Source organism: Pseudorasbora parva, chromosome 19 (assembly GCF_024679245.1).
Source record: "Pseudorasbora parva isolate DD20220531a chromosome 19, ASM2467924v1, whole genome shotgun sequence".
Classification (NCBI taxonomy): Eukaryota; Metazoa; Chordata; class Actinopteri; order Cypriniformes; family Gobionidae; genus Pseudorasbora; species Pseudorasbora parva.
Genome location: NC_090190.1, coordinates 18,278,693 through 18,350,781, shown reverse-complemented (window position 1 = coordinate 18,350,781; position 72,089 = coordinate 18,278,693). Strand labels below are relative to the sequence as shown.

General features: G+C 39.1%; 3 protein-coding genes across 3 annotated transcripts; 2 read left to right on the top strand and 1 right to left on the bottom strand.

Annotated features, from left to right (window-relative positions):
* Window positions 1–40,716: 40,716 nt before the first annotated feature.
* On the bottom strand, window positions 40,717–44,924 carry s100v2 (S100 calcium binding protein V2). Its single transcript, XM_067426516.1, has 3 exons — window positions 44,724–44,924; window positions 42,618–42,749; window positions 40,717–41,397 (listed from the first exon to the last, which is right to left on the bottom strand). Exons 1-3 carry the CDS (start codon window positions 44,733–44,735, stop codon window positions 41,239–41,241), a joined length of 303 nt encoding a protein of 100 aa, XP_067282617.1. The 5' UTR covers window positions 44,736–44,924; the 3' UTR covers window positions 40,717–41,238.
* A 5,050-nt stretch (window positions 44,925–49,974) lies between these two features.
* Window positions 49,975–62,018, top strand: LOC137048381 (uncharacterized). Its single transcript, XM_067426515.1, has 4 exons — window positions 49,975–50,300; window positions 51,331–51,651; window positions 53,891–54,184; window positions 61,522–62,018. Exons 1-4 carry the CDS (start codon window positions 50,252–50,254, stop codon window positions 61,650–61,652), a joined length of 795 nt encoding a protein of 264 aa, XP_067282616.1. The 5' UTR covers window positions 49,975–50,251; the 3' UTR covers window positions 61,653–62,018.
* Window positions 62,019–65,950: 3,932 nt separating this feature from the next.
* On the top strand, window positions 65,951–67,234 carry LOC137048492 (immunoglobulin lambda-1 light chain). The gene is made up of 3 exons (XM_067426692.1): window positions 65,951–66,521; window positions 66,655–66,960; window positions 67,100–67,234. Exons 1-3 carry the CDS (start codon window positions 66,206–66,208, stop codon window positions 67,204–67,206), a joined length of 729 nt encoding a protein of 242 aa, XP_067282793.1. The 5' UTR covers window positions 65,951–66,205; the 3' UTR covers window positions 67,207–67,234.
* The last annotated feature ends 4,855 nt before the right edge of the window (window positions 67,235–72,089 follow it).

Sequence of the window (72,089 nt, the reverse complement as noted above, 5' to 3'; positions counted from 1 at the left end):
CATACGAAATTTCATACATTTCATTGTCATAAAATTTAATTACAAACACTAATGGTTGTTAGCTTTTTAATAATATTATCCAAAGGTACATCAGCTGGCAAACCATTAGACAGGAAAAGCTTAGGAGCCTATTTAAAGGGAATGATTGTGGAGGGGAGTTTAGTCAAACTTTGGCAGCGAGGCATCGAATAGAATTGTGCTAAATCAAAGACGCCGCCGTCCGCGGAGCCATTTAGTGTATGTGCACTATTTCATACGTGAAAACTTTAGTCCCCTGGCTACCATGTCAGAAGCTGCTATTAAAAAAATATTTGCCTACCACGACAGCAAATTCAGCAGCTTTTAGATCTTGTTGGACCAGCTTTGCCGAGACAAACTGGATGGAGCTCAGCTACTAAAATCAGATGCTGCCGGCTCTCCTCTTTCTTTCTTTTTTCTCCGCCATATAGTAGCAGCTGATTATATGTTTTGCGTGTTGCGTTTTTATTGAGTAGGCCATCTAATAATATAAATTAGTTATTTACACAATAATGTGATGCAGCTGCTGCATGGTCAATCATCCCTGGTTGTGGATTAAATCAAGACACTATGGAAAATGTACTGTAATAATTTAAATGACGCGTGATGCGCATGGTGCGGTTGAGCATGAGATTGCTGGTTCGTGCACTCATTTCAGAATTATGTAAAATTTAGGTGCAATTTTGTATGATAAATGAAAGTTCAACTATTTCTGAAGTGTTTCTTTTATAAAGAACATCATTTTTTTTGCATAACGCAGTGAAACAGCCCCTGAATAGAGTAAATAATCGATTCTTGAGCCATCGATATAAGCCAATTCAGCACCGCGGCCATGGACAGCACCCACTAACGTCGCACTTAAGAAGGTATACCTTAAGCGACCTACTAAGGTATAGTTCGGGGAACACACCTAGAAATGGTATACCTTCAGTTAAGTTATACCTTTAGAGTCTTCGTAGGTGGCTAAGAGACAACGTTATCGGGAAATGCAGCCCAGATCGTTTGTCAGATGAAATATACAATCATTGTGCTGCACTTGGAATCGTACGACGCCGTTATATTCATCAAGGGTCAAAGCGTCGATTTTTTTTCAGCCGACAGACTGACCAGTCTGATAACAACGAAATACTAGTCATCTGGTCATCATACCGGCGCTCACCAGCTGGCGACAGTAGTTTGAAGCGGGACCATGGCAACATCTATGTACTAAAACGTACATCTCTTCTTCAGGAAAACATGGATAGCATCAACATTAAAATGGCTCTTATTAATACTTGTTCAATAGTGAACAAGTCTTTTATTCTCAACAACTTTTTTACATCACAATCTTTTTATTTATCACTGAGATGTGGGTAAATTCTGGTGAACAAATGGGCTTGGGGGATCTGACACCACCAGGCTGCAACTTTCTAAATTCCCCACGAACTTCAGGACGTGGAGGCGGTGTTGCTACTGTTTTTAAAAAAACTCTTTTAAATGTAAAAGGTTGCCTATGGATACGTATTCCAGCCTTGAGGCCCAGCTGTTAAAAATTGAAATGATGATCCCCTTTTTTCTGCGTACTTGTTTACAGACCTCATAAATTTAATAACGATTTCATACAACAATTTTCGAATTTCCTCTCTGGACTATCTCGTGGTGATAGACTCCTTATTATTGGGGACTTTAATATCCATGTATGCTGTCCATCAAAACCCTTGGTAAATGATTTTCTTTTACTCACTGAGTCATTAAGCCTTGTACAATATGTTACTGATCCTACACACAACAAGGGTCACACTTTAGACCTTGTATTTTCATATGGTTTCTCTGTGTGTAATTTGGAGATTCTAGATTCGGGAAATTCTGACCATTATTCATGTCCCCGCCCTACATACATTCAGCCTTCATGTAAATTAAGGTCTATCCACTCGTCTACTGCCAAATTTTTCTCAGAATCCCATCAAATGCATTTTTCGTATGATGTATCAATTGGGCTTGATACAGAGTCTTTGGTAGAAGCTTTTAAGGAGTCTTGTACATTCACACTTGATAATATTGCTCCATTTAAGTTCAGGAGGATTAAGAGTTTCTCTCAGCCTTGGTTAAATGATGAAACTCATGCTCTCAGGCAAGAGTGCTGAATAGCTGAGCAAAAATGGAAACAAGATAAGCTTCAAGTCTCTTATGGCATCCTAAAAGAATGTTTGACAACTTATCAGAGAGCTGTTAAGGATGCAAAAGCCAACTATTTTTCTACAGTGATCTCTGAAAATGCGAATAGACCGAAAGTTTTGTTTAAGACAATTAATTCGGTTTTAAATTCAACAGGAAACATTGTTCTGGAAGCTTCAAAAGAGAACTGTGAATTATTTCTACACTCTTTTACTCATAAAATTGGGCAAATCAAATGTGGAATTATACCTGTTCCATTTGATCAACCTCAAATTACTCCAGATACCAGTTCTCTGACTAATTTCGAACTAGTTACATCAAAACAAATAGCAGACATAGTCGCTAAGCTGAAGTGTTCAAGCTATAAGCTGGATTCACTTCCTACACGTCTTTTTAAAGAAGTTTTTATGACACTTAATGCCAGTGTGACAGCTATAGTCAACAGCTCATTAGCAAGTGGTATTGTGCCCAGTAGCTTTAAGCATGCAATTATACATCCCTTTTAAAGAAAGCTTATCTGGATTCGGCAATACATGATAATAACAGACCGATCTCCAAATTGCCTTTTATGTCAAAGATTTTCAAGAGAGTCGTCTACTCTCAGCTCTACTCCTATTTAAATGCATTTAATATTTTGGATACATTTTAGTCTGGTTTCAGATGTTTGCACAGCACTGAATCTGCATTACTTAGGGTCACAAATTATATCTTATTATCTATGGATTCAGGTTCGCCAGTGTTCCTAGTTTTGTTAGATCTCAGTGCTGCGTTTGACACAATTGATCATGATATTCTTCTGAAACGTTTAGAATGCACGGTGGGCATTCATGGGACAACCCTTCAGTGGTTTTCTTCCTATTTAAAAGAAAGGACTTTCTCTATGAACATGGCCAATTTCCCTTCTGCTTCGTCTCAGTTAAAATGTGGTGTCACTCAGGGGTCAATTTTGGGACCCCTGTTATTTCCATTGTACATGCTTCCATCTTTTAGAAGTATAGTATATCCTATCACTTCTAGTAGTTGGAGTAGAAACACTTCTCAGATATAAAACAGTGGCTAGCAAATAACTTTTTACAATTAAATGAGAGCGAAACGGAAGTCCTGATTCTTGGATCCTCCTTGTCCAGTCAACCTGGACTAGTCGTCGAACTAGGCCCGTTAGCATTAAACATACAAGATCCTGTGAGGAACCTTGGAGTAATTTTTGACTCCTCCCTCCTTTTCAACAAGCAGATTAGTGCCGTTGTAAAAAGCAGTTTTTACCAACTGAGACAAATTGCTAAAATTAAATCTTTGCTTTCCCCTTCTAACTTGGAAATCGTAATCCATTCATTTATTACTCTATATAATCTAGGTTAGATTATTGTAATTCACTGTACGGTGGCTTGCCCCAAAATGCATTATCTCGTTTACAACTTGTTCAGAATGCTGCAGCCAGACTGTTACTTGGATTAAGGAAAAGGGATCACATTGGCTCAGCGCTGAGAAACTTACACTGGCTCCCGGTCAAATTTAGGGTGGATTTCAAAATTTTGATGTTTGTTTACAAAGCATTATCTGTCCTCGCTCCCAAGTACATCAGTGATCTTAAACATCCTTACTCTCCGACTAGAGCACTAAGGTCCTCTGACCAACTGTTACTGATGGTTCCTCGCTGCCGCTATAAATCTAATGGTTGACCACGCTTTTTCGGTGAGGGGTCCGAAATTGTGGAATCTTCCTCTCTATGTGAGGTCATCTTCATCTTTAGCCATTTTTAAGTCGTCCTTGAAGACATATCTGTTCTCTCTAGCCTTTGAATAGATTATAAATTATGTGTTGATGTTGATAGAATCATGTGTTGTTGTTTTTTTAAACTACAGTCTTGTTCAAAATAATAGCAGTACAATGTGACTAACCAGAATAATCAAGGTTTTTCGTATTTTTTTTATTGCTACATGGCAAACAAGTTACCAGTAGGTTCAGTAGATTCTCAGAAAACAAATGAGACCCAGCATTCATGATATGCACGCTCTTAAGGCTGTGCAATTGGGCAATTAGTTGAAAGGGGTGTGTTCAAAAAAATAGCAGTGTGGCATTCAATCACTGAGGTCATCAATTTTGTAAATAAACAGGTGTGAATCAGGTGGCCCCTATTTAAGGATGAAGCCAACACTTGTTGAACATGCATTTGAAAGCTGAGGAAAATGGGTCGTTCAAGACATTGTTCAGAAGAACAGCGTACTTTGATTAAAAAGTTGATTAGAGAGGGGAAAACCTATAAAGAGGTGCAAAAAATGATAGGCTGTTCAGCTAAAATGATCTCCAATGCCTTAAAATGGAGAGCAAAACCAGAGAGACGTGGAAGAAAACAGAAGACAACCATCAAAATGGATAGAAGAATAACCAGAATGGCAAAGGCTCAGCCAATGATCACCTCCAGGATGATCAAACACAGTCTGGAGTTACCTGTAAGTACTGTGACAGTTAGAAGACGTCTGTGTGAAGCTAATCTATTTTCAAGAATCCCCCGCAAAGTCCCTCGGTTAAAAAAAAGGCATGTGCAGAAGAGGTTACAATTTGCCAAAGAACACATCAACTGGCCTAAAGAGAAATGGAGGAACATTTTGTGGACTGATGAGAGTAAAATTGTTCTTTTTGGGTCCAAGGGCCACAGGCAGTTTATGAGACGACCCCCAAACTCTGAATTCAAGCCACAGTACACAGTGAAGACAGTGAAGCATGGAGGTGCAAGCATCATGATATGGGCATGTTTCTCCTACTATGGTGTTGGGCCTATTTATCGCATACCAGGGATCATGGATCAGTTTGCATATGTTAAAATACTTGAAGAGGTCATGTTGCCCTATGCTGAAGAGGACATGCCCTTGAAATGGTTGTTTCAACAAGACAATGACCCAAAACACACTAGTAAACGGGCAAAGTCTTGGTTCCAAACCAACAAAATTAATGTTATGGAGTGGCCAGCCCAATCTCCAGACCTTAATCCAATTGAGAACTTGTGGGGTGATATCAAAAATGCTGTTTCTGAAGCAAAACCAAGAAATGTGAATGAATTGTGGAATGTTGTTAAAGAATCATGGAGTGGAATAACAGCTGAGAGGTGCCACAAGTTGGTTGACTCCATGCCACACAGATGTCAAGCAGTTTTAAAAAACTGTGGTCATACAACTAAATATTAGTTTAGTGATTCACAGGATTGCTAAATCCCAGAAAAAAAAAATGTTTGTACAAAATAGTTTTGAGTTTGTACAGTCAAAGGTAGACACTGCTATTTTTTTGAACACACCCCTTTCAACTAATTGCCCAATTGCACAGCCTTAAGAGCGTGCATATCATGAATGCTAAGTCTTGTTTGTTTTCTGACAATCTACTGAACCTACTGGTAACTTGTTTGCCACGTAGCAATAAAAAATATACTAAAAACCTTGATTTTTCTGGTTAGTCACATTGTACTGCTATTATTTTGAACAAGACTGTATTTAAAAAAAAAGTGTTCATTTGTAAAGCACTTTGGGTCAACCTCTGTTGTTTTTAAATGTGCTATATAAATAAAGGTTGACTTGACTTAAAGGGGTCATATAATGCCAAGTTAATATTATTCTTTAGTGTCTAAATAAAAACATTGTAATATACTTTAATTAAAAATTCTCATTAGTATTAAGCTCATAAGGTATTTCGGTGCATATGGCTTTAAATGATAAATAAACCCGCCCCTCTGTTCTGTGGGCGCGTGGAGTCGTTGCCCTAGACAACAGTAGATGAAGAGTCTCTGAGGACAGATCATAGACCGTAAAAGAGATCTGTGCAACTCTAGCAATTTGAACCAGAGTCAGACCCTGGACAAGACAACCGCTCCAACGAAATTCAACATTTAAGGCAAAACAGGACGTTTCTGAATGGTTGGTTTAGGTAATGTCACTTTGACCTATCTTTATGTACTGGCAGGGTAATTTTTTCTGTTAATGTCAGTTTGTCAGTGATGCAAAATGTTATCTATGCATTATAATAACTGTTACAACACAACATTTTTGACAGTAACAGGCACCGTAATAAACCATCTACATAATTAAGGGGGGGGGGGGGTGAAATGCTGTTTCGGAGAGTTTTTTCCGAGTATGGGTCTGCTTGACATCGATAGAGTGGAAGGTCCTTGTATGGGCCGTACGGCTCTTCTCCCAGAAGGGTGCACTGCGCTGCGCTCCACTTTATTCCTATGGGTGACGTCAAACGACTCCAGCGCTTCAGCACAGCATTCCGGGAAGGCAGCGCTGCATTTGAAACGATTTGAACGCAGAAATGACGAGAAGCGTCACAACATCACGCTTCAGTCGTGTCGCAAAAGTGGATCTCCACGGTCACTGCTGTCAGGACTTCACGAAATCAACAGTTACCAAAGAAGTGTGTTTTTGCCAGAGCGGTCCCAGTGATAAAGGTTCACGGTCGTGCTTTGGAAACAGGCCGTGAGTAAAACTGCTTCAAATGTCTATGTAACCGGCCGTAATACAGTATTATATAGTATAATCCAGATATCACTGACTACGCCATCTTGGGAATTACACCCAAGGAAATAAGAAAGGAACACAGGTCGGTGGTGCAGTGAAAAGACAGAGTCGGGTCATCCAATAAACCAATGAAGAGTTTTATTTAAAAGACAGAAAGTTAAAATGTTTCACTAGCATCGTTTAATCATGGTATAAATCACTAGCACATTTATTGTAACAATACTAAACATAGCAATGCTCATGGATAGAAAAAGACTCCTCCAATCATGCCTGATTCAGATACTACATCAGATCAAACAAATGAACACAAAACCAAAGCACTGTTTGCACCAAATTAATACATTAACAAAAAGAAATAAATGAAAAAAAAAAAAAAAGAGAACAAGCCTAGAGCTTACCTCAGGGGCGGCAACCTAGCTGTAAATAAGTGTTCCACCCCTTATGTGTGCACAGCAAACCAAAACAAGAGGTGCCAACCCTGGTGCATCAAACTCACAGCAAATGTGTTTCACCCAGGTGACTAGCCTTCCCCCTCGGCGCGCTCCCTTGACTTGAAAAAGAAAGAAAAAATAGTACAGTGCAAATATACAAAACAAATCAAACAATTCTGATAATAGACCAAATCAGCTGGTACATGGATAAAATCCCTCCAACCTCAGCAGCACTATAGGACCACAAAGCTATCAATGAGTGAGATGGCACATCCGCTGTTGAATACAACACAACTTATGGTCCTGGTCGCAATGGCCAAACTACAATACAAATATAACAAACCACACTAATAAAGAAAGAAAAACGAAATACAGAGATTACTAAAATTATGAAAACAATTCACAACAAACACCAAAACATCTAATCACGAAAAACAGCAGCACGACCTGGGTTAACCATCACGTGGTACACATGAGACTGCAAAACAAACATAAGCATCAAGCAAAGATTTACTCCAAGTCAATCAAATTTACTTCTGTAATACGAGCATTCACTAGATCATACATACCCCGATGTCAGGATACACTCGCGAATGTCCTGTTAAAAACACACAATAACCCCCATTAAACCCAACTAACAATAAAAACCCGCACCACAACGGTGATCGCCGACGTACCTTAAAGCTTTCAATGAACGCTTAACGCAACTCCCAGGGCACGTCACTGAGACGACTACAGCGATCACTCCACTCTAGTGACACCGGTAACCGGAAGAGGGGCGGGTATGACAATCTACGCTCGAAGGTTTCCTGTCTACACATTTAAATACACTGGCCCTAATTATCATGCACACCCAGTCTCATATAAAGGATAATGAACACGAACGAAAAAAAATAGTAAAACCCCCTACTACTACATTCCACCCCCCCTTTCTTTTATCGGCGCCCCGACGATAAGTAAACTTGAATGTAACCACAGAGGCAAAGTTAATTATTCATTACTACCACCAGGCTAGAACCAGGGCCTAAACGGAGCCGGAGAGGCCTGAGGCGCAGCCCTGGAAGAGCAAACAGTCCCACCAGCGGCCCCCTGCACAGTCTGTGGAAGATGGTACAAGTTAGAATGTTGCCCGGCCGTGGAGCGGGCTGTCCGTCGTAAGGATGGTCGGGTCTCCTCAGTCAAAGTCGGACCTAAACGATCAGTAAAACCAGTCGGAATCGATGGCCCTGCCCCCTGGGTGTCTGACGTAACCAGCGGACACCTTGAAACCTCTGGTACTGTTAAACGATCACAGGGATCTCTCGTGGGGCCAGCCTCTGTGCTGGGACAAGCCAAAGTGTTAGGTACTAATAGCCATAAATCATCATCAACATCCTCCTGGGGTGGTACAACTGTCACTGATGGGCAAGCCGGAGGGATGTCTTGGGGCTCTGACTGTAATTGGGCTTTCAGCATTGTCCGATGTACATGTCGTACCTTCCCCAGATCATTCACTGGTGCAATTGAGTACACCACTCCCTTCTCTTTGGGCACGTTTAATACCTGGTAAACAGCAGAGCTCCAATGATCTTGGATTTTGTTACGGCCCCTTACGCCAACATTACGCAGGTAAACTCGCTGGCCTTCAAACAGTGGCGCTTCCTTCACCCTCTTATCGTGATAGTCCTTACGACGTGCGGCAGCGCTTGCTAGTCTCTCTCTGGCCCCCTCAAATGCGACCTGCAGCCGGGCCTCGTGTTCGCGAACCCAGTCGTGTACTGTACCAGCCTCTGGCTCACGCACTCTGCCCAACAAAAAGTCTACTGGGAGCTGGGGATCCTGACCAAACATCAGAAAGTGTGGAGACTCGCCTGTCGACTGATGTGGGGTAGTGTTGTAACAAAAAATTAACTGTGGGAGGCAGGAGGCCCAGTCCCTCTTCCTTGAGGCAGGCAGGGTACGCAGCAGGTTGTGCATTGTCCTATTAAAACGTTCACATTGGCCGTTGCCAGCAGGATGGTAAGGTGTAGTACGTGATCGTGCAATTCCATACAGGCCGCAAAGTTGTTGAATCAAGTTGCTCTCGAAACTACGACCTTGATCGGAGTGAAGACGACTCGGCACCCCGAACTTGCAGAACCACTCAGTCACTAGAACCTGGGCCACAGTAGAGGCCCTCTGGTCCCGGGTAGGTATAGCCACTGTAAACTTACTAAAAATGTCTGTCACTACAAGCACATTTTCCAGGCCATTATGTGAAGGCTCCAAGACAGTGAAGTCCATGGCCAAAATCTCATTGGGCCGCGAAGCCAAGAGGTGTCCCATGAAACTAGGGGTTGCAGGATTCGTATGCTTCGCCACTTGACACCTCTCGCACTCTTGACACCAGCGCTTCACCTCTGCAGCCATTCCTGGCCAAAAACAGCGTCGACGGACCAAATCCATAGTCCGTTCTACTCCCTGATGCCCATGGTCATGGTGTAACTGGGTGAGCACCTCTTGCTTCAACACTGCTGGTAGAACTACTTGAAATACCTCCTCACCCCCATTAGGTCGAAGAGTGCGACGGTGTAATACCCCCTCTATCTCTACCAGACGATCCCAGTGTCGTAATAACGCCAATGCCTGAGTAGATAGTGTGTGACGCTCTACCAAACTAGGGTACGTCTTCTGCTTCCGAAATGTCCAAATAGCTTGGATGTCTGGGTCTGACCACTGCAGAGAACATATATCAGATGCAGAATGATGGGGTAACGCAAAGATGGCTGTTTGGGTTACCTGAGATGGTAGTGCAACTCTGGTCTGCTGCAGGGATTCTGGAACAGAGGTAGTGGAATTCTCTGGTAGATACTGTCGAGATAAAGCATCAGCGTTTCTATTTACTCTACCAGACCGGTATCGAATTTCATAATCAAAGCATGACAGTTGGGCCACCCATCGCTGCTCTGTTGCCCCTAATTTAGCAGAGACAAGATGACTCAAGGGATTATTGTCAGTGTAGATTATGCATTTTTGTCCCAAGAGATACTCGCGGAATTTTTCCGTAACTGCCCATTTCAAGGCCAAAAACTCTAATTTCATTGAACTGTAATTAAGCATATTACGTTCAGGGGGCCGGAGACCACGACTGGCGTAAGCTATAGGCCGGACCTTACCGTCCTGTTCTTGGGACAAAACTGCTCCCAAGCCACTATGGCTAGCATCCACTTCCAGGATGAAAGGTAGTGCAAAATTGGCATAAGCCAATACTGGAGTGGAGGTAAGTTTAGCTTTCAGTCCTTCAAAGCTCTGCTCACATGCCTCTGTCCAGGCCGCAGCGAAATCCCGTCCGGTCTTTTTCCGAGCCTTTGTACCAGCCAACTCTGCTACTAACTTATGTAGGGGTGCGGCCATCTTCGCGAAGCCCTCCACGAAACGACGGTAATAGCTGGTGAAGCCAAGGAATGAGCGCAGTTCTGCCACCTGACTTGGACGTCGCCACTGGGCCACCGCCTCGATTTTTCCCGGGTCCGTGGAGACACCAGCACTGGAGATCACATGTCCTAAATAGCCAACCTCCTGCTTGAAGAAAGTGCATTTCTCTAGCTTGACTTTGAGTCCTTCCTGTCCCAGTCGGCTTAGCACTCCCTCTAATCGTTCCAGGTGCTGTGAAATGGAAGAAGAGAAGACCACCACATCATCCAGGTAAAGTAGCAGAGATTGACAATGCTGTTCCCCAAACAAACGTTGCATGAGGCGCTGAAATGTACTTGGGGCATTGCAGAGCCCGAAAGGCATACGGTTAAACTCGAATAATCCAAAAGGAGTACAAAAGGCTGTCTTGGCTTTATCCTTCTCGGCAACCGGAACTTGATTGTAGCCGCTGACTAAGTCGAGAGTGGAAAACCAATGGGCCCCAGAAAGGGCGTCCAACGATTCTTCAATACGTGGTAACGGAAAAGCGTCTTTACGAGTCTTGTGGTTTAATTGGCGGTAGTCCACGCAGAGGCGAAGGCTACCATCCTTTTTCCGCACCAAAACAATGGGGGACGCATAGGGACTGCAGCTCTCCCTAATGACCTGCGCCTCGAGTAACTGATTGATATGGGCCTTGACGACCTCGTATTCCGATGGTGGCAACCGCCTATAGCGCTGTCGGACCGGAACATCATCTAACAGGGGGATTTCATGGGATATAAGGCTGGTACAGCCCAAATCCCCCTCATGAGCTGAAAACACCGCCTGATATTCAACCAGCAATGTCCTAACCCGTTGGGCCTCTTCCTCACTAATATTTGATAAGTCAAGGGCATCTATTTGGCTTTGAATTGAGCTCAGAGATAGACCAGTGACTTCAATAGCCCTTGATTCAGCTACACCCTTAGGCAAGCTGACCACATCCACCCTACGCAAATAACCTAGCTGGGTGCGAGCGTAAAGTAAAACGTCAGTAGTGCCTACATTCACAACTGGGACGTAAACTGTACCCCTTAACACCTGAACTAACGAGGGAGAGGCTAACAATCCACCAGGTAAACCCGAGTCACAATAAAAACCCGCACCACAACGGTGATCGCCGACGTACCTTAAAGCTTTCAATGAGCGCTTAACGCAACTCCCAGGGCACGTCACTGAGACGACTACAGCGATCACTCCACTCTAGTGACACCGGTAACCGGAAGAGGGGCGGGTATGACAATCTACGCTCGAAGGTTTCCTGTCTACACATTTAAATACACTGGCCCTAATTATCATGCACACCCAGTCTCATATAAAGGATAATGAACACGAACGAAAAAAATAGTAAAACCCCCTACTACTACATCTATGTTGTTGGCTATCGTCGCATAAGTAAACATCAGTAAACAACACGATCGTGTATAACGTTAGTTAATTTATCAATGGAGCATGCGATCTATGGTGTGTTTAAATACATTTGTTTAGCTGACTAATATAGGTGTCAGTTTGTTACCTTATTGTAAAACCACCATAACATAAACCTAGTGGACGTTCTCACAAAGCATGCTTCGTCAATCAAATGCACTAACGGTTACTCCATTGTTGTTCTATGTATAACGTACGCTAGTCTGACGTGCAAAACCGTTTTGCTTGCTAATGCTAAGGTTTAGTCGCATACAATAGTCTATAAACCAAATCATGTCCTCATAAACTGCGAGTAAACACGCACAAATGTTGACAGGCCACTAAATACAGTACATACCACAGAGACGGAAGTCCTGCTGTTGCTTTTCCTGTTCAGTTTATTTCAGCCTCCGGATCTGATTCTGGATCATATCTGTATTAGTTGAATCTGATTGATAGCCATGGTTTATTTAGGATAGCGTTTTCTTCTCCACGCTTGAGGACGTCACCTCTTTGTGCACGCTCGTCGTTCTTTAGCTCCGCCCACACGATATGCCTCCAGGCGCTCGTTTTTTTTCCGGAAAGACTCGGTACAGCCTATATTTCTTTTATAAATATAATAAAACTAAAGACTTTTCGGAGATATGAAGGATGCAATACTACTCTATAGGTACTCAAGATTGACATGAGATTGACTGAAACTGAGTGTTTCACCCCCCCTTTAAGCTTAGTGTTACCATGTCCACATTAACTTTAAAACCAGCGTACACAGTTTGTAATAACACAATAACCATAGCGCGTTGTTCATTATAAACGTGGGATTATGAATTATATTGAGAATGTCATACATAGAAAGCATGCCGTAATTTAACTTACCCTTAAAACTTTAGCTGCATTCATCTTGAAGCGTGCACGCGTTTCAAACTACACTGACTTCTTCTGGAGATGCAGCAGGAACACAAAGAGCTGGTACAGATCTGAATCCTTTATTCAGAAGCAGCTTCTTAGCAAAACCTGCTTCATACTAACCCTTGGTTATAAAGCAGTCTGGTGAGAAATGCTTCGAGGTTCGCGGAAACATAAAAGCATCAACGAAAACAAAACTCAGCCACTGTGCCTTCAGCGGTTCAGATTTAGGAACATCATAATGATGGCTGTGTTCATTATCTGAGCTCGCTCAGGGCGGGTCTGAGTTGAAACGCTGCTTGTCAATCAACAGTCGTGGGAGGGGCGTCCGACGGCTCGATTTGAGACTGGGGAAAATATATGGTTAGAAAAGGAGATTAAAAAAAAAACACTTGATGGATTTTTATCATTAAAGGATGGTTGTGTACAGGAACTTACACAAAACTTACTCGGTTAATTACATAAAGAAGATGACTCTACACGTGATTATTGAACAGTTAGTGATGACACATGCAGTTAACAAGCACCAAAAGAAAGGTGAACAAAAAAGGAGAGAAAAGCAGACAACAACTCACAACCACAGACAAAATCAACTGCAAACAAAATAAATGCTAACTCGCCAGAATTGACAACTCCAAAATCAGCATTAGACAGACAGAGTGGCGGGAAACTGAACAAATAAATCAAACATGTGATACTACCCTCCCCCTCCCATGAGGTGCATCCTTCCATCCTTTGGGCAGAACAAGAACCTCCAGGGTGATGCCAGCAGTTCAGAGGGCCAGGGTGGTGCCGACAGTTCAAGAGACCAGGGCGATGCAGGCAGTTCTGGGGGCCCAGGGTGGAGCTGGATCAGGAAGCCAGAAGAGGCACCCGCAGTTCAGGGGACCTGGAAGGGACCAACATTACAGAAAGTAAGGGAGGTATTGAATACTCAACGGGGTATTGAATTACAATGAAAAAAATTGTCTTTCAGAGAAAATTTTTTCAGAGTCTTGTGACTGAAGATAGCCTGCAATAATTTTCTGACAGTGTCAGAAATTTAGCATGATCATCTCACCCGAAATTGAATACTTCCCTACTATATACAGGTCCTTCTCAAAAAGTGTGCATATTGTGATAAAGTTAATTATTTTCCAAAATGTAATGATAAAAATTAAACTTTCATATTTTTTAGATTCATTGAACTCCAACTGAAATATTTCAGGTCTTTTATTGTTTTAATACTGATGATTTTGGCATACAGCTCATGAAAACCCAAAATACCTATCTCAAAAAATTAGCATATCACGAAAAGGTTCTCTAAACGAGAAATTAACCTAATCATCTGAATCAACTAATTAACTCTAAACACCTGCAAAAGATTCCTGAGGCTTTTAAAAACTCCCAGCCTGGTTCATTACTCAAAACCGCAATCATGGGTAAAACTGCCGACCTGACTGCTGTCCAGAAGGCCATCATTGACACCCTCAAGCGAGAGGGTAAGACACAGAAAGAAATTTCTGAACGATTAGACTGTTCCCAGACTGTATCAAGGCACCTCAGTGGGAAGTCTGTGGGAAGGAAAAAGTGTGGCAAAAAAACGCTGCACAACGAGAAGAGGTGACCGGACCCTGAGGAAGATTGTGGAGAAGGACCGATTCCAGACCTTGGGGGACCTGCGGAAGCAGTGGACTGAGTCTGGAGTAGAAACATCCAGAGCCACCGTGCACAGGCGTGTGCAGGAAATGGACTACAGGTGTCGCATTCCCCAGGTCAAGCCACTTTGGGCTACAGAGAAGCAGCACAGGACTGTTGCTCAGTGGTCCAAGGTACTTTTTTCGGATGAAAGCAAATTTTGCATGTCATTCGGAAATCAAGGTGCCAGAGTCTGGAGGAAGACTGGGGAGAAGGAAATACCAAAATACCTGAAGTCCAGTGTCAACTACCCACAGTCAGTGATGGTCTGGGGTGCCATGTCAGCTGCTGGTATTGGTCCACTGTGTTTTATCAAGGGCAGGGTCAATGCAGCTAGCTATCAGAAGATTTTGGAGCACTTCATGCTTCCATCTGCTGAAAAGCTTTATAGAGATGAAGATTTCGTTTTTCAGCACGACCTGGCACCTGCTCACAGTGCCAAAACCACTGGTAAATGGTTTACTGACCATGGTATTACTGTGCTCAATTGGCCTGCCAACTCTCCTGACCTGAACCCCATAGAGAATCTGTGGGATATTGTGAAGAGAAAGTTGAGAGACGCAAGTCCCAACACTCTGGATGAGCTTAAGGCTGCCATCGAAGCATCTTGGGTCTCCATAACACCTCAGCAGTGCCACAGGCTGATTGCCTCCATGCCAGGCTGCATCGAAGCAGTCATTTCTGCAAAAGGATTCCCGACCAAGTATTGATTGCATTACTCAACATAATTATTTGAAGGTTGACTTTTTTGTATTAAAAACACTTTTCTTTTATTGGTCAGATGAAATATGATAATTTTTTGAGATTTTTGAGAATTTTTATGAGCTGTATGCCAAAATCATCAGTATTAAAACAATAAAAGACCTGAAATATTTCAGTGGTGTGCAATGAATATCATTACATTATGGAAAATAATGAACTTTATCACAATATGTTAATTTTTGGAGAAGGACCTGTAGTATGCAAAAAACACTACGCTAACAGAGTATAATGTCCAAATTCATAGTATTCGAAAACAGTAGGTTAAATGACCCGGATGACCTACTACTTCCGGCGAGATTCTGAAGTACACATATGATGGACACTTTACTATCCCATGAGGCCACAGGAGATGATTTATGAATGGAGCTGAAGGGATGGAACCGACCCTGGTAGGTCACATGATAATGACAACATTCCTCCTACCATGACACTTTTGATATAGTGAGTGCCATATGTGGTATCAGGTTGCAGGATGTGTCTGGATTATATATCTAAGGTCCCACAGTTAACAGTGCATGTCAGAGCACAAACCAAGCCATGCAAGAAAGAATTGAAAATAATCAAAGATATTTGATATTTGAAATTGAACAAAGACATTTTTGTTTTACTGTTTTCCACACCCTCTCTCTTATCAGAAGGGACATTTGGGATTCCTAAAGACAAAGAGATGCTGAAGGCCTGTAGGCCAAATGTGTGCCACACCTGGGGGAAGTTTGGTCTGATTAGTCAGTTTGAATGTCTCACATTAACGTTTCAGTCACATGGTCAATGAATAGATAAAATAGATCTCTCTGATCTTGGGGGCCTTGCTCTCTTCTGTCTCTCTCTCTCTCTCTCTCTCTCTCTCTCTCTCTCTCTCTCTCTCTCTCTCTCTCAGGTAACATTCTATACATGCTGGGTACAATTAATGGTATATGTTTTTATCATCTCATTCATCTATTTTGTGACTATTTTAAGTGTAACCATAACCAGATTTTGTCATTAAATCTTTCAATTACAAATTATTTGCTAACTAGTTTTGATTTGGTATTGACTTTGAAGTGTTACCTATTGTAATAAAATATAGTCACAATAAAGCAACGCTCTCCCACATATTTTTCTATTGTAACTGTGCTTATTTCCGTCGTTGGTATAAGTTGCAGTGGTTGCAGTTTTCTACCATCTTTCTGATAAAGTTTCTTTAGTCGTTCAGCAACCCTGCAGTCTGAACAACTGTAGGCTATCCACCCTTACACAAGTCAAAGGAATTGTCTGTAGACCTATAAGACAGGATTGTATCGAGGCACAGATCTGGGGAAGAGTACAGAAACATTTCTGCAGCATTAACTCTTTCCCTGCCAAACACAGAATTTTCCGTGTTTCCATGTTTTCATTGTTAGACGCTAGGGGGCGCTATTGCGCATCTTCTGAATGAGTACTGAATCTCCTAATCAAAACACACGCAGTAAAACGAGCCATCGCATGTAATCATATGCATAGAAAAAAATTACGTGATCATCATCATTAAACAGCATGTGAATTGATCTGCTCCATCTGTGTTTGATCATCGTTCTGAATCTGATCTGGGTAGAGTCTTTCACAAAAATGTGATTTTCTTAGCTTTTTGTTCCAATTGTTGTTGTTGTTGTTGTTGTTTTTTAAACTTACCCATATTCGAGTGTTGATAAAAAAGGAATGGAAGAAGCTAGAATAAAGAAGTTTAATAAGAAATTTTACTAAAAATTCTACACTGTAAATAAATATTGTTGGTTTAACTTAAAAAAGTAAGTAACCTGGTTGCCTTAAAATAGCTTGGAACCACCAGGACTCTTCCTGGAGCTGGCTGCCCGGCCAAACTGAGCAATCGGGAACGAAGGGCATTAATCAGGGAGGTGACCAATAACTCGATGGTCACTCTCCATCGAGAGTGTTTCTCTGTGGAGAGAGGATAATCTTCCAGAAGAACAACCATCTCTGCGGGACTCCACCAATCAGGCCTCTACGGTAGAGTGGTCACATGGAAGCTACTCCTCAGTAAAATAAACAAAGTACTAATGAAATACTTGGTCTGATGGTCTGATGAAACAAAGATGATTGAACTCTTTGTCTGAAAGGCAAGGGTTGTATCTGGAGGAAACAAGGCACCACTCATCACCTGGCCAATACAATCCCTACAGTGAAGCATGGTGGTGGCAATATCATGCTGTGGGGATGTTTTTCAGCGGCAGGAACTGGGAGACTAGTCAGGATCGAGGAAAAGATTAATACAACAATGCACAGAGACATCCTTGATGAAAACCTGCTCCAGTGTGCTCTGGATCTCAGACTGGGGTGAAGGTTTATTTTTCAACAGCACAACAACCCTACGCACACAGCCAAGATAACAAAGGAGTGGCTACATGACAACTCTTTGAATGTCCTTGAGTGGCCGACCCAGAGCAAAGACTTGAAGACGATTGAACATCTCTGGAGAGATCTGAAAATGACTGTGCACAGATGCTTCCCACCCAACCTGATGGAGCTTGAGAGGTCCTGCAAAGAACAATAGGCGTGCCAAAAATAGGCGTGCCAAGCTTGTAGCATCACACTTAAAGGCCATTGTACCATTGTTTTGGAACACTTGGAACACACAAGCTTATTCATAACCTTAAGGCTAACATATTCATACTAAAAGTAAACTTAAAAAATAAACTTCCAGGATTCGGACCAAGCCTCTATGCGTACAAAAATAACACCACTAGACTATCATGATTCACAGGAAGAAGTGTCAGAAATGTCACTTGTGCATGACGTGTGTTTTCCAAAATAATATTTTCAACATTATGAATGAGGAAAAGCACCCCAGCTCTTTATGTAGCTTGAAGTTTGGTGAACTGGTGAAACATCCGCAGCTGGTAGCTTCTGATTCTTATTTATTTATTTATTTATTTATTTATTTATTTATTTATTTATTTATTTATTTATTTATTTATTTATTTATTTATTTGTTGCCAATTTAAGTGCCATTTCCTGAAATCTTGTTTTTCGGTGTCAATCACATAAGAACCTTTTCACTCCATGGTCACAGCATCAAATCTCTTACGAGCAAGACTGTTCGTCCTCACACAAGCATCCTCACACAGTTTTGATGCAGCTGTCACCCTCTCCAGAAATTGAGACGTCTTGAGAAGCAATGCCTATAAACAACAAGGCAAACCTGTAACTGCCTGAAATATATCTGCAAAATCAGTATTGGTGTCAAATTTTACATAACAAGAACAATGACATGGTATCGAAAATAACAAAATAACTTCTTAGTAAATTGCCAATAATAATAATAATTCATTACATTTATATAGTGCTTTTCTAGGCACTCAAAGCGCTTTACATAGAAGGGGGAATCTCCTCAACCACCACCAATGTGCAGCATCCACCTGGATGATGCGACGGCAGCCATATTGCGCCAGAACGCCCACCACACACCAGCTTATGGTGGAGAGGAAACAGAGTGATTAAGCCAATCATTATATGGGGATTATTAGGAGGCCATGATGGACCGGGGCCAATTGGCAAATTTGGCCAGAATGCCGGGGTTACACCCCTACTCTTTATCGAAGGACATCCTGGGATTTTTAATGACCACAGAGAGTCGGGACCTCGGTTTAACATCTTATCTGAAAGATGGTGCTCTTTTGACAGTACAGTATCCCCATCACTATTTCTCTGTCCTCTTTCTCCTTCTCACTAATCACTAATCTCACAATGTGCTTTCAATACTTACCCACTATCTCTAATCCACGCTCCACTATCAGACATAGATGGCAGCGCAACACTGCTAATCTGCGTCCTATTCCTTCCTCTACTAATATTCCTCCCTCCTTTTCTCTGGGTCTATGGAATTGTCAGTCAGCTGTAAACAAATCTGACTTCATTCCAGACTCATTCCAATCTGAATATCTTGGCCTTGACTGAGACCTGGATCCGTCCAGAAGACTCAGCAACTCCTGCTGCTCTCTCTAACAACTTCTCTTTCTCACACCCTCGCCACACTGGCAGGGGTGGAGGCACAGGTTTTCTTATCACAAACAATTGGAAATAATCTACCCACACCTCTCTCTGTAATAACAACTCATTTGAATTCCATGCTATTACAGTTACAGCTCCTGCTAAAATCCATCTTGTAGTCATTTACCGCCCTCCAGGTCAATTGGGCACCTTTGTTGAGGAACTAGATGTGCTGCTATCCTCATTCCCTGAGGATGGCAGCCCACTTGTAATCCTTGGTTATTTCAACATCCACCTGGACAAACCGTATGCTACAGATTTTCACTCCCTTCTATCCTCGTTCGATCTCAAACTCCTTACTACCTCACACACACACAAATCTGGCAACCAACTTGACCTCGTCTACATACGCAACTGCACTACAGAAAACACTTTGGTCAAACCCTTACACTTCTCTGATCTTACTTCATCACATTTAATCTACATCTTACTACTCATACACTTCCACCTCCTCCACTAGTTAGTTTCAGACGAAACCTGCGTTCTCTTTCTTCCTCTCACCTCTCCTCCATTGTGTCATCCTCTCTTCCGTCACCCACACAATTCTCCTCTATGGATGTCAACACTGCAACAGACACTTTATGTTCCACTTTAACCTCTTGTCTAGATATTATCTGCCCTCTGTCTTCTAGGCCAGCTCACGCTACTCCCTCTAACCCTTGGTTATCTGATCTTCGTAAACACCAGACTAAACTTAGGGCAGCAGAAAATGGTGCAAATCAAACAACCCATCTGACCTGAGTAAGTATCAATCTCTGCTCATTTCCTTCTCACAGGACGTCCATACTGCTAAATCCTCAAATTTCCACAACAAAATCAACAGCACCTCAGACTCACGCACACTTTTCAGAACTTTCAACTCTCTGCTCTGTCCCCCTCCACCACCTCCCACCACCTCTCTATCTGCAGACGATCTTGCCCATTTTTTCACAGATAAAACCACACTCATCAGCAGTCAGTTCACACCTCCACACACACACAATTTTAAATCAGCCACATCCACAGCCAAACATCTTCTCTCCGCCTTCTCTACACTCACTTAGGATGAAGTATCTAAACTTCTCCTCTCCAGCCATCCCACTACCTGCCCTCTAGATCCCATCGCCTCACATCTCCTACAAGCAATCTCCCCTACACTTTTACCAGCACTCACACACATCATCAACACATCTCTCTGCACCGGCATCATCCCTACCACCTTCAAGCAGGCTCGGGTAACCCCACTGCTTAAAAAAAACACATTAGACACATCACTTGTAGAGAACTACAGACCTGTTTCTCTCCTACCATTCATTGCCAAAACACTTGAAAGAGTTGTGTTCAACCAGGTCTCATCTTTCCTCTCACAGTCTAATCAACTGGACGTTTCAAAAAGGGCCACTCAACTGAGATAGCATTATTGTCAGTTACTGAAGCCCTGCGGCTGGCTAAAGCTGCATCCAAATCATCAGTCCTCATCCTCCTTGCCTTGTCTGCTGCCTTTGACACTGTGAATCATCAGATTCTTCTGTCCACCCTCTCATCACTGGGCATCACAGGGACTCCGCTCCACTGATTTGAGTACTATCTCACAGGTAGGTCTTTTAAGGTTGCCTGGAGAGGAGAGGTATCCAAAACACATCAACTGACCACGGGGGTTCCTCAGGGCTCAGTGCTTGGACCTCTCCTCTTCTCCATTTACACTACATCATTGGGACCCATCATTCAGGCACATGGCCTCTCATATCATTGCTATGCTGATGACACACAGCTCTACCTCTCATTTCAACCAGATGATCCCACAGTAGCTGCACGAATCTCAAGCTGTCTGGCGGACATCTCGGCATGGATGAAAAAACATCACCTGCAGCTCAATCTAGCAAAGATTGAGCTGCTTGTTTTCCCTGCTAATCCCACCATACAACACGATTTTACCATCGAGCTAGGTTCATCTTTGATTACTCCTTCAGGGTCGGTCAGAAATCTTGGAGTAATCTTTGATGACCAGCTGTCCTTCAAAGACCACATCTCAAAGACAGCTTGGTCATGCAGGTTTGCATTGCACAACATCAGGAAAATCAGACCGTTCCTTACGGAGCATGCAACACAGCTTCTTATCCATGCCCTGGTCATTTCTAGACTTGACTATTGCAATGCGCTTCTGGCTGGACTTCCATCTTGTGCAATCAAACCGCTGCAAATGATCCAGAACGCTGTGGCACGTCTTGTATTCAATGAACCCAAAATGGCTCATGCCACACCTCTATTCATCTCTCTGCATTGGCTACCACTCGCTGCCCGGATCAAATTCAAAGCTCTGACTCTTGCTTATGGATCTTCCACAAGCTCTGCACCCGCATACTTCGACTCACTCCTATGAGTCTACACCCCCACCAGAAGCCTTCGCTCAGCTAATGAGCGAAGGCTTGTGGTACCATCACAGAGAGGCATGAAATCCCTCTCTAGATCTTTTTCTTTCATTGTTCCTGGTTGGTGGAACGGTCTTCGTCCTCCACGTCCTCCATACGCACGACAGAATCACACTTAATCTTACATAAAAAATAAATAATAATAAATAAAAAAAACGTTCAGTTAATACTGACCAGGATCAGCCCTGCTTAGCTTCAGTGGGAAACCAGTCTTGGGCTACAGGGGGATATGGCTGCTGGTTATGCAAATATATTATTATTTTTAAGCATGACAAACATTTTAAAAAAAACTACAATGATACAAATCCCTTCACTCCTTTTTTTAATCCTCAAAAAGCCTGAACACTCTCAATAATCAAGCCGTTTTAATTTTCAGAGCAATTTAATGTCATATTGTTCATTTTCTGCCTGGACTGTCCCATATTACCACATTTTCACCCCCAGCTAGTTGTACACTGTCCGCCAAGGCAGTACATCATGGGAGCTTTCCAATTCTTATTTGTGCATCCTCGTTTCCTTTCCTAGCTTCCTTTCCTCGCTCCTTAGCTCCGCCCCTTCAGGATGCGAGGGAAGGACGCGAGGACGGAGGAATTGAATCAAGTGAAATGATATATCCTCACTCCCTTTAACGTCACTTCAAAGCGGCGTCAATTAATGATGACTCTGCAATGCTGGATTTAGTCAGGATTCTTGAACATTAGAGATAACTATTTCTATTGTGAGCTTCAGCCTCCACAAAATACCACATTTGTCCATATTTTAATTAATATTACCAGTTATTATTAACCAACGAATTCCAGTTATTAACTGCTTTTTATTAATTGTATAGTATTGGTTTCTATTTGTTTCTCTGTTTGTTTCCTTCATTTTCTTGTGCTTTGATATAATTCTGCAACTGTCAGTTGTTATTTGACAAACATTTGTGTCTTGTAGATGTTAACATAATAATAATGATGAATATGTGGCACGATATGAAGGGGGAGGAGAATAAAGGAGTGCGTTACGTTTAGTCGATAAAACACTTCCGCAAAGGATACTCTAGTGTATCCTCGCTCATGACTCCTCAGGAAGCCTCCTCCCTCCTCCATCCTCACCTCCTTGCGGTGCAATTAAAGAATTGAGATCTCCTACAAGATGGCTGACCTCCATTGGTTTCCGGGTCATAGGATGGAGGGCGGAGGAGCGAGGAAACGAGGAGGGATATTGAGAAGCACCGCATGTGTGTTCAGAACATGCCCCATGGAAGAGAGGTGTGGGGTGAGCAGTAGCTCAAAATGGGTCACTGTGTTACTCTAATGTGACCAATTTTTCCAGTAACCATTAATCTAACGCGTTAATATTTCCAAAACGTAATCAGATTAAAGTAATTTATCCAAGTCACTGTACGGTACTATTGTTTTCATCTTCCTTAGTAAAAATATATATTTTTGCTTTCTTCTTGCGTTTTGGGGAGAGACTATATACAACTATAGAGGGAGGACAGAGTGGCAAGTTTTCAGTCACTATTTTGAGTTTCAACTTCGAAGCAGAGAGCAGGAGGTCCCCCACCACCCAAACAACAAAAGCTGTACTTTGATGCAAAACCAGTACGTCGGGGAGAGTTGAAGTTGTCAGGCAGTATGTTCCCATACGGAAATGTAATATATGTACATATATGTCCCTATATCCGAGTAGTGATGTCATATATGTTTCATATAAGGCAATACATTATTAGCACATATATCCATTCTCATGATATATGAAGATATAGGTTTATACCATGTATGAAATACCCATAGAAGAATTATTATATATACATATATTAAAATTATTTATATGTTGACTTTTTATATGGTACTGTATGTTAACGCCATATATGCAAACAATATATGTTGAATTTATATATATATATATATAAGTTTATTTAAACATAATGTATGCAAACATTCAGTATGCTTGTTTAGGATTTTATAAGGATTTATATAGTGGTGTTTTAATCGTGGCATTTCATTCTAATTTAGTTTTGGTTCAGGCTTCGGACATTAAAAGCTCCATGTGTGTTTTTCTCCCCGTTGTGAGTGTACAGTTTGAGCATTCACTTGGTCTCGTGAGCATCTAGTTTTGCTTGGACAGTATATACTCTTTTGTCCATGTGTTTAGGGTTGTTTGTTTAGCATGCGGCTTCTGCTCATCATTAGCCATGGCGTGTACACTCATGACATTTTTCATCCTGTCCTCTAGAGGGCAACAAAGGGAGGAAGGGGTTTTAAGGTTACGAGTAGCATAGAGGAGAGGCATGGCAGTGGAGCATGGGTGAAAATGCCTGGAATCACATTGCGTTTGAGAGTTAAGTGAATTGTACATTCTAATGCTTTACAATCTTATTCAAATGCACATTTTGATGTACCCATAAAAATGTTAATTCATAGTGTTTGGAAGTTTGCAGAGAAGCTAGCAGAGGACTCTGTTATGGGGCTTGAGTGCACTGATACCTACTTCTTACCTGTGTTGGATTGTGCCAGTGCCTTATCTGTGATTTAGGATTGTATATCTTCATTGCCTGCTTGGACTGGGCCTTCTACAACACTCATTTAAGAGACTTGCATTGCAGACTGTATGTCCTTTTCCTTCTACGGCATTTTGAATTGTTTGGTACTGTTTTTTGTTTGTGTATCACTAGTATTTTGAGTTTGGAATTGATGTACTGTTGTTGTTTTTTTTTACTTATAGTGTTAAGCTTCGATATTCACAATGCTGTCTTGGATATCTGTCCATGTGCTAATTGTTACTATGTTATCTAATTCAGTGGTTAAATAGATACAATTTATTTCCACTCCCTCATTGAGAATCTTACAGTTAGTTTGAACACAAACTATTGGCAAAAGTGAATTCCCGTTTTTTTTAGGCTTTCTTGTTGTATAAAAAACTAAGGAGAGCCAGTTACAAGCATGACAGGGTTTGTTTGTTTCGATTGTTTATTTTTGAAGTCTAATAAAAAGCCCATTAACCTCTGCACCCTTGAGTCCTTCATCTCTTGCCTCACCTGACAATAAGTAACATTATAAATATTTTTTATTTTAAATGTCATTTGTTTTATACATAGTATATATTTTAAGACCCTACGACATTTGACATTGATAGTGATTTGTCACATATATAATTTAAACATATGTTGACTAAAGATATATGTCAATATATGGAATTTCTGATGCTGTGCATATATGTGCATTTATGTTTTTACTCTATATGAGCATATTAGGATATTTCATATATGAGACCTATATGTCAAAATATGTATTATACATTCATAAACATATATAATATATGGGATACATTTATATGTCAATATATGGAATTGTTCCAATTTCTAATATGTTTCATATATGTTTTTACTTTATATATCACATATATCGCATATATTGATATTTCATATATACACATATATTGCATTTCCGTATGGGTTGTAGAGGAAATGCTGCCCTTAAACATTGTTGACTCGCCCTCATTTCCTGGTGTTATGCACTTGTTTTGTAAAAAACACTCCTTTCTGCTCTAATTCTGTTAACAATAGGTTCAATATTCATAAAACATGTTGAAAAAGTACAATAGTTACATTTATAAACAATGTAGATTATAAATGCTGAGTTTGAACATGTCTTTTTTGTTTAATTTATAAAAACGTTTTTTTTTTTTTTCAGGATTTTTTTTTAACGTTTAACTTTTTCAAAGTAACTGTGGCAACACCGCTGTGAACTTTCTGTCATAATGGTCTATTCTTACTGCCTTGGACTCCACAGGTTCCACAGTTCTTGACACTATTGCCTTTGCATTCTTTCTTTCTTTTTAAAATTGTTGGTCATATTTATACCTAAAATACTGGTTTGGTCTGTTGCTCAGCACATGGGATCAGGGACAAGTGATACATATATTCAAAATATCAGTAAACACTCACATATAGGCTACAGTCACATATACAATTTAAAGGTGTCATGAACTAGCTTTTTTTATACTGTTGTCTGACTAATTATGTTTGTGTGGTTTTTACATTCAAAAACATCATAACCAATAAGTAACAGGCTATTTTCTACACTGGTTTTGAGGCTCTCTCCAAAACACTGGGTTTTGGTGGGCATGCCGCACTGGAGACTTGGAAGTAAATGCCTACAGCTAGGATTGGATAAGATTTGCATATTTAATGAGCTTCAGCTCCTCTGTCACATGACGGCGAGGAATGATTAAGGGAGAAGTGGCAACCAGAATGATTCTCTCGATCACAGGGCTCGTAAACGTCTTTCGTATCAAGCAAACACAATGATTTTTTTATCATCGACCCGCGATTGATTGGACTATTTTTTTTATATTACACATAGCCCGCAAGATCGGACGATATAAGGACAAACCGCGTGCCACCCTTCAGATGTCAACTTGAGAGATAGAGAATAGCAGAACAAGAACGGAATATTCACTGGCCTACCGGGCTTTGTGAGCCTTGGCCCATACGAGTCCAGCGTACTAAAGGTATGCTCTGTTAGACACGTACACATAAGCAAAATGCAATACTTTCACATATAAAAACACGTTTTACTCACATAAGTATGGTGCACCATTCCTGTCGGATCCAAATCCAGCATCGACCGGAGATTTGTTTACAAACGACTCCGCAGTTAACTGAAGTGAACACGTCTTCCTCAAGTGAGCTGGAACTTCATTAAAAATAAAGTTTAACCACACATTCCTAATATTAGGATACGAAGGAAGCTTATGCAGCGACTGTGTTCTTCCTAAACCAGGAATAGCGCAATATCTTGCTCTCTTCCTTGGCATGTTTGTTGTTGGCTAGCATGAGCTCTCCATGAGTCGGTGGGCGAGGCTACTGGATAAGACGCGCTGTAGATTCTGTAGAGGCGGTGTTTCGTCGCACAATGACTTAAGTATGAAGCACAAGAGTGTTTGCTGGGCCTGGTGTCTATAAAAGCTTTTTTTTTTTTTTGACTAACAAGGAAGTTTTCAGCTCTGAAACTTAGAGGATATTATTATATTACCATGACCTTTTATATATCAAAAGCTCAAGGGGAAGTTGATTTCTAAATTCATCACCCCTTTAAAGTAGTCATCTGTTTTTTTAACCTCAGTTCAGCAAGCTCTTTTAGGGTGCTTTCACACCTAAGCGTTTATTTCGTAACCTGATGCGTTTTCCTATTTCTGAGTGAGCACATTCAATATCACAGTTGAAAACCAAAAGAGCACCTCTCTTCTTCTTAAAATGTGTAAGTGTGCTTCTCCGTGCAAGCTTAGGATCCCAATGAAGCCTTGATTCCTGGTCTAGCTTCATTATTACATTTGTATAGTGTATAGAGAGAACATGTTAGAATTTGCTGCAGCATTAATACATGTAGTATATAATTTAAAAGCAGGAATGACAGCTACATTTGTATAGTGTTTGAGTGTGTCTTGACAGTTACAAATAAAGCCACAATAAGCTCATGAAGTGACCTTGTCAATCATCTTGATGGATGACACAGAGGAAACTGAATAATAAGGGTACATAAGTTAGACTAGCATGTGACTTGAACACATTTTGGTATGCTTTGACAAATTAAGTTCCTGTTTCTGAACAAAACAAATGATCTATTGGTGTAAAAAAACGCCTTATGACTCACTATGACTTACCATTAGTGCTATAACCCCACAGTAGCAATTCATGTAAAAATAATGGCTGCAAATAGAACCCGTGAGATTTTTACTAGGTGTCAATTATTCTTGTCATAAACAACATCGGCTTAATAAAGTTGTGATATTAGTTTGGCATAAACTGGTTGTGAAAAGCCTTATATTTGCACCATCATATTATTTGCTGATGCATTTTAACACAATCTTTCACAACAGCAATTGTTTCTTAAAGGGATAGTTCAGCTGAAAAGGATTAAAGAAATTAAAGAAACATGAGTTGTGTTCAAAATTGCCCCCATACCCTCATTCACTTTTCCCTAAATGAAAACAAGTGAGCAAATTAGTAGGAGTGAGCAAAGTGTGCCAAGAATGGCTTTGTGCTTGCTGTTTAATAATCAATTAAAACTTAGTAAATTAGCAGCCCCAATAATGAAAAGTCTAACTCTGTATTGGAAACTAACATGTATAAACCTTAATTAAACAATTTACAGATTTCTCAGTCACTTTGGTGCATTTCTCAAATTACGACTGCAATTCTTAAAACTACTTGTTCAACCTCCACATCATCTATAGTCATTTGTGCACATACAATCAGCCCATTGCTTGTGAGAGAGTTATTTGTGTTGTTGTCGTGTTTTATTAAACGCTGCGAGGAGACACAGAAGATTAAACGGCTGCTATGCCCATACAGACCTTTGCATCTGTAAGCACCCATCTGTAAATGACTATATGGCTAAAGTTTAAATGAATTTGAATTCCGAATGAATGTCTAGGCTATGTTGGAAGAATTGTGAGCCAAGGTCAGACCTTTTGTTGCCCCTAATGCTTAATGCTATGGTGTTTTATATTCACAAATGGTTATCAGTATGCAAATAAACTATTTCCATCACCTTCATGCACATTTTAACACTCAAGATAATCTGCATCTTTTGTTTATTTACCATGTCAGACGTTTCTTTTCAGGATTTAATATGCACATTTTCAAAATGTTAATCAAAATAATTGGATGGAAACCCAGATTGAGATTGTGCATATCAGATCATATATAGTCTTTCCCTACCCCACTAACTTTACAAAGTAAGCACTGCACATAGGCATTTTACAATGCAAGACTTGGTCTGGTTATAACTTTGTAGTGAAGACAGTTCTCATGATAAGCTACATCATGACTAAATATACAAGACATAGCATTATGACCACATTGTGCTGGTCCCTCTTTTGCTGCTAAAACAGCCCTGACCCGTCGAGGCATGGACTCCACTAGACCCCTGAAGGTGTGCTGTGGTATCTGGCAACAATATGTTAGCAGCATATCCTTTAAGTCCTGTAATTTGCGAGATTCATTTGTACAGTACATCCCACAGATGCTCGATTGGATTGAGATCTGGGGAATTTGGAGACCAAGTCAACACATTAAACTCATTGTTGTGCTCCTCAAACCATCCCTGAACCATTTTTTCTTTGTGGCAGGGCACATTATCCTGCTGAATGAGGCCACATCCACCAGGGAATCCTGTTTCCATGAAAGGGTGTACATGGCATGCAACAATGCTTAGGTATTTGGTATGTGTCAAAGTAACAGGATGGCAGGACCCAATGTTTCCCAGCAGATCATTGCCCAAAGCATCACACTGCCTCTGCCGGCTTCTCTTCTTCCTTCTTCCCATAATGCATCCTGATGCCATGTGTTTCCCTGGCAAGCAACGCACATGAACCCAGCCATCCACATGATATAAAATAATAAAATATTCATAAATCAAACCAGGACACCTTCTTCCATTGATCCATGGTCCAGTTCTGATGCTCACTTTTGGCACTTTATGTGGTGAACAGGGGTCAGCATGGACACCTGACTGGTCTGCAGTTATATGCAGCCCTATCCGCAACAAACTTCAATGCACTGTGTATTCTGACACCTTTCTATCAGAACCAACATTTACTTCTTGTGCAATGTGAGCTACACTAGCTCATCTGTTTAATCAGACCACACGGGCCAGCCTTTGTTCCCCAAATGAATTAATGAGCCTTGGCCGCCCATTAACCTGTCACCAGTTCACCCAATGTTCCTTCCTTGGACCACTTTTGATAGATACTGACCACTGCAGACTGGGAACACCCCACAAGAGCTGCAGTTTTGGAGATGCTCTGTACAGTGATTTAGCCATCACAAATTTGGTCCTTGTCAAACTCGCTTAAATCCTTATGCTTGCTTCAAGACACAAATGTTGAGGATCCAAATGCAGTTTTATTGAAGGGAAATCCAAAAACTTAATCCAAAAGACAGGCAGTAGGTCAAAACACAGGTTAAAAACAGTCCAAAAAATAGCAGGATAGCCTACAGGAAAACATGAAGAAACAAGAACCTGAGCAGAAAGTAAAAACCATACACAACACAACACAATTACGGCCTTCCTTTGGGCCGCTGGTGTTTGTGGCAGAAGTTCTCACGGTCGGGACACGGGGAAACCGGGAGACGTAGACATCACAACGATCCGACAAAAACTGACAAACACAAGGAGCTTATAAAAGGAAAGAAATCAAGAGGGAACAGGTGGAAGAAATCAAACACTAATCAGATAACATGGGGGAGGGATCAGACAATGACAGGACAAATGCCCAAAATAAGGTGTTTAGGGAGAGGCTTGTCCACAGACCCCATGGACATCGCTATTCCGTGATTGAGATGGACTTGATAATAGCGTGTAATTTTCTCAGTCCACTGCCACCTGATGCTGCTTCGGCTTTTAGAGGGAAAAGCTGCCCATAATTGCTTGTCTAGGATATGTAATCCTTGTAATCCTCTGTAAGAATTCGTAATAATAGCATATTATTAGCGAAAAGGAGCTAGCAAAAGATTCAGTGTGTATCTGCACTCATCAAATGATTTCCAACGTGTTTTCACTTTGTTGAATAATGTAGTCAACCAGAGACATGTTTGTAGACATCTACAATGCAGTTGGCCAATCACAGGTGTTGAATTTGGAATCCACTCACCACTCGAGTGTGTTTCCAGGCGCTTCCAGGGAGTTCAGTTAACACATGCTTCAATCCTCTGTAAGTGCAGACATTGTGATAAGAGATTCATTGTATACCAGCTTCACTGCGGAACTTTGAGATTGTGTTTATTGAATGACTGACAACTTTTAGTGATTATAAAGGGATAAAACTTGTTTTCCATTCTTGACATGCGGTCACATACATGCTTCAATTCACTGACCCATCTGCATATACATGCGGGATTCAGTCGGAATATGTGATGACTGACAATTATAAATATTATAAATGTCTCAATCAGGCTCATAAAAATGTCAGGAAAACACTATTCCTGGCTGCATGTCATTATACATGGATCACTGAATCTTTGGTAAGTTGTAAGGACCACTATATCGAGCCCAACCTTTAGTTTAAACTAATAATCCTTTGCTCTACTCGTATTTTCCACTATTAACTCCAGTCACACAGCAGCTCTTTTGCCACCCAGCCCAGGCTGAGGGGTCGTGTTCCGGTGGGAAAGTGACATCGATGCATATCCTCTATACCGTATGATTAGAGTGACCCCCAATGGACAAAACAAGCATTGCATTAAAATGGCTCCAATGCTGTGTTCCACTCCACTTTAAGACACGCACTTGCGAACTTCCTTAAGCACTTCCCCTTGGGGGAATCCCCACCGCCATTTTGAAGTGCGTTCCACTTCGTGAAGTGGACAAGGGAAGTTTATATGGACAGACCCTTGCTCCCTCGATTTTGACCGAGTGAGCGAGTCTACTTCATATGTATGTTCAGGAAGCTCCAAATACCACAGTGCAACGCAATTGTGACATCACCACATATATAGAATGCTGCATTACACTATTTCGTAAAGGAAAGGAAAAAAAATCAACTCCATAATGGATTCCAAGTGATCAAGGGCTTAGGGCGTTCCAGTTCAGTCCATTGCAAAGTTTCCGCCAGTAGTGGGCACTCATGCAACGTAAGCAATGACGCACATCCGAGTGAACGAGACGGAGGGAAGTTTGCGAGTGAAGGGCGTGATAAAAACGAACTGGAAGGCAGCACAACACACTGGCTCCTTAATTGCTTATGCTAAACAGATATAACAATTACATAAATACAAAAAGGAGCCAAAATAGAACATTTGAAAATAAGTTGTGACATTATTACAACCACAAATCCTTATTTCACCTCAATCAGTTGTCTCCAATAAAAGGCAGATCTTTTTAACAGGTCATTCTAAAAAGCTACTTTAAGTTTTAATACACACTAAGCCTTTATCATCTGGAAATGTTTCCAAGACTCTACCAAGTGGCCACAAAACATGAGGTGCAGTAGGATCCAACAAAATAATAATATCTCCATGAACAAAATTTGGTTGTTCCTTCGTCCACTTTTGACGTTTTTGTAACAGAGGTAGATATTCCATTATCCACTTCTTCCAGAAAATATCAGCTAAATATTGAACTTGTCTCCATCTCCTTTTCATGTACAAATCTGAGTTTTCAAAAAGGCCAGGGGGTAAAGCAGGTTTGCCTTTTAAAAGAAGAAGATGGTTTAAGGCAGGGGTGTCCAAACTTACTGTCCTGCAGAGCTCCAGGAGCAGGATTGGACACCCCTGGTTTAGGGTAAGGGCCTCAAGATAATTAGGGTCATTAGAACTCTTGGTAATCAGACGATCATTTAAAATGGATTCCACCTCACATAAGATGATTCATCATCCAGTATCTGTTGATGAAGTACAGAACACAAAATATGTATTACCATACAAATTATTCGTTCCCATGCCACTCGAGACTTGATTACAAACGATTCTGCAGTGAAATGAAGCAAACACACAAACGTTCTTCCCCACGTGAGCTGGAACTTCATTAAAAATAAATTAAGTATCACACATTCCTAATATTATGATCTGAAGGAAACTTATGCAGCGACTGTGTTCTTCCACAATATCTTGCTATGTTCTTCCACATGTTTATTGTTGCTGGCTAGTGATCGACCGAATAGCTCCATGAGTCAGGGAAAGTGAAGGCTCAAGGGAAAGTTGATTTCTCAATTCATCACCCCTTTAATGTCTTCCTCAACATGACCACAGAGGTTTCATCTTGAACCGCCTGTCTGCTTTGACTTGACCATAGATCATATTCTGCATTTGATTTGACTTCCTTGTTCATGAACTTCCTCTCTACTCTGAGATTACCACATTCATCAACCTGGAACACGCTGCCAGTCCTGTTAGGTCCATGGAGGATGCCCTTGAGCTCCCTGCCTGCAACCTGATCTCACAGAATTCCGTGAAATGAACACGGACCCTTAACTCAAAAATCCGTGGTAGTTTAACGGAATCACCGAAAATTCCGTGATGGGTCAAACGATTGATTTATGTGAAGAAAATCCCCAAAAGAGATCAGAACGTTGAGTCCATCAGCCGAATATTAATACATTTCAAATATTGCCGCCGGAAGAAACATCTCATCAGCTTTGACAGCATTGGCTGTTGTATGTCACGTGACCAATTGCGTCATTACGTCCGCTTTGATTGTAAAATGCCATTGGCTCTCGTGTGTCTCGTGACCGATGGTGTCATGCTGAAGATTTGTTTGTATCATTTGAATGAAAAATATGAATGAGTGCGTGTGTGGAGCGCGATCATCATTTCAACGATTAAAACATTAAGATCAACTCTGTTCTTCACATGAAGATATCATATGACTTCAGAAGACTTGGAATGCAACATAAGTTAATACTTCTATACTGTTTTTGGTCCGTTTTTTTCCAATAAATAACTGTCTGTGGCTGTAGTCTACATTTATTTGCCTGTTATGTGTTTTATATTGTTGAGAGTGGGTAGGTTTAGGGTAGGAGTGAAGTTAGTTGCTCCAAAATATAAAAGTAGGATATAAATATTCATAAAATTATGTCTACTTTTACAAATGGAAATAATTAAATGTGGGTTGGGAATCCGTGTGTGGACCACGGATGCTGCCTGTCATTGACTTTACAGGTCCTTCTCAAAAAATTAGCATATTGTGATAAAGTTCATTATTTTCCATAATGTAATGATAAAAATTACACTTTATATTTAAGATTCATTGCACACCAACTGAAATATTTCAGGTCTTTTATTGTTTTAATACTGGTGATTTTGGCATACAGCTCATGAAAACCCAAAATTCCTATCTCAAAAAATTTGCATATCATGAAAAAATGCAAAAAACGAATCGGATTGGTGCTTGCAACACGGAGTTATTACATTTAATGCCCAGAGCCCCCCCTCAGCTAAAACGGCAGCTTTGGGGGCATACACGTAAAGGGTGTCTTTGTGTGTTGCAAGCACAAATATGGTTCGTTTTTTTTTTTTTTTTTTTTTTTCTATAGACTGTACTCACAAAGATAAACTTAAAAATTCGCTGGAGTTGTCCTTTAACATCACAGATGGTTCATTGGTGACTTCCATGGTCGACCAAAATCTGTGATTAATATTAAATCTGAATAGTGGTTGTGTTGGGCAATAGGCCTATCTAATGTAGTGTTTACCTTAAAAATAAAATATTAAGAAGAATTTAAGACAGTATACATGGTAAATTGATTTAGGGGAGTTTTGGATGAAAAAAATGCATGCAAAAGGGTTTCAATAAGATAAACTTTCACACACCAAAATGCAAATTCTGTGGAGTAGTTTTGACAGAAACTGTGGGGAATAAAAAAAGAAGTGTTGCATCTGCTCTTACTGTGAAAATTTGCTGTGGTGAATTTGTTCAGCACAGCACTGAATTAAGAAACCATTGGTCTGCTTGCCTGTGACCATCATCCTAGCTGAGTGTCTAAATGCAAATTAAAAAAAGATCAGGGTTAGCAACAGTTCAATGCAGTTCAATTCTTGAAGTTCAATTCATCATATTAAGGTCTATACACAATGGACAGGTGTACAATCATACAGATCATCGTACCTTATTCAACAGCAGACTATGGTCTGTATGATCAGGATGTAGAGCTTTACCCCCCCCCCCCCCCCCACACACACACACACACACACACACATCATCATCATCATCAATATCAAAATAAGAATCATCCAAAACAATGCAAAACATTTACTTAATGTAATATACAGTTCATACTTTTTAATATACAGTTCATACTTTTTATTTTACAACAAAATATTATGTAAAAAAACACAAACATAGATATTTTGAACAATATCTTAGTTTTTTTGTACTTACAACACAGGGGTAAATATGTAATATTTACATTTAGGGGTACAACAGCTTGTTACTGGGGCAGTACTCTCAAAAGGACGTCCATGTAAATTATTCAACAGCAGACGATGGCCTGTATGATCACGATGCAGAGCTTCCCCCATTTTGGCAAATTGAAGTTTATGATAAATGCATTTATTGCGCTGGATACTTGCATTAATTACTTAGGCCCCCTATATTTGACCAAAATCAATGATTATTGTTCAATCAGAAAAGTTGTTGTGTTGGGCAATGTACTTCTATTGTAGAGTGTTTACCTTAAAAATACAATTCTTCGAATTTAAGACAGTGTATATGGTCCTTTTGACTGTAAATGGATTTAGGGGAGCGCTGGATGGTAACATCTTAGGTCAGATGAAGATGGACCTAAGATGGACCCTTCACCATGTCATGCATTCTGGGAGTTAAACCCATTACTTTGGTGTTATTACCACTTCTAATGTTTGATAGGAAAACAACAAGAAGACAATCTTATGTTTTTCCAAGCCAATTTGATTTTACTCAAAGGATAAGGAAATATGTAATATTTACCTTTAGGGGTACAACAGTTTGTTACTGGGGCAGTACTCTCAAAAGGCAGTACTCTCCATGTACCTTATTCAACAGCAGACAGGGGCGGCGGACTGGGGGGGTAAATGGTACTGAGTACCCAGGGCCCGAGGCAAGGAGGGGGCCCTTAGAAGTCAGTTTTCTAAACATATATATACATGCACTAATATTTGTATAGAATTTGTGTACAAATGGCTTATTTTGTTTACATTTTAAGTGTTTTATGATAAAAATGCAATACCCCACACATTGGTATCACTATGTTATTTGGGACAGGGGCCCAGCAAGATGGTTTGTACCCAGGGCCCAAAATTTGTTGCTACGCCACTGACAGCAGACGATGCTGCCTGTATGAGCAGACGATGAGGCCTGTATGATCACGATGCAGAGCTTCCCTTATTTTGGCAAATGGAAGTTTATGATAAATGCATTTTTGCACTAGAAACTTAAATTAATTACTTGGGCTCCCTATATTTGACCAAAATCAATGATTATTGTTCAATCAGAAAAGTTGTTGTGTTGGCCAATGTACTTCTATTGTAGAGTGTTTACCTTAAAATACAATTCTTCGAATTTAAGACAGTGTATATGGTCCTTTTGACTGTAAATGGATTTAGGGGAGCGCTGGATGAAAAAAAAAGCATGCAAAAGTGTTAGATAAGATAAACGTTCACACACCAAAATGCTAATTCTGTGGAGTTGTTTTGACAGAAAATTTCGGGAAGAAGAAAAAAAAGTGTTGTGTCTGTTTTTGCTGTGAAAATTTGCTGTGGTGAATTTGTTCAGCACAGCACTGAATTAAGAAACAATTGGTCTGCTTGCCTGTGACCATCATCCTAGCTGAATTTCTAAATGCAAATTAAAAACAGATCAGGGTTAGCAACAGTTCCAAAAAGGAAACTTGCAGTTTCATTCATCATATTAAGGTATGTTGTTCGGTTCATGAATTCATCATTTCATTCTCTCTGTGTTTGTGTAGTTGTGTTAGAGGCATGGTCACTGATTGCTGAGGATCTGATTGTCTCCACCTACAGCACTTATTATCCTGCCTAATTATACGTGTCTTTTACCTGCCCTTGTTGTCAGATTGTTGTAGACTGTCCTGTGGGTTCCCCGTCTGGTCTCTTGTTCTCCTGGGAGTTCTTTCGTTCCGGTTTCCTGGATGTCCCGCTGGTGTTTTGTTGCCCATTGAATCCCTGCATCATGATCCCCGTGGTTTGATCCACCTGCCGCCATTGCCTGCTTCAGCCTCTGCCTGTTCTCCTGTGTCCTCTGACTTTTTGTGTGCTCTGCTACTGATGATACTGTGAGAAATAACAAACTGTTCAACTTGCTCTTGGATCACCCAGTTTTATTTTCTTTAACGTAACATCTATACTCCATGGACAAGTGTAGAAAGGACCTTACTCTTTACAGTAAGACAGATGTGGTAATATTTGTGCTGCACAGTGACAGCTGATTCTAAATGAAAATTACAATTGGTTGATGTTGTTTGATGTTAATTTTATTTAGCAATAATTCAGAGGGTTATTAATTGTTGGCCTGATGGCCTGACAGAACTGAAGGGGTGGAGGGATTAAGTCTGAAGGATGCAGCTGAAGTCCTGGAAGTCCATTGCAGAGTCCTGCACGGGTCCATTTTTGGAGACCCGCCCCCGCCCGTACCCGCAAGGTTTAGCACCAGATCCGACCCGTGACCCGTGGAAATATCAAAATTAAATCCGCACCCGCCCAGACCCGTTAATATTTGGCCCGTTACCCGACCCGTGCCCGCGATAAATCACACGCTAAAACATTAAAATTAAAACATGCTTTATTTTTTATCCTGCACCTCTCTCAACATCAACAGCGTCATGAATGGGCTAATGAAACAGGCAAAAGTGCCTTTAAAGACTCATTGTCAACAATTTCATATAGCTACTCCACTCACCAACTTTACTTTTACTTCATCCATTGCTACTCCTGCAACGCTCGCTCCATCTGCATCAACAAAAGTTTCAATGTCGCTGTGGTTGTGACGTGATGGGTCAAATGGCATATCGTTGTTGCGTGTGTGTGTAATGGTAATTCGGACATAGAAATTGTAATAGCCTACAATGTGTTCGATGGGGGATGAAGGTAGTGATGGGACATCTGAAGCGAGGCTCCGGAGCTTGTGTCGAGCAAAAAGGGGGGTTCCAGATGAAGCCCCGATTCGAGGCTTGTATCGTTTCCGTGAAAATCACGTGACGATGACAAACGAGGCCTCGTTTTCTGTTGAATACGTCATTGCTTCATTCTGAGTATCGCTTTCGGATAAAAGTGGTTTGAAACCTCGCGCCTCTTGTGGGGTTTGCAGTAGGCATTTGCATTGGTGTTGAGGTGTTGGTTGTATGTAGTAGCGATATCATTATATATCATAGCTTGTATTATATATTATATTACATTATACTTAGTTTAGTAGATTATTAGAGTAAATTATACATAGTTCAGTAGATTATTAGAGTAAATTAACCTATATCTAGTTGAAATAGCCTACCTATACTACGTAATTATATATATATCCTATATTAGTAGTAGGCTAGTGTTATTATTATATATATATTATTGCTATTATTATTATTAATAATATTATTATAAGACTAGACTGTATAAGGGAAAGCTTTTCCCATCCCTGCAGTTTGCTGTTCCACAATTCCAGTCCCATAAGCACTGCACTCACAATAATTTATTTACAATCATTCTGGGCATTCACTGTCATCACTAACCCAAAGAACTACTGAATAGTTGAACACAAAGTTGTGTGTTTGTGTGAGTTGTGTGTACATAGGTTAATACAAGCAAAGAGTAAAATACTTTACTAATACACAGGCAATAGAAAAAGGGTGTTCCCACATGACAATTTGGTTGCTCAGGATCGCTCAGGATGAATAAATTTGTGTGCGATGCATTGCTTTGCACAGCAGGTGTCACTAGGGAGCACACTGTTTCATGAGGCTTCAGGTAAATGAATCTTTTGGTGAACCAATGGACTGGAAAGCCTCAGTGGTTCAGGAAGCCTCATTTGGCCATCACTAGATGAAGGAGGCGGGAACCGGCGAACATTTAAAAGACTTTAACCAAACAAAACGAAAGTAACGTGGGCAGCCCTCATGGACATCTGCCAAGCGCACACACATAAAACGTAAACACAACTGAACGTCAAATCCAGGTCTGGTGATCTCTCGACCTTATATGCTTCCGAGCTCCCTCAGAGGACTCGAGACCGGTGTGGCTCGCAGGTGACGCTCATTCACAATCACGCGCCGGTCTCGCTGGCTCGCTCTCGCTCGCTCTCTCGTTCACTTTGCCACAGAAATATATCCGCATCCTAATATTGCCATCCGCGCTACTACCCGCCCGCACAGAGTTAATTATCCGCCCGCATCCCCGCCCGTGAATTTTATAAATGTCACAATCCACCCGTTTTAGCCACTTTTATGCGGGTACCCGCGGATACCCGCGGGTACCCGACCCGTTGCAGGACTCTGGTCCATTGCATAGGCAGAATGATGTCTGACCAAGGTGAAGCCGAAAGGATAAGGGAGCCCGGTGGAGCCACGTAGATGACGATCCCTGGTGAAACTGACAGGGCGAGATGCCAAGATAGAGCTGACTGATTGATGGGCCAAGGTGGAGTTGAGGTCTCAGGGGCCTGAGGCGAAGCCAAGAAATCCACTCACCAATGCAGAGATGGAAGAGTTGCAGTGGACCTATCTTGAAAGGTTGAACCAATAAACAATGAATTGAGGGACTGGAGGGAGTCAGCACAAGCAGGACAGAAGGACAGACTTGTTTTGGCAGTGGATGCTGGAGAGGGAGGTTGGGTGGGTGCATCAGCAGCGGCCTTTGAGCTAGGAGGCCGAACTGATTTGGGACTTCCTGGGATCAACGGAGGCCGATCATCCTCTTCTAACGCCACTAAAATTCCCACTTGTGCAGATGTTACAACCGGCTCACACACCTGGTCAGACAGGATGGCAGGCTTCCATTCCGAGACAGATGGGGCTGTAGGCTCTGGCTCCATAGTGGGCATTGGCTCTGGCTCTCTGTGGTGGGTGTGGACTCTGTGTCTGCAGTTGCCATGAACAATGGCATTAGCTGGGGATATTCGCACTGCAGATACCTGAGAATGGCTGCTCTCCAGGTTCCTCTGGTCATTTCGGGTAGGTCCAGCAGGCTGTAATAATTTGCTCCAATCCAGTAAAATGATTTTAAAGTGTCATTATCCAAATTAGAGAACTGGGCAAGCTGGCAAAAGCCCAATGTATAGTTAGTTATAGTTACTATACCCAATGTAAGGAAGCACTTCACAGGTGAGGGCAGAAAATGTAACATCTTAGGTCAGATGAAGATGGACCTAAGATGGACCCTTCACCATGTCATGCATTCTGGGAGTTAAACCCATTACTTTGGTGTTATTACCACTTCTAATGTTTGATAGGAACACAGCAAGAAGACAATCGTATGTTTTTCCAAGCCAATTTGATTTTACTCAAAGGATAAGGAAATATGTAATATTTACCTTTAGGGGTACAACAGTTTGTTACTGGGGCAGTACTCTCAAAAGGCAGTACTCTCCATGTACCTTATTCAACAGCAGACAGGGGCGGCGGACTGGGGGGGTAAATGGTACTGAGTACCCAGGGCCCGAGGCAAGGAGGGGGCCCTTAGAAGTCAGTTTTCTAAACATATATATACATGCACTAATATTTGTATAGAATTTGTGTACAAATGGCTTATTTTGTTTACATTTTAAGTGTTTTATGATAAAAATGCAATACCCCACCCATTGGTATCACTATGTTATTTGGGACAGGGGCCCAGCAAGATGGTTTGTACCCAGGGCCCAAAATGTAGTGCTACGCCACTGACAGCAGACGATGAGGCCTGTATGATCACGATGCAGAGCTTCCCTTATTTTGGCAAATTGAAGTTTATGATAAATGCATTTTTGCACTGGAAACTTGCATTAATTACTTAGGCCCCCTATATTTGACCAAAATCAATGATTATTGTTCAATCAGAAAAGTTGTTGTGTTGGGCAATGTACTTCTATTGTAGAGTGTTTACCTTAAAATACAATTCTTCGAATTTAAGACAGTGTATATGGTCCTTTTGACTGTAAATGGATTTAGGGGAGAGCTGGATGAAAAAAAAGCATGCAAAAGTGTTCAATAAGATAAGCGTTCACACACCAAAATGCTAATTCTGTGGAGTTGTTCTGATAGAAGATGTGGGGAAGAAGAAAAAAAAAGTGTTGCATCTGCTCTTACTGTGAAAATTTGCTGTGGTGAATTTGTTCAGCACAGCACTGAATTAAGAAACCATTGGTCTGCTTGCCTGTGACCATCATCCTAGCTGAGTGTCTAAATGCAAATTAAAAACAGATCAGGGTTAGCAACAGTTCCAAAAAGGAATATTGCAGTATAGAAAGGACCTTACTCTTTACAGTGTGACAAATGTAGGAACATTTGTGTTGCACAGTGACAGTTGATTCTAAATGAAAATTACATTTGGTTATAACAAGTAAAAACAAAGTATGTTGTTTGATATGAATTTTATTAAACAATAATTCAGGGTGTTATTGATTTTTGGCCATACAAAACAGTATTACAAAATATAAATAAATGTTTTTGATGTTGTCTTCGTTTCCCAAAACCACTCAGTACATGTGTAAAAATAAACATACTTTAGACTATTATGGCAGTAAGTTTATATGTAGTGTTATCACAAAAAAATCCACGCAAAAACAAACTGATTTTGGAATTACAGAGAAACACTCAATTCATGTTAAATTATGTAATATGAAGTAGTTAGTTAACTTGTCAATTCATTAGGATTTACTTGATACTTGATTAGAAGAGAGATGATCACTGTAATGCTTGACATAGTGTTTAAAAAAAAAAAAAGTTAATATAAAGACATCTTGATATTTTGGCAGCATTTTATTGGAATGTTTGGGAAGGAAAGTTAGTGTTTTGTTTGGAGATGAGTGGTTCTGGATAATTGCAGAGATGCAGAGAGGCCAGATCTTAGTGGCAGATACAGCTGAAGTCTGCGGCTCATAGTAAAAGGCAGGTGCATTTGGACAACTTCTCGTGGCTCAGGAGACCATGCTGGGTGGTGGCCAAGTTCTGGATCAGGCTCCAGAAGTGTTTGAAGCTGATGCCTTCTCCATCTTTCACACCCATTTGCTTCAGCACTTCTCCAAAATGATCCGACTAGAGCAAATAAAGAGAGTGTAAATCCTCATTGATGTTCATCTGTCAAAATAGGCCCCATTTCTTGCACCTCTTTTGTGTTTGAAAAATTGCACTTTGTCGCCCTCATGTGGCAATTTAAATACTCTTAGGAGACCCCCCCCCCATGCTTGCATTATCATATAGGAGATTGATCTTAATTTGTGCTATAGTAATTGTTCTTACAAACGTCACAACACGAACTGTGAACACAATTACATCAACACTGAAGTACAGTTGAAATGTTACAGTACATTTTCCTCGAAGCATATGCTCTTCATTCATCTAAAAGAAATATAAAATCTTCTATGTCACATGTTCTCCCTCAAGCTGTAGAAGGCATAGCATGATATACCGACTGTAACTGAAGAGCAGGAGAATCTATTTATCTTTCAGATCAACGGCAGCCACCATTTTGCTCCCTGAATGGAGCCACACCCAGTGTCCTTCGCTAGCTCAATCTGAGTTTAAACTGATCTGTGTAATCAGACCACACCTCTATCTAAGGCAAAAAAAAACTATGGGAAACATTCTCTGTGAAACCAACCAATCCTTCACAAACATTACACACATGGAAAAGTGTAAAATTATGGTAAGAAATTACAGAATAGTTTTTACATTAAATAAAGTTTGTTTGTTTTTTACATCAGCACATACACAGTTTTCCTAACCATATACTGCTACTGAAATCAATAAAATGGACAAATAATAATAAATTAGCTACAAAACTGGCCTTTCCAGCACAGGAGGCCAATAATAACAAAGACAGAGCACCGTTTCCTCCACACGCACACGCACACACACACACACACACACACACACACACACACACACACATTGTGTTTTCATGCTTAAAGGGGTCTTTCCATAGACATTATGATTATATTGTATAAACTGTATGTGACTATATTCTTTCCCCTTACACTAACCCTACTCCTAACAATTTCATCACAGAAATGTTCTGCATTTTAACTTAACATAACCTATACAGTTAATTTGTATATATCTAAAATATTTGTACAATATTTTAGAGCAAATCTTAATAAAAAATAAATAGGCCTTAAAAAATAGGCCTAACATTATTGTTTTCATAAGGTAAAAATTAAATAAAATTATTTCACTGTAGCATTATCACACGGACATGAGTAATAACCATTTTTAGACATTCTTATCTGCTGGAATGAATGGCAACATGGTTTTACCTTGACTAAGTTTGGCAACTGGGAGGAGAGAAGGTTCTTGAACTCATCTGCCTTCAGCGTAGGCCGATTATCAGGAGAAGCAGCATGGAAGTTTGTGACCAAGGTGTTAATGGCCTTCTCAAGGTCAGAATACTGCAGAATTAAGAGAGTAAATGATGTTGAGTACAAATAGAGACAGATAATTATAAGAAGAAGAATATAGGTGTCAGTTCTACTGCTTACATTTTTTAAAACCTTTGATGCATGTAAACATGTTGTTGGGAACCTTCAAAACTAAATTAGGAAACTTTAAAATAGCATAATAGGGGCACTTTAAAACCAAAAGGGTTTCATAGCCTGATATTTCAGGAGAACCTGCTTAAATTTCACAAAGAAGTTTTTTTCTTTTCTGTAGTTCTTCAGAAAACCACCTATATGTGCGCACTTTAGAGAACATAGAAAAAAGAAATTTTGATTGCTCAATGTCTATCGTAATTTATCTAAAGGTTTAGTATTTGGATATCATTCATTTAATTTTGGTCTGTTAACATCTGTTACTTCTGGTCTTTTATAATGAAGCACAATAAACATTCAAGACTGAATGTGCTTGAATTTATATTTACCATTCACCTCTCAAGATCCAAAAAAGCTTGTGCTTTTCTTCCATCTCTTCAAAACTATCAGAGCACTATGAATGGAGTCAAGCCTTCCTCACTCTCACACAGTTATCTACAATACCTGAAATACCTGCATGTCAGGCCACGACAACACGCCCTCTGTGCCTTTATTTATCTAAGCGGAGCTTTTATGACCATTTCCCTGTTTTGTTAAGACAAAGGGTTAGGATTCCATTGTTATGGCTTGAAATACATTTACTGTACGATGTTGAAATAATCATAATTGTATTATTGTGGCTATTATTGTGGCTACAATAATAATAAAAAAGGGTTAAAGGGATAGTTCACCCAAAAATGCCCCTCATGTTGTTCCAAAATGTATGAGTTACTTTCCTCTACTAAACACAAAATAAGATATTTTGAAGAATGTTGGTAACCAGACTATTTTTTAAGGGTGCTGCCAGCTGTTATTCTTTCGTGTTCAACAAAAGAAATAAACTCATATGAGTTTGTAACAACTTTAGGGTCAGCCAGTATGATCAAACTTTAATTATTGGATGAACTATCCCTTTAATATCTAACACTAATTGTAGTCTTTCCAATTCACTCCCACCCTAGTCTACAGAGGCAATATTCGTCTTGAGGCCTCTCTGCCAAAGCACAACAACGCAAAGAGTCTGATTGATTCCCCGTGCTTTCCATTTCTACACAATGGCTGCATGTCAAAAACTAGTGAGCTGCCTGCTTAGACAGCATTTTTTGGCTATAATAGGCGTGATGGTGGTGGTTAGGGTGGATAGGAACGCAGGCAGCTCACTAGGTTTTGACACACAATCATTGTATCACTTGCATAGATAAAGTTGCGAACGTTTAATTGCAGCATTGTTCTCCACTCATATGGCTTGAATTAACTGGCCATATTTCTAAGATTCTTTCTTTGTTAGGCACCATCCACACAGGACGAATTTCTGCATTTACAATCACTGTAACTCCGCGCAGCGGGATGCCAAAGAACGCACGTCCTTTTTCAAGAGTTTTTTAAAGTTTAATTCATTTTCTACATGTCCGATAAAACGCAGTGGTTATGACACGAGACATGAATAACGAGACAAAGACACCTCCGCATAAAAACAACCAAACTAACAAACAGAAAATAGCACAGATGAGCTTTGCATCAGTGACACTTAAGGGTTATTGCCTGAAGACAGAAAACTTTAAAAACTTTAATAAAATTAAATGAATAAATAAAAACTCGCACACTTAAATAACCTTTATGGAAAAAACCTTTTCTCGTTTTAGCTAATTTGACAGCATTAGGCCCTATATCATACTAAAGCATCTTGATACCGTTTCGGTCAAGTGCGGAAGATTACCGAGACTTGACAAGACAGTGAGGTTTCAAGAGAACCCGAAGAAACGCAGTTAACGTAAAACCCACATAACCTGCGTGAAACCCAGTTTAAACGTAAATGAGTAATCACATATATGTAATATAATGTACACCACATACCTCTGTCGCCATTTGACGTGATTTTATTTTATGTTCTTGCCTCTAGATAAACTTTACTGTTCCCGTCGTGTAGTACTCCTACTTTACACTCAGCGTCCCATTGCTTCTGTCACATCTTGGCTGACATCCTGAGTCCTCCCACTCAGGGGGAAAAAGAAAAAAAAGAAAAGAAAAGAAAAGAAAAACCAAACCCACCTTCCGTGTCAGTGACCGATATGTGGAAAAATGTCTCATGTAACTTGATGCTTTTCTAGGACAGTAAACCAAACGGGGCGGAGACGATCGGGTTTCATACTACACATTCTGGAAGGAAAAAAAAAACCCTCTGGAAAACCAGGTTTCCGTATGACACATTTTTGTTGATGGATGAAACTATTGGAAAACAGACAGGCCTACTGCTCCTTTGGGAACACATCTGGAAGCTCTCAGGATAAAAATTCCTTTGCGCAACAACAGGCCCCTACTTTTTCAGAACTGTGATTGTGTTGGCCTAGTTTTTAGTCTTAATCTTTTAGTTTTAAAGAACTGAGAAGTTAGAAGCTGCCAGAAATTCAATGGACAGCTTTGGAAAGCATTACTGTATGTTTTTTTCATGAGATTCTTTTCAGGAAACTATCAGAAATACTGAGCAAGGCGTGTCCCTGCACAGATCAAAATTCACTAACTTTGGCTGTCTTCCTCTCCTTGTTTTTTGAACAGTCCTGGTAATGCACAGGCAAGGGCATGCTTAGCATTTTGGGTGGGTGCGCTGAGATTACGAGGCATGACACTCCTTTGACAGCATTACAGCAGCATGTTTCAGAATATAGGACAGCATTGTACAGGTGTATAAGCACGCAGATTTACACATAAACAAACTGAGCAATGAATTAGTCAGCCTGTCCTAGTCTTCAAACAGTTGCACCACCCTCTTGTGCAAGTTTAAAAAATGGTAATTGATACCTAGGTTTTGTGAAAATGACTCACACAAGAAGCCCACACTAATGTTTAGGTGATCAGGGACATTTAAGACACACGTGGAAATGAATTATAGTTATGGTGATCGGGGACATTTTAGACACTCACATGGAAATTAATTATAGTTATGGTGATCGGGGACATTTTAGACACTCACATGGAAATTAATTATAGTTATGGTGATCGGGGACGTTTTAGACACACATAGAAATTATAATAATACATTTTACAGTTAAAGTTACAGTTGAAATATGCGTACATGTGTTTTAGTATGTTAGTCAACACAATTTGGAATTCTTTAAAGCATGAAAATATTATTAAACATATTTAAATGTACTTTAATGAAAAGTATTATCTTTAAGTAGCCATGTAATATTGTATTATCTGCGAGTACAGATATAGTTTTAAGATTTGAAGTAGGCTGCTAGTGCACATTCAATGCAATTAAGCACACTTCTTTTTTTTCACAAGCGAAAACAAAGGCCCTTTGTTTCCGTCTTATGAAGTGTTTTTATCAGTTGTCTTTAGTGCATACTGATTCTAGTTTGTTACTGTACTATTTCCATTTGATATGCCCCATTTTCAAGTGAACTGTAACTGGTAACAATTTTCCTGTTCTTTCCCCATATATATTCTCTCATTTGTATAATTTTTGGGGGTTTGAGCACAAACAGCAGTGTTTCTCATGGCAGATGTTGGTTTCAACTCAGTGCAAGTCTACATTCTTCACATACCACTGTTTGATGGAAAACTGCCGTTTGCGAACTGCCTGTTTTACCTGCAGTCTACCTCAAATGTAACATTCACAAAGAGAACAAATGTACTTTGTATGTACAAACCCATGTTCATACTTGTATGATTGTGATGCATAGATTCAGCATGCTTCAGAGTTAAGAGTCAAGTATTTGCTCATGAATGTGTCATCACCATCTGTCTTATTGAGGTGATTCAATGGATGCTGCGCTCTCATGTCTAACTAAAAAGACAATGAAATATACACTGATCAGCCAGAACCCCGCCCACCGACTCTGTACACGATGTGATTGGCCCGACCAGAGTTTGGCGTTTACAGCTCAGAAGTGTATTGAGAGTTGCTAGATGACACTCGCGGCAGATTAGATTTGCTGCCGCTAGGGTGCGTCTAGATTTCTACGCTAAAGCTATGGCATTTCTGCGCTGTGTATGAGATGTTAGCGTGTCTTTAATAAGATCGGTCACAAACATGATCCCTGCACGATATAGTGTGTATTCATTTACTCATGCATTGTGTGGAACACATTTCTTTTCCCACTTTTGCGTTTCGTCCATTTTCTCCGCTGCTAAAGAAACTCTTACGCCTCTTAAATGTCCTCGTCCATACTCCTAACAATTTTGGACTTTAAGACCTGTTTTAAGGGTTAAAATCAACCAGATCTCACAGATTTGTGTAAGGGTCCGTGTTCATTTCACGGAAATCTGTGAGATCAGGTTGGGTAAGATGCTTTCTTAATTACTTTCTTCTTTACTCAGAATTTTTCTTTAAATTTAAGAGGAAATGCCCACCTTTCTACTTTTGTCACTATAGGAGATAGAGGTGAGCGGGGCACAACCTAACTTGGGATTAGCTGTGACGCACGTTTTAAAACTTTCCACCTGCATACAGAGCCCGATCTCACGAAACTTATTGTATTAGTTCCCATATCAACACTATAGAGAAAAAAAAATGGCCCAAAATGTAAAAATCTTTGGAATGTTTTGGAAGGATTTAACCAAAAGTAATTTTCTATACTTTTATGAATTTGCTGGTGGAAAGTTTTAAACCATCTGTGTTACAACTAACCCCACTTAATTTAGAAGTATATTTCTAGAGACTAAAATGTTCCGTTAACAAAATGCTTTATAACAAAATGAATAAAATCTATTTTAAAAACCATGAAACCATGAGAAAAAGGTGAATATAGACAGATGGTCATTGTTCAGAAATGAATCATTATCATTATGTTTTGAACTATGCTGTGTTTTGCATGTGTTTGTTGTCAAACTGTTTTTTTTTATTTTTAATTATTTAAAAAAGCATAATTTTATATGAAAAAGTAAATAATTCTAGTTTATTGACAAAATATTTTAGTTAGTCTTGAATATTTTTTTAATGAGTTCAGATAACAGTCTTTTCCGTCATAACCTTGTTACATTGTGCCCCTCTTTTTGGCAGAGTATCTAAGGCACAGGCTGTACAGGAAAACGGAGTGGGGAGCAGCCCGCTTTCATTTGCATTTAAAGATACATGCACGAAAACAGCATGTTTGCTGCATATGGGGCTGTGTAGCCGCAGACCGGTCAGAGAGCCCAGTCCACTGCCACAGTGGTCAAAAAGCAAAAAATGTTCAGGAATAGTTTGAGGAACATGACAAAGAGATCAAAATTTTGCCTTGGCCTCCACATTCCCCTGTTCTTACATATCTTAATGCGATTGAGCATCTATGGGAAATTCTGGACCAACAAATTTGATCCAACTTGCAGGAATTAAGTCCCCGATATACTCACAGTGAAGTTCATTTTCGTTCTTTGCATCAAAATACATGACTCGATATATTATTAAACATTCTGATGCTGCCCATGCTGCTGCGAGTGGTGTTTAGAAGAAATATATGCCTCCTTTTGATCTCAACAAAATAAACTAAACACAACAAAAATAACCCCAGTGAGAGAACAGCAGTTAAGAAAGCATCTAAGTATAGCGATGTGGATATGTTTGAACGGCACTCCAGTCAAGTCAAGTCACGTCATGTTTAATTTGACTTATATACCATGTTATATAATGTAATGCTTTAAAACAAACAGCTTAAAAAACAATAGCATTGTCTCATTGAATTATAACTAAAGTGGCTCACCGGTTTGGTCATTTTTTCACTCGCAGACGTCCTTGTCCTTGACCTTGACAGACTGAACAGAAGACGAGCAGAGAAGATTTCCACACAAAAAAGAAAGAAAAGAAAGACAAGGCAGAGCTCCAGAGCACACCTATAACGTAATTACCATGAACCAATAGTGGTTTGAAGGTGGTCACCAACCAGAGCAAACTTTTCCGGAAAGTTCACTTTGGCAAGCTGTTTCTAACTTCCAAAACGAACTCCAAACAAACTTTGTTTTATAATGATTTTGTTTGAAATGACATCACACCAGTTCATTCTTCAAATTCATGTGAGGTTTATTAGGGCATTAATGGCACAAAGACATTAGCAGCAGATCATTTAAGTCCTGCAGGTTGGCTTTATTTAACCTTTTTTTTTTTTTGCGCCAAACCCTCTAGCAACATCGATCCATCTATTTTTCAAACTGCTCTCTTTTAAGAAATTATATCAGAGAGCCTCCCAACCTGTTTATTTTGTAAACGTATATAGAGAAGCAGGACACAATGAGCACATAGGATTAGTTCCCTGTCATCTCAACAAGGGCTGAAACATTACCGATTGCAAATTTACTCAAATTTGCCTAATCTCATGCCAATGTCACAATACCCTATCATGTTCAAACCTGTGCTAAACTTAATCTAAGTCTGCCCTGCCTTAATATCTCATGATTACTGACATCACAGAGCCATGACTCTCCCTGTATCCGCTTCAACCAGGGGCGTTTCATCAGTACTGGGACAAATTGTCCCCATATTTCAATTGTTCTTAACAAGGCCCTTATCTTTTAATGGGACCTCAATATGACTTACAATGATTTAAAATAAGACGAAACAAACAATTTTATACATTTGATATAATAATTTTATATATTTACATTTGCATTACTATAATATTTTATACATTCTAGTTATGCCAAGTTATAAAATTAAAAATAAGATCCTTATCCTAAATCCTTGTTCAGTGAATCTCAAACAGCTGGAAAAGCATAGGGCCTTTGAAAATTTCTGTGATCAATGGGGGGCCTTGGGAAAAAATTCTGAGTGAAAAAGAATAAGTGCTCTTTATAACTATATTATCAACTAACCCCATGCACACTAAAGAAAATTAGTTTGCTTTGCTGATTTTATCTGCAAAATATGATGGTGATTATAAAAGAGCATACCATTGCTGATTTGCCTCAAGAAATGTTGTTTTGTGCTGTTAAAGGCTATTTTTGAGCTTTAACGGTATATACACAAAGCGCATCTAACCTCAGAATCTTTGATTGATTCAGTGATTAGAAATAAAACAAACAATCTAATACATAAAAACACTGAAAACATGTAGCAGGTGACAAAATTCTCAAGAAAATGTTGATTAATATTGAAAACAACACAGAATAAAGCCATATTGATGATGTTTCTGTGAATATTAATATTTAACACTTTTCCGGATTTCATCTTCAACAGATATTAACAGAAGTTTAAAAAAGTGACATGGATTACTACTCAGGTTCTGCCTTTCAGTCAAAGGTTTATGATACCGATCTCACTGCATTTTAGACGTGCCACAGTTTTGAGTATCCTGTTTTCTGTAGTCACTGTGAGAAGACCTATCACAGACAGCTGAAAGGAAGACCAGGTTTTTGCTGATCAAGACAAATAAAGGCTATAGATTCAGTTGTGTAGTCAGACATAAAAGATGAGTATCTGGTTGATGATGATCTGGGTATCTCACACTGTGGGAGCAGGTAAATAGATTTTACTTATTTTGTAATAAAGCATTTTGTTAACTGAAAATTGGAGTCTCTAGAAATATACTTCTAAACTGATAAAAAATCAAATTAATTTAAAAAATAGGTAACATAATTTCTAGTCCACTTTAGACATTCTACTAACTATCAGTAACTTTACAACTACATAAGTTCTACAACCTACGAATACCAGTTATTAGAGTATCAGTAAACTATCTGCTTGATATCTGTCAACATTTTATTTTGACGGTCTCCCGACATTCCAAGTATGTCAACTTATAAAAACCCTAACCTAATAGCCCACTAAAACTCTAATGAGAGTCAGTTGATATGTATGTATGTATGTATGTATGTATGTATGTATGTATGTATGTATGTATGTATGTATGTATGTATGTATGTATGTATGTATGTATTTATTTATTTATTTATTTATTTATTTATTTATTTATTTATTTATTCATGAGAGCTGATTGGCATGTATAGTTATGAAGTTACTTAGTGGAATATCTAAAGTGGGCTTTGGAAATAAAGTGCAACCATCAAGTTTAAAAGTATGGGCTTCAATGCTGCACTAATATTTAATCAGCAAGAGATATTTATATTTGTTTGTATTATTGTATTTTGTAAGTATTATATGAATTTAGAAAACATTGGTAGGCTAGTCTGCATTATAAGTTCACTGTAAAAAAAAAATAATAATTCTCCAATTGAAAATTTTCTAGTGACTGATCACATCTAAATTTTTCAGTTGGCTGAACTGAAATTCTGTGAATTAATACATTTTTCAGTTGGCCAAATTGAAACTCTGTGAATCGATGCAATTTAAATCACAGGAATTCAATTTGGCTAACTGAAAAATTTAGATGTGATCAGTCACTTGAACATTTTCAATTGGAGCAATTTTTTTTTTTTAACAGTGTTTGTAATTATTAAAAAAATGTAATGTTATTGTTCAAAAAGCTGTATAAAAGCCCCAATAGGAGTCAGAAGTGTTAACTTAAACATTGCAACCTTTCTCATCCAGGGACAACGCCGTTCATTGTGACACAGTGGCCGACAGTTGCTGAGGTGATGGCTGGAGAGGACGTCATTTTAAAGTGCAACATTGTGGAGTTGTACTCCCCGTGTTCCACGGTGGCTTGGCTGAAAGTCAGTCCTGAGAATGCAACAATCAGCCTCACTAACAGACTTCGAATCGATCATCATCACTTGTCCAACCAGTGGACCAATATTTGTTCTGCTGTTATCACCAATTCAACGGTGCATGACTCCAGTATGTACTATTGTGCAGCTGTGCAAAGCCGCTTTGCACACATTGGCAATGGATCCAGGGTTATTGTGAAAGGTGGGTCTAATTAAAAATAATAATAATAATAATCTATTAATGTAAATGTATTCTTTTGTTTATTGTATACGTGCCCAGAAGACAAAAATGTCATAATTGGTCGCACCATCAGGTCAACTTAGGACTTTGCAAAATCTCACATCACAAATATCAATAACACACACATAAAACACACATAACACACATAAAACACACACATTTTATAATTGTCTCCATTATGTACATGGCATTTAAGGATTAAATATTTACCTAGAATCATACATTTTTCAGTTTCAAAATATTTTAGTTTGTCTTGAATATTTTTTTAATTAGTTCAGATAACAGTTTTATCCGTCAAAAGCTTGTTACATTGTGCCCCTCTTTTTGGCAGTGTATCTAAGGCACAGGCTGTACAGGAAAGCAGGGTGGGGAGCTGCAGCTCATTTGCATTTAAAGATACATGCAAGTTTCAGTGACTTTTCCACGACTCATAGTCTCACTAAAATAAAGGTTACACAAGGGGGTTTTGTAGTGTTGCACTCTAAAACATTTGAGGTAATCAGTTACATCAAAAAGTGTACTGTAAGTTAAGAAATTCAAAGTTTAAGCAGAACTGGTAGATTTTTATTTTAAAATATTTGAGTAAACAAATTCATACTTTTAACTTAAAATATTGTGTAATCTCAATTTTGCATAATCAACTTGCATAATCTTAATTTTGCATAATTAATGCACAATTGAACACAATATTTTTAGTAGTGGAAATTTGGCTTTTTTTACTAGCTAATTCAGTAAATGCTAGCTTGCTAATTGGTAACACACAGATTGGTAATTGGGGAAGGTTAATGCATTACAATAAGTTGTTACTCCCTTAAAAAGTAATTGAGTTACTTAGTTACTTTTTTAAGAAAAGTAATGTTACATTACTTTTGCGTTACTTTTTCTCACCTGGGCTGGGCTTATTTTGTTTTTGTTGTTTTTGTAACAAAAAGTTCTATTTTTGTGCAAATGTAAAGACCCCTTCACACCAAAATGGAGATAATAAGTTCACGCGTGTACAGTAGAGGGTGCAGCTCAAGCAAACCTTTTAGTGCTGCCATTGTGGTTAACAGAAGAATATGATGCAGGAGAATAAAGTTTAACAGTTACTTAAAGCAAAAAATCTAAAACAAAATTTACTCATGGTTTAACTGAATCAGTTTTGCAATGTGTTCTGATTTTGCATTTGACTGATTTGATTCATTTTGAGGAGTACTGAATCTTTTTTGAGCAAGTGAGATGAATAAATGCTCACATAGTCTAAAACTACAATAACATTCACACACAACACCGATGAATTTACTCTCGATTTTTTTCTCAACATAGGGACAGGAGGGCAGTTAAAAAGTACTACATTACTTTACTAGTTACTTGAAAAAGTAATCTGATTATGTAACTCAGGTTACTTGTAATTTGTTATCCTTAACACTCTTGATACCATTAACATGGCATAACAATTGCTGAATGACTGAGAACAGCAATATAGAACATTTAATATATGTTCTCAAATTAAGCTCATCCTCCACTCTTCACTATGATGATAACACCCCAACATAACTGAAAAATCCCCCAATGTAACATTAATCTTGCACAAAAAAGCAAAACACCTTGATTAAAAACTTTTTAGAATTTACTCTCCCTTTCAAAAGTCATGGTAATGCATGCTGGGAAATAAAAAACCCAGCCCAGTTTAAGTTAAATTTAAGTTAGTCTAAATGAAAAGAAACAAGTTAACAAAACTTAAAACAATAAAACAATTTCGATTAATTAAAATGTGTACGTTTTGTGAACTCAAGCGTAAAAGAAAGTTCTAAATACTCGTAAAACGTACTTGGATTGAATTAATTTGTTTAATTGAAGTTTTACTCTACTCAAATTAAGAAATTACTTTGAACATATAGGGTTTACAGTAAAGTAGCATGCAATAGCATTTCTTAAAAATAAATAAATAAATAAATAAAAAACATTCTTATGAGGAATGAGGAACACCAAATAACTTTTTCTCATTATAAAGAACGTTTAGTGCAAAGGACAGATTGTGTTGATATTAAAGGTTCTTGATGGAAACATCAATGCACATAAAAAACCTTTATTATGCCTCACACTTTTAATACAGTAAACCCATTGAAAAGCAACATAACGACTGCCACAAGCAGTAGGTCTTTTCCTGCTTAGTATTTCTCTCCATTATAACCAAATGTTTCTCCTAATTTCTCTCCAGAGCACACCGTGTTTCCTGTTATTGATATTCTTACACCACTGATCCCAAACGGTCATTTAGTCCCTCTTCATTGTGTTGTGACCGGGGTCAGGGCTTCCCAGGTTCATATGTCCTGGGCTGTAGAGGGGAGAAAAGAGAAAGGACAGCCAATTTTGACACATGGGAATGATGGTGGCATCCAGATCACCAGGAACCAAATCCTGATCACTGCTGAGGAGTGGAGCAGGAAGGTGAAGTGCGTGTGTGTGGTGGAGTTTGGTGGACAGCGCTATACCAAGACTCTTCAGCAACATGGTACAGTATAATATATCTATCTATCTATCTATCTATCTATCTATCTATCTATCTATCTATCTATCTATCTATCTATCTATCTATCTATCTATCTATCTATCTATCTATCTATCTATCTATCTATCTATCTATCTATCTATCTATCTATCTATCTATCTATCTATCTATCTATCTATACAGTGCCTTGCGAAAATATTCGGCCCCCTTGAACTTTGCGACCTTTTGCCACATTTCAGGCTTCAAACATAATGATATTAAACTGTAATTTTTTGTAAAGAAACAACAACAAGAGGGCTTCCGGTTTGGACGGCAACATGTGAAGACGTGTTGGACTTGTCTCCATATAGAACTGTATTTAACTAGTTAAAAACAAATGCATTCTCGACCAGCTCATTTTGATTTCATATAGTTAAAAGAGAAGAGACCCTACAAAGTAAAGTTTGAGTAAATAACCGTCTAATTTAGAGGATTATTGAATATGCCCGGTACTCGCAGCAAACCAGATAAGATGGCGGAAAATACGACGATGGAAGTAGCCGAAAACAGAATGGAAACTAACCAAGAGATTATTCTCAGAGAGATACGAATGCTTAAAACGGAGCTACTGTTGAAAATAGACGAAAAAGCTGAAATCCAGGCCGCGGCAATAAAGACGCAATGTGAGCAACTAAAAGAGGAGTTTGGGACCGCGTTGGGCCTAGCAGCCGCGAGAATGACCACAATTGAGATGCGAGTGCTCTCGCTGGAAGAAGCAGAAAGCGGTCACTCGGATGACGTGAGCACTCTGCAACGAGAGGTGGTGAAACTTAAACAAGACGTCGTTGCATTGGAAGCAAAAAATGAGGATCTTGAGGCTAGATCGCGCCGCTGTAATCTACGCATCACGGGAGTGAAGGAGAGACGGGAGGAGGGAAAGCATATTCCCGACTTCATATCCGAGCTATTAAAGGACTCGTTACAGCTGGACAAGGCCCCTGTAATAGATCGCGCACACAGAACCTTGAGATTGAGACCAGGAGACGATCAACCAGCAAGGGCAATCATAGTGAAATTTCACTACTTTCAGGAGAAGGAATCATTGATTAAGAAAGCCATGCAGAGAAGGGAAATTGTCACACCGGACGGAGACAAAATACACCTCCAGCCTGATTATACCCAAAAGGTCGTGAAGCAGCGATCTGCCTTCAATGAGGTGCGTGGACTACTCAGACGATGTGAGGGTGTGCGCTACGGTCTGTTCTATGCCGCAGAGTTGAGAGTCACCGCGAAAGATGGGGTGAGACGGAGTTTCAAAGATCCAAAGCAGGCTATGGAGTTCGTTAGAGACACTTTGAAACCCTAATGCAAACGATACCTTTAATATCTTGCTGAATAATGCGTGGTGAGTTAAACTTTTATCATTCTGACTTTATCTGATTGCTAACTGATTATGACACCTCGTATCTGAAGATAAAGTCGGTTAACAGTAACTTAATACATTTAAGAGATACGTTCTTTATATCTCTAGTATTAACCATCTTCTTGTAAATAAGAGAAATGCAGTTTGTGCAATATTATTCTATCACAACAGTTCAGAATGGAGTTAAGTCAGTGGAACGGAGTTAAGCCAAGAGGATATGGTAACTGGTAGTATTAGCAGCCTCCTTTTAGAGGCCAGCTCAAATTGATGTTGTTGTGTTTTTTTTTGTGTGTGTTTTTTTTTGCCCCGCCCCGCCCCACCCCACCCCACGGGAGCATATGTTATGCAGTACATAGTAATCACGTAGGCCTATGGAAAAAAAAGGCAGCACAGTAGTTTTAAGTTGTAATTGTCGAGGTCTTAATCACCCAATAAAACGCAGCAAGGTCTTCTCTCACATCTCCAAACAGAAAGCATCGATTGTATATTTACAAGAAACACATTTGATTCCTAAAGATCTCAATAAGTTGAAAAGAGGAGGTTTTCAAAAAGAAATTCATTCAAAGTTTACTGGGAAAAGTAGAGGTACTGCCATATTAATTCATAGAGAAGTGTTATTTGAGGAATCAAAGGTGATAGCTGATAAAGAGGGGCGTTATGTTATTGCCCAAGGGAAACTGTTCAACAAGCAAGTGCTGCTGGTAAACATATATGCACCTAATTGGGACAATGTAAATTTTTTCAAAGACCTTTTTTGCACGTCTTCCAGATCTTGACAGTCACCAGCTTATTTTAGGTGGTGATTTAAATTGTACACTCCACCCAGTGCTGGACCGATCTAAAGCATCATCTGGGCCACTTAGTAAATCAGCTCGATGTGTCAATGAGTTTATGCAAACTTATGGCTTGATCGACGCATGGAAATATAAGAATCCGACATCTAGGCAATATTCTTTTTTTTCTGCAGCACATCAGATTTATTCTAGGATTGATTTCATCTTTATAGACAAGAGAATGTTACCACTACTTAGATCATGTGAATACACAGGTATAGTAATTTCTGACCATAGCCCTGTACTGATGACTCTCTGCTTTCCTAATAACATTCCACCCCAGGGTATGAGGAGATTTAATTCCAGATTATTGACGGATGAGAAGTTTGTTGATTTCTTATCTAACCAGATAGATTACTTCTTTGAAACAAACCGCACACCGGGTATGACTCACTGCATCCTCTGGGAGACAATGAAGGCCTTTTTAAGAGGCCAAATAATTTCATACAGTGTAGCTATGAGGAAAAAAAGAATGGAGAGGATTAATCAGATTATCTCAAGGATAAATGATATAGATCAAGAACATTCTAGAACCCTCACTGATACTCTATATAAGGAGAGAGGAGTATTACAGTCAGAATTAGATAACCTGACTACAGAGGCAGAGGAGGCGCTCTATTTGAGATCTAAACAGCGAGAATTTGAATATGGGGAAAGGGCTAGCAAGCTGCTCTCGCACCACCTGAGACAAACAGCTGAAGCTAATTACATAGCTGAAATTCAGACAGCAAATGGAGTAACCGCAGACCAGTTGAATATTAACAAGCAGTTTAAACATGTCTATGAGGAATTGTATACATCAGAACCATGTGACAAGGCGAACATGGCAAGTTTTTTCGCCAAATTAGAAATACCTACCATCAGTGAACAAAATAAAGCCAATCTTGAACAATCTATATCAACTGTAGAGATAGAACAAGCTATTAAACAAATGAAAAGTGGAAAAGCACCTGGCCCGATGGGTTTATAATTGAATTCTATAAAAAGTTTTCAGGAAAATTATCCCCTATTTTGAAAGAGGTGTTTAAGGAAATAACTGAGCAAAAATTGTTACCATCAACAATGTCTCAGGCTATTATTACAGTTGTACACAAAAAAGGTAAAGATCGTCTAAAATGCGATTCATATCGCCCTATAAGTTTGCTTTTAAATGATTATAAGATATTAGCTAAGGTTTTAGCAATGAGGTTGAATCCTGTCATGCAATCTATTATTCATCAAGACCAGACTGGGTTCATACCTGGACGGCAGCTCTCAAGTAATCTCAGAAGACTATTCAATATACTTTATTCACAAGGTAGCTCATGACTACCAGAGGTTCTGTTGTCATTAGACGCACATAAAGCCTTTGACCGCATAGAATACATGTATTTATTTACAGCTCTAAAACACTTTGGTTTTGGATCCAGTTTTTGCACTTGGATCAGTATACTCTATTCACATCCAACTGCTTGTATAAGAACCAATAGGGTAATATCAGATTATTTTCGTCTGCACAGGGGTACAAGGCAGGGCTGCCCCCTGTCACCACTCTTATTTAACATAGCAATAGAACCCCTAGCTATAGCTTTAAGGAAGGAGGTAGATCTGCTGGGTATAATTAGAGGTGGGAGCACCCACAAGATTTCGCTGTATGCAGATGACCTCATAATTTATATATCCAACCCAGACATGTCCATACCTAAAGCGATAGAACTTATAAACAGTTTTGGGGGAATATCAGGATATAAGATAAATTTTAATAAAAGTATATTATTCCCAATTAATAATGAGGCAAAGCAGTTAGACCTCAAAAAATTCCCATTAGAAAAAAAAACTCACGATTCTTTTAAGTATTTGGGAATTTCAGTGACAAGTACATTCAAAGAGCTATATAAATGTAATTTCACTGTATTGATGGAAAACACTAAAAAAGATTTAAACCGATGGTCCTTATTACCTTCTCACTGGCAGGCAGAATAAACACAATTAAGATGTCTGTTCTACCAAGGTTTTTATTTTTATTTCAAAATGTCCCATTGTTTATCCCCAAATCTTCCTTTAAGGAGTTAGACAAACATTTATCTTCCTTCATATGGAATAAAAGCATTCCGAGAATCCGAAAAACATTTTTAGAAAGACAGAAGGATGAAGGGGGACTGGCATTGCCCAACTTTCTGTATTATTACTGGTCATGTAATATTGATAAAGTTATTTATTGGGCAAAAAATTTGGATCAGGAGAATAAACCTGTTTGGGTGGAGATGGAACAAACATCTTGTGGTCCAATCTCGCTGTTCTCAATGCTTTGTGGCCCACTACCACTCAACAGAAAACATCTGACAAGCAACCCATTGGTGACTAGCTCTCTAAAAATATGGGCTCAGTTTAGGTCACACTTTAAGCAAAAACAAGCACTTTCCTAATTACCCATTACTTCCAATGCACTGTTTCCCCCATCCCTTATTGATCATGCTTTCCAGGCATGGTTTAGAAAAGGACTCAGGTGTGTAAGGGATTTTTTTCAAGGTGGTAGTTTTGTCTCTTTTGAACATATGACCAAAGCATTTGATATTCCCAAATCTAATTTTTATAGATATCTGCAAGTGCGAAGTCTAGCCAAAAAATATTTTAATACCCTTTCGGCCCCTCCTCCTCATTGCTGGATTGAGGAGCTCTTTGACTTGAGTATATCTGAACGAGGTCTGATATCAACAGTATACAGTTTGATCCAAAGAGCGGCCTCTCCATCTTTAGATTTTTTAAAGAGACAATGGGAAGAGGATTTGGGAAGTGCAGTTGCAGAAACAGTCTGGCAATCAGCCATTAGGAGAATTAATTCGACATCCATTTGTGTCAGACACGGACTACTGCAATTTAAGATAATCCATAGGCTACACTTTTCTAGAAGTAAACTGGCAAGAATATTTCCAGAAATAGACCCAACATGTGTTAGATGTCAAAGATATGAGGCCACTTTGGGTCATATGTTTTGGACATGCCGAGCTCTTGGACCATGCTTGTCTGCTGTGTTTGAGACGTTTTCATACATGTGGAAAGGAGATAAAACCGGATCCCACATTAGTAATATTTGGTGTGACATCTGAGAACCTCTCACTACCACCAGGTCAGTCAGATGCACTGGCTTTTTCTTCTTTGTTGGCTCGATGACTAATACTTCTAAAATGGAAGTCAAATAAACCACCAACACACATTAAGTGGGTAGAAAATGTCATGACATATTTAAAGTTAGAGAAACTGAGACATTCCATGCAAGGCTCTGTCAACAATTTTTTTAAAGTCTGGAGGCCTTTCCTTTCATATTTTGAAGATAGATTCAACCCAAACACTAACTGTTAGCTCCCCTCCCAATTCCCAAGAAGAAAGCCATTTCTTAAAGATATCCATAAAAAGTGTTGTTTAAAGTTTGCCACAAGCCACCTGGGAGACACACCAAACATGTGGAAGAAGGTGCTCTGGTCAGATGAAACCAAAATTGAACTTTTTGGCAACAATGCAAAACGTTATGTTTGGCGTAAAAGCAACACAGCTCATCACCCTGAACACACACCATCCCCACTGTCAAACATGGTGGTGGCAGCATCAGGGTTTGGGCCCGCGTTTCTTCAGCAGGGACAGGGAAGATGGTTAAAATTGATGGGAAGATGGATGGAACCAAATACAGGACCATTCTGGAAGAAACCCTGATGGAGTCTGCAAAAGACCTGAGACTGGGACGGAGATTTGTCTTCCAACAAGACAATGATCCAAAACATAAAGCAAAATCTACAATGGAATGGTTCAAAAATAAACATATCCAGGTGATAGAATGGCCAAGTCAAAGTCCAGACCTGAATCCAATCGAGAATATGTGGAAAGAACTGAAAACTGCTGTTCACAAACGCTCTCCATCCAACCTCACTGAGCTCCAGCTGTTCTGCAAGGAGGAATGGGCAAAAATTTCAGTCTTTCGATGTGCAAAACTGATAGAGACATACCCAAAGCGACTTACAGCTGTAAACGCAACGCCGCATTCACACGGGGCGTAGGCGTTAACGCTTGACGGAGGGCGTGGCTGAAGCTGGGTGCTGACGCGATCGTCATAGTGACAACAGCCAATCACATTAACTTACCGCTTGGACCAAAACACAACACAAAAAAGCGCCTTTTTATGACAGCTAGTCTGTAAGACGAAATGGATGCCGATTTGGTTGTATGTGCGAGTGCGATTGCCCGTGTAGTTGTTGTCAGCGCACTGCACAGGTGCACGAAGCTGTTAAGTACATTAAATCCTGAAAAAGCGCCGACAGCGGGAAGAATATCACGTAGTGGTCCGGGAGCTGCGTATGGATTTTTAACGGTCTATGGTCTGGATGGTTCACGGAGCTGTAATGAACGCAATTGGCTAGCGTCTGCTGTAGGATATTTGCATACGGCGATCTGATGACGCCTGCGCTGGCGCTTGAAAAGTTGAGAATTCTTCAACTTCTGCCGCTTGCAACGTGAGTGAAGCGCCGCGACGGAACCCACAATTCAGTTCGGCAACGGATGATGTCACCCATTCAAAGTAAATGGGAAGCATTAACGCCTACGCCCCGTGTGAATGCGGCGTAAACGCAGCAAAAGGTGGCGCTACAAAGTATTAACTTAAGGGGGGGCGAATAATTTTGCACGCCCAATTTTTCAGTTTTTGATTTGTTAAAAAAGTTTGAAATATCCAATTACTGTCGTTCCACTTCATGATTGTGTCCCACTTGTTGTTGATTCTTCACAAAAAATGAGTTTCATATCATTATGTTTGAAGCCTGAAATGTGGCAAAAGGTCACAAAGTTCAAGGGGGTCGAATATTTTCGCAAGGCACTGTATTTATATAGTATAAAAAAGTTTGTGGGTCAATATATATATATTTTTTTTCAAAGAAATTAACTTTTAATTATATCAAGGATGCATTACGCTGATGAAAAGTGACAGTAAATATGTACAATGTTACAAACAATTTCTATTTCATTTAAATTTATTCATCAAAGAATCCTGAAAAAAGTATCAGTTAACCACATTTCTTTATTCATTGTTTTCTAATGTTTTATTTTCTAAATGTACTTTTCCATATTTTCTCTCTCCGCAGATGCATCAAATGTGTGCTATGCTGTAAAATACATATACCTATCTCTCTGCTTATTTTTTTGTGTCCTGCTTCTGATAACATTGATTGTTTATAAACTGGGACGAAACAATTTTGCGATGTCCACTTGTTAAGTCTGACGTCACACGTCACTGTTTACGGGTTAAAACCCTGCCAGATGCCCAAAGAAAACAACAAGTGTTGCTGATATACACTCCCGATGTGATGTAATACTACCAAAAAAAAAAGTATCTTCATCTCCGTACCGAAATCCCAGATGGCCATACAGTGATTCATCTTTTATAAATCCCTAAAATACTTGTGTTTGGGACACCATGACAGAGAGACTGTAGTGTACACACCATAATAGCTTAGCTTAAATGTGTAATATGAATAAATAGTGCTCATAAACCACTGTTGGGAGAGTATTCTTAAGTGAAACGAGTAGAGGCATGGATAAACAATTTTAATTTCATATATTATGGTATCTGTTATTACCTATAGCCTATACAGTGTCAGTCATGCGTTGCTCTATGGCAATGTAATTATAACGAATAAAGAATCGGAAATAAAGAGATGTTTTGCCTTATGTTACTTTGGTTATGTGCGGTAGGTCACAGACAGGAAGTCATTTTTTCTTTCCTTCAGTGTTGTTGTTTTTCTGTCCTCTTTTTTGTGTGGTTGCATGCACCACACGAGCAAAATGGTTATGTGGACCTCATCTCACATTGGTTAATGTCCACAGTTTGCTTTGTCAGCAGGAAACTTCAGTTTCAAAAGTATGGCAATGAAACCTTAGAGATGCATAATTCCAACCATGAAGTCTTCGGTGGAAGGGCAGAATTGCTGATTTAGTATAAATGAAATAGGGCACAAGTATGAGCCACACTTCTTTAGTCTTATGCATTCATGTGTTTAGTCATTATGTTAAATATTTGCCAGTTTTTGTGTTATGCATCAAGACATTGCATGATTGTGCCGCTTTACTTATCCACCCCAAATTATGCTCTCTTGTGAAAATCTTTCAGGTTCAAATATGCTTTGAAAAACGCTGATATCAAGTTTCTGTCAAATACAGCCACTGAACTTATTACATTATTTAAGCAATATCGCACAAGCAAGAGTGCTGTCGTTCAGGATGTTGGTATGAGGACACAGGTATAGATATTTAGATCAGCATGATTGCGAGAGTAAAATTGATTTTACTGTATTCAATAGTTCAATAGATAATATTGAGTAACATTTTATAGACAGTATTGTCAGTTTTGGAATGGAAAACCTACCTAACTGCGGACAAATCACAGTGTTGTATTTGGCAGGTGAATAACGGTGTTCACGGCTGGTATGGACGTCTTTGTACTCCTCAATGAACTGAACATACGAATGAAAAGAAAAATGAGAATTTGCTAACCAGCACTGACAAATAGCATTTAGATAAAAGCTTGCTATTTGGCGACAGCATGTGGAAAGAGCCACTCCTGAAAAGTTTCCACATTCAGTCTGAGGTCATTTCTCCCATCTATAGGAAATTTTATTTCCCTTCAACTTCATCCAAAACCTTTGACTGGGTAAGTTTAGCTAATCTGCAATGGATAAAGCAAATGGATTGCCATTGGCAACAAACGTATAGCTCTCTAAAAATCAGACAGGATCGTGGTTTGGAAACTACATTCAGTGACTTACCTTTGAACAGTTTCTGGTTGACTGTGGCCAAAGCATATCAAGTCATCGCAGAGAGAGAGCAATCTCAGTGGTTATTTTTTACAAAACATACCTATTTAGTATACCAAAAGTTATACAAATATTTATATTAAGTACATACACTGATAAAAACAACTTGTAGGATTTACTTGATAAAAATCATTGTAACAATTTGCACTACATTTTTCTTAGTGTTACTGCTGTGACATCAAGTACAACTTACTTGCCAGTATCAAGTAAAATATACTTAACTACAAAGGTAACATTTGTGAAGGTATTAAGTAAATGTTACTTAATTATATTTAATTTAGCAGGTTGGATTTATTAAAAGTAGTTAAGGCAAATGTAATTTTAAAAGGAACATCACTGTTGTGAAAATACCAAGGAAATTGTATAAATCTGTAATATTTACTGTTATGAAACAATTCATTAGATTTTATAATGTCTCCCCATTTCACATTTTGAATTAGTTTAATGACCTAAATGTTCCCTTTTTAAAGTGTTACCAAATAAATGTAATCATTTTCTCTGCATCAAATACTTTTATCACAAATAAGTTCAATAAAGTTGAGCAGTTTATGTCAACATTCACAATGAACCATTAAATCAGTGATCGTCACATCAACAGTATAATTTACAATAACTGTAGAATTAACCTTGTATGGTTCAACTAAACCTCAGCAGCCAACAGTGGCATAACTAACAAACGACGACCACATGCATAGTCCAGCTCAAACTGAATGGTCACTTTTACTTCATGCTCGGTCACACATCAACTGGATCCTCTCAATATGTTCAGCAGCATCACTGCGACTGTCCTCCTGCATACGGTTTATAATAAAAAAATAAAGAACCCAATTCTATTGAGAAACAGATACAAAATAGGTTAATTATCAGTGCAGAACAAACATGCTTGCTAAAAATGACTAAACCTAACTCACAAACTTAAATCCAAACATAAACAAAAGGCTTGGCATGAATCTAAACATAAACATAACCATAAACCTTCACCAACAAACAGGTACATATTCTTTCACAACAACAGAAAAAGATATATGGCAAGCATGAGGGTTTAAATATACAAAGACTGAGGACTAGACAAGACACACCTGTGAACAATGATCAATCAATAAACCAATGACAATTCAGAACACAAGACAAGCAAGCATGGCAGGATCACATGACAAACCAGGAAGTGCATGACAGGACATGAAAACCAAAACATGAACCGAACCCAACACCAAAACACCCTTTGACATTCTTTGGTGATTAGCTTTGATAAATGAATTGCTGCAAAATTTTCAGCAGATATAAAAACGACTAGATGCTTTTAAATAAGGCTAACAACACACACACACACACACACACACACACACACACACACACACACACACACACACACACACACACACACACACACACACACAGGCAGCCAGCACTTAATCAGCCAGCTAACATTAAATTATTTTGAAGTTCACCAGACTGGGTTACTTTTTCTAGAAGACCACATTTTTTTTTCTAGAATAGACTACATTTAATGCCCTCTATTTTTGACTTACCACCAGTCTAAACTTTAAAGAACTGGATAATTCAGGCGCTTTTACTAACGTTGTTGTGATTAAAACTCGCATTCAGTTAATTTTGAACCGTAACATCTATGCAATAATCAAACCATCAAAATGAACACATAGTTGTTTTCACAAATCAAAAATAGAAAAGTCAAAACTTAGGGAGAATAAGCCAGCCATGTAAAAGCGACATCCAAACCGACTGTCTCTGCCACCACTGAACAATCTTTTTGGGAAAAACAAAAACAAAACGTGCGGCGGGCGGATGCAAACACACTTTGCTTTTCAGATTAAAATGTACTAAAATGTATTTTTAGGTGAAGGTGCTGTGGCTATAAAACATGTAGTATTTGTAAATATATGGTAAAATAGTTCCAACTTAATCTTGATTTTACAATGTATATATTACATCAATTAATCTAAAATATTTTACAATACCACAAAGTAATTTTTTCCAGTGCACTATGTAAATGCATTTGTAGAATAATTAGAATAAAATAAATCATATTTATAGTATATTTATGCTATCAAACATTGCATCCAAAATATATGTTTGTGTTTAGATAATATATGTGTACTGTGTATAATTATTATGTTTACACATGTATGTATATATTAAGGAAAAATGTATTATATTTATATATAAAATATTTATATATAATATACATTATATAATTACTGTATACAGTTTATACATGCAAATATTTCTTTAAAATATACATGTATGCGTGTGTATTCAAATATACATAATTGTATTATGTAAACAAACTTTTATTTTGAATGCGATTAATTGCAAATAATCATTTATTTAATTTTAGGGATTGCAATGCATGTTTCCCATGGCACTAAAAAGGTTGGGGAACACTGATATATCCTATATAACTGTATACAGTTGGTTACTGTTACAAAACTATAATAAATTGGGATAAGAGAATGCTTTCGTTGCTTTTTATTTTGGTGTTAGTGCCGATTAATGCTGAGATGGACTGTGGTTCAATCTATATAATTCAATGGGTAGATAATTATATTATGAATAAAACTAAACACAAGAAATGAACAGATTGAGGTCCACCTCAAAATCTAACCGAGCTTCAGTATGTGTATATCAGTTTTTATCAACAGGCTGATGCAACGACCATGGACAGACAGGAAAAGGTGTGCGATTTGTCAGACTCTGCACAGTTCTCTCAATCGCTTTGACCTGTGAAGTCTTCAGACAGCATGCGTGACCTCCTTTCTCTCGTATTGTTCTGTTTAATTTCGCCACACGGTAAGCTACAACAGCATTTTTCTCTTCCTTATATCATATTAGTACATTTGTCCCAAAAACTAGTTTAATCGGTCAAAGACCGTCAAAGTAGCATTTATGATATTGTTTAATTTTATCATGTTTTTGAGGTCTGAATCCCTTTGCAGTGATGGCAGGTACAGTTTATCAGTTTCCCCCGTCAGTGAAGGTGAAATCGGGTGATACAGTGACCATGCACTGCCAGCTCAATGAGGTTCAGTCATTCTGTCACACAATGGCCTGGGTGAGAGTACATCCAGTGAGTGGAATAATAGACATACTGCAGGACTCAAACAACTCGCATCAGACTAAAGAGCAGGTGGAAAACCCAGTGTGTCAGGCTTCCATCTACAACGCAGCGGTCCAGGATTCTGGGACATATTACTGCATCGCTACAGACCGTGAGCATATGTACCTTGGGAATGGCACAGCGGTCACTGTACAAGGTACAGTATTAAAACGTTTCTCAACTCACTTGGTTTGTGTTGATAATAAAGCTTAGGTTCTTTTTATATAATTATGTATCAATACTTTTGTCATTTTATCTCATCAAAATGGCATCTATCTTTCTTCTTGCAGCTGACAGCACTGTAATGCCGTCTATTGATATCATGGCATTTGCCAGCAGTAACAACCACGGCTCTACAATCACTCTTCAGTGCACAGTCGAGGGATTTGCTCCATCACAGGTCTGTGTGTACTGGCTCATAGGGAGTAGAAAAGAAAATGGACACATTTTATTTGTTTGGGAAGAAGGTGAAGAGAACTCTGTGAAAACTCTGAATTATGTAGCGGTATCAGCTGAGGAGTGGAAGACAGAAGGACAGTGCACCTGTGTTGTGAAGTTTGGTGGATGGACGTTCAGCAAAACTCTTCACCATTACGGTAAGTTACTTTTCATAATCTATGTCCACGCTAAAATAGCAAAGGCAAATGTTTTATTATCTATTCAAAATTTAGATTTGGATGTTGTGTTAATGCAGAACATTGATTTACTTTTCGTTTCATTCTTTCTTTTCCTCAGATATTCAGGACACTTGTTACCCTCTCGTCAGTGTTACTAGAATTTTTGCACTTGTCGTCGCCCTTCTCTTTTTCACAACCTCATCAATACTAGCGGGACGCTTCTAAACCACACACATATTGTATTTGATTCTATGGACTGAAAACATAAAACAAAAATAATAAAGAAGATTTGTTACAAATAAATATGCATAAAGCTTGCATGCATAGGTTTCATTTTTACATTGGCAGGGATTTATAATATATAAGACAGCCTGTATAAATGAACTTTTAGGTTAATCCTTTTCTTTTTGTGTTTATGTGAGTTTGAACATGTTTTATGCAAATGTAAGAGGTAAAACTAGTTAATGGGTGAGCATTTTCTGCCTTTGTGAAAGATTAATCAGTTGAGTCAGTGAAACATTTTACTGACTGAAAGATTTGAATAAAGGCCTGCAGTATATGGCAAATAACAACATTTATTCTGGATGTGCCATCCAGCTTTGGATTTTATTTAATTAGCATTAATTTAGAGACCCATGCAATAAGTAGTTTAGTTGTTTTTTTATTTATTTAGAATACAATGAAATATATAGGCACAAAGATCATGAATTATGAGCAGCGATTGTCCAAGTAAGAAAATGAGACAAAGAGAGAAAGTAAAGAAACGACAAATACAAGTATGTTCACATGGTAAAAACAAATATGATTTCTTGTCATATGATCTCCCGTTACTGTCCATGCCTAAAATGCTATACAAATCATTCATTAATCAGTTAAAATGTAATTTAAAGTAACACATTCACCAATGATATTTTGACCAGAGTGCTATTGTGATGAATGTAGAAATACACCTATGTTTCATTATCCTGTATACTCTATTATGTCCCATTATCCTTTAAATCCCATATGTTTTATTATCCTATCCTAAAAAAGAACACTGGGAAATCTAGCAGGATTACTGCTATTGTAGCTAAAACTGGGCTGTGGCTGATACTTGGATCTCATGATCAGCAACCAGAGCTTAGAACTCGTGAAGGGCCCTCGTGTGGTGAACACAAGGAATTGACCAACACCTGTTATTACCTTTGGGCGCTCCCTCATGTCATTCACTTACAAAATTTACTGAGTGACATGGTGAGCTAATTAAAAAATTAAATCCAACAAAAGCATTCCACGCATCAGAAAACCATGCATTTAAAGGTGCAGTGTGTAATATTTATGGAATATGGATTTATAGAAATGCAATATAATATAAATAACTCTGTTTTCAGGGGTGTATAAAGAACATGCATAATGAACCGTTATGTTTTATTATCTTAGAATGAGCAATTTCTATCTACACACACCGCGGATCCCCTTACAGTTAAGTTACCATTGGGTGCCATCATGTTTCTACAGTAGCCCTAAATGGACAAACTGCTCTACTCTCAGCTGTCACAGACGATGACATGTTTGTCCTGTGTTGGCCACCGTAGCTTCTCTATGTGCTTCGAAAGGGAGGGGTGAGTGGTGCTAAAATGTACACACTGCACCTGCACCAGGTGTATCCTCTCTCTCTCTCTCTCTCTCTCTCTCTCTCTCTCTCTCTCTCTCTCTCTCTCTCTCTCTCTCTCTCTCTCTCTCTCTCTCTCTCTCTCTCTCTCTCTCTCTCTCTCTCTCCCCCTCGACTCGAGGTTGCCAGATAGGCTGCAGGATCCAACAGAAATGTTTGTAGCTGTAGCTGTGGTAATTATAGAGCAGAGCTGGCAACCCGGATGCAGAAACACAACTGACTTTGTGATTGGTCGATAGGTGGAGGGTGGAGCTTCAGGCAAAAACATCAACCTCTGTTGAGGGCTGCAACAACAACTTTTAAATGACAATATCCTGGCCGGACTACTGTTGTCAGTAATATAAGTATTTGAAATTAACAGAATTTCTTATTGTCTAGTGACATATCAGTACCATTTTATGATTAATTGAAATACATTTTTTACAGTTCCTTTAACTAGTAGTATTAAAGAAAATTACCAAACTAAACTGATTACTAACGATGATTGGCTGTCTCCCATGTTGAAGGTGGGATCTTGAATGGCCAATGCTGCATGCATTGTGGATGGGTTCTTTGAATGAGTGAGGTTTGAAAGTATGGCTTCGGAACTCTTAAAAATAGCGCACAAATCATATGTTTCTGCTCTCGCACACATTATGAGGCTGCTTGGAAGCCTCATCACTCTGTTTAGATCAAAGTTCATCTAGTGTATATGGAGAACAGTGAAGGGATTTGTAAGCAACTTTTGAGTGCCTTAGGCCTACAATAGGTGGGTTTATTAGCTATTTTATGATCATATTAGCTCTTTATAATATTTCTCCTCCAGTGACACTGTTCACATATGAGGACATTATATTTCAGTTAATTTCTTTTTTTTTCCAGTTAATTAAAAAAAAGAAGTTCATTCAAGTGTTCTTACTTCTAAGTAAGAACTTCTAACTAAACTTCTTACTTCTAACTAAAAATATGTACACTAATAAAAACAACCTGTAGGATTTACTTGATAAAATCTTTGTAACAATTTGCACTCAATTTTTCTTAGTAAATGTTACTGCTGTAATATCAAGTACACATTACTTGCCAGTATCAAGTAAAATGTACTTAACTATAAATTTAACATTTGCTAAGACATTTAGTAAATGCTACTTAATTATATGTAACTTAATTAAGCAGGTTGTATTTATTAAAAGTATCAAGTAAATTAAAATTTAAACGGTGACATGCTTCATGCCACAATGCATTCGAGAATTTTGCATGATGCACCCAGAATGCATTGTGGCATGAAGCATGTCACCATTGTTGAGATTCTTAGGCTGAATCTTGATATCTGTGTGTGAGAAAAGCTTGCAGGTGTTCAAAGTGCTTAGTGTACAGTCTGTTATAAAATGTATTCAACTTTTCTGGTTAAAACTGTGCTGGATCTTTTCTAGAATAAAACAAGGTTAATAGTATATTGCTCATATTCACGTATAAGATTGGTGAATTAAGCCACTACACAATGATCAAATTCTGATCAAATTCTCTCATCAAGCGGCCAAAAGCATCTGGTCATGTTTTCTCTGCTTTTCTTGCCATAGCAAACTCAGTCACAGCAGTGAGAGAAACACTAACATTAAAAAGTCGCCAAACTGCCCAACTAAAGAAAACACTAATCGCCATAATGGTGACATAAAAAAACTCTATTAATTCTCAATAAGAACTTATGTAGCATTGGCTACCGTTATTGTGATTAAAACTCACGTTCAATGAAAAGTTAAAACTTATTGAGTCAGCCACATAAAAGCAACATCCCAAAATGACCATCTCTGCCACCACTGAACAAGTTGGATCTTTGCGAAAAATCTGTGCGCATTTTCAAATGCACTTTGCTTTTCAGATTAAAATTTACTTAATATTTTAGGTGAATGTGCTGTGACTATAAAACATTAAATATTATTTGTAAATATATGATAAAATTTACTCTTTTTTCTCAGTTAAGTAATTACTGTCAGGGTTCTACCCTGGCAGCTCTGTCTGTTTTGTCTTTGTTTAATGTTTCTATGTTTGTGTTGTGTCTTAGTGCTTGGTTCTGTCTCTCTCTGTGTTTGTCATGTGTTCCTCTTGCCCTGCCTCCTTGTTTGCTGTTACCACACCCCCTAGATTAGTCTGGTCTAGTCCTCGTTTCACTAGTGCTCACCTGTTCCTCATGTGCTCTGGTCCCTTTATATTGTGCTACCTTCCCTCATGTCTTTGCTGGTTCGTTGTGTGTGTTTGTGAGCGTTTGCTTGTGCGTACATGTCTCTAGCTCCTTGTTTAGCCTAGTCTAGCCTTTTCTAGATTTAGTGTCTCCTGTTTTTCTAGCTTTGAATTTATTTTCAGTTTTTTCTTTGTTCCTGAGTTTTTGAGTCTAGGGAAGTTTCTGTCTTTATTTTTGCTCGTTTTCTCCAGGTTTTATTTTGGTATTTCTCTCTAGCCTTATTTAGTTTTCTGGTTTTGATAACTTACCTTTTTTTTTCTGTTTTCCACTTTTATTTTCAGTTCAGTCTTTTTATAGAGATTGGTTTTGTTTTATTTTTCTTCGTTTTCTAGCTCCAGTTATTATTTTAAGTTTTTGTTTAATTTAGTCATAGTTCTTAGTTTGTCTGTTTCTTGTTGTCTTGTCTAGAGTCTTGTCGTGTGTGTGTCCTGTGTTGTTTTCTGTCCAGTGTTTTTCCCTGGCCGCTGTCTCCACTGCCTGTCAGCCAAGACTCCTGCTTCTGTGAGAACATCAAGCCTCAGGTTCCTGCCTGGACTGGTCCACCATCGCCCGGCCTGGTGTTGCCTCCGACGCTGTCGTCAAGATCATTGGCTGCCTGGACTGGTCTCAGTGGTCATCCTCCCCTAACTGTCATCGTGGTGTCTTTCCCCTGCCCTGGTGTTTGGACTGTCACTCATCCACTACCCCATTGTGTCTGTTGATCTGTCTTGTTAATAAACTGTCCTTGTTCACTCTGCATCTGGGTCCTCCGCTTCCTGATCCCTGCAGTAGTATATTCCTGCACAACCGGAGGCTGCAGTTTCAGGACCCCAGTTTCAGGACCGCAATTCTAGGACCCTCGTTTTTTGTGACAGCGCCACCTACAGAACTGGATGATATAGCGGTGTGCTGCAGTTTCAGGACCTCAGTTCTACGACCCAGGTGGTTTAGTTAGTAGCCTACATAGTATCAAGATATTTAATCTCAGGAGTATATTTTATGTGATTTTTTAAATTCAAAATGCATCAGAGGTTAATTGCAAAGTGTGTAATACCTGCTTTGACGCACAATTTTAAATTTAAACAAATTAATTTACACAAAATATAAATAAAAAATGTATATCAATCTTTAAAAAAAAGTTGAGTACCTTAAAAATCTTAATTTCTTGAATTATACTGTATATTGATTTACCTCCTTAAGTTTAACTAATTCGTTCATTATCAGGTAAAATAAAGATGGAATCAGTATATGCAGTCACTAAAT

What these genes read in the sequence shown, in the direction of transcription:
- s100v2 (XM_067426516.1), bottom strand. An exon ending in AGTTGCCAAACTTAGTCAAG is followed by an intron (nt 41,398 to 42,617) that starts GTAAAACCATGT and finishes TATTTGCTCTAG; the next exon opens with TCGGATCATTTTGGAGAAGT.
- LOC137048492 (XM_067426692.1), top strand. Translation starts at nt 66,206, where the DNA reads ATGGCAGGTACAGTTTATCAGTTTCCCCCGTCAGTGAAGGTGAAATCG. An exon ending in CACAGCGGTCACTGTACAAG is followed by an intron (nt 66,522 to 66,654) that starts GTACAGTATTAA and finishes TTCTTCTTGCAG; the next exon opens with CTGACAGCACTGTAATGCCG. An exon ending in CAAAACTCTTCACCATTACG is followed by an intron (nt 66,961 to 67,099) that starts GTAAGTTACTTT and finishes TCTTTTCCTCAG; the next exon opens with ATATTCAGGACACTTGTTAC.
- LOC137048381 (XM_067426515.1), top strand. Translation starts at nt 50,252, where the DNA reads ATGAGTATCTGGTTGATGATGATCTGGGTATCTCACACTGTGGGAGCA. An exon ending in ATCCAGGGTTATTGTGAAAG is followed by an intron (nt 51,652 to 53,890) that starts GTGGGTCTAATT and finishes ATTTCTCTCCAG; the next exon opens with AGCACACCGTGTTTCCTGTT. An exon ending in CAAGACTCTTCAGCAACATG is followed by an intron (nt 54,185 to 61,521) that starts GTACAGTATAAT and finishes CTCTCTCCGCAG; the next exon opens with ATGCATCAAATGTGTGCTAT.